Source organism: Alnus glutinosa, chromosome 8 (genome assembly GCF_958979055.1).
Source record: "Alnus glutinosa chromosome 8, dhAlnGlut1.1, whole genome shotgun sequence".
NCBI lineage: Eukaryota > Viridiplantae > Streptophyta > Magnoliopsida > Fagales > Betulaceae > Alnus > Alnus glutinosa.
In genome coordinates, this window is record NC_084893.1 from 16,829,454 (window position 1) to 16,901,542 (window position 72,089).

General features: G+C 38.6%; 3 protein-coding genes across 8 annotated transcripts in view; 2 read left to right on the top strand and 1 right to left on the bottom strand.

The window, feature by feature from the left end:
- Positions 1-14,411: 14,411 nt before the first annotated feature.
- LOC133876165 (probably inactive leucine-rich repeat receptor-like protein kinase At5g06940) lies at positions 14,412-15,317 on the top strand. The gene is made up of 2 exons (XM_062314450.1): positions 14,412-14,705; positions 14,799-15,317. Exons 1-2 carry the CDS (start codon positions 14,412-14,414, stop codon positions 15,315-15,317), a joined length of 813 nt encoding a protein of 270 aa, XP_062170434.1.
- A 5,272-nt stretch (positions 15,318-20,589) lies between these two features.
- On the bottom strand, positions 20,590-45,234 carry LOC133875400 (tricin synthase 1-like). Of its 5 annotated transcripts, none has more exons than XM_062313527.1 (10): positions 45,101-45,234; positions 44,196-44,514; positions 43,988-44,053; positions 43,714-43,797; positions 22,829-22,954; positions 22,434-22,501; positions 22,079-22,154; positions 21,407-21,472; positions 21,253-21,330; positions 20,590-21,165 (listed from the first exon to the last, which is right to left on the bottom strand). In XM_062313527.1, the coding sequence occupies exons 2-10, from the start codon at positions 44,478-44,480 to the stop codon at positions 21,124-21,126; spliced, it is 891 nt and encodes a 296-aa protein (XP_062169511.1). In that variant the 5' UTR covers positions 44,481-44,514; positions 45,101-45,234; the 3' UTR covers positions 20,590-21,123. The 5 variants fall into 5 exon arrangements, 3 of the variants coding, with proteins under 3 accessions (XP_062169511.1, XP_062169510.1, XP_062169509.1); XM_062313526.1 differs by having other exon boundaries at positions 22,085-22,154; positions 43,988-44,041; positions 44,136-44,514; XM_062313525.1 differs by having other exon boundaries at positions 43,988-44,041; positions 44,136-44,514.
- A 24,130-nt stretch (positions 45,235-69,364) lies between these two features.
- The window catches only part of LOC133875001 (glycolate oxidase), an 11,660-nt gene continuing 8,935 nt past the window's right edge, over positions 69,365-72,089 (top strand). The window contains exons 1-6 of one of the 2 annotated variants that reach the window (XM_062312967.1): positions 69,365-69,518; positions 69,953-70,129; positions 70,250-70,374; positions 70,863-70,909; positions 71,805-71,882; positions 71,996-72,089. The exon at positions 71,996-72,089 is cut by the window's right edge and continues 31 nt beyond it. In XM_062312967.1, the coding sequence (XP_062168951.1) occupies positions 69,993-70,129; positions 70,250-70,374; positions 70,863-70,909; positions 71,805-71,882; positions 71,996-72,089 (481 nt within the window). In that variant the 5' untranslated portion in view covers positions 69,365-69,518; positions 69,953-69,992. The remainder of the gene's footprint in view (positions 69,519-69,952; positions 70,130-70,249; positions 70,375-70,862; positions 70,910-71,804; positions 71,883-71,995) is intronic. The other variant, XM_062312968.1, reaches the window with a different exon arrangement.

Below are 72,089 nucleotides of genomic sequence, written 5' to 3' on the forward strand. Positions count from 1 at the left end.
AAAAAATAAAAAATAAAAAAATAAAAAAATAAAAAATGGGGAGAATTTGCAGGATATTTTGTTTTCCTTGGTTGTTTAGATATAGTATGTGTTTTCACCTGATATCCCAATTCTGTAAGCATTAATCTACTTTGCTTGGATATAATTGTGAGTTTATGACTATATTGGCCAAGTGTTTTTCCTATTTATGCAAAAGTAGGATAGCTTCTTTCCTCATGCGATGAAAAAGTGCAATATCCGAGACTCCCTAAGGTACATTTTTTCCTTCTCTGACTATTTGCTTCTAAGAATTTCTGATTAAGAGAAGAGGTTTGTGATAAGATGGTAAAATTGACCACAGGCTAGTTGAACCTAGGATCTATAAACTCTGGCATATCCTCTAGTTTGCAGCATCATAAGTTATGAGCAGTTATTCATATGAATTCTTGTTCTTTAAAATTGTCTATTCACTGCTTCTGTGCTGAATATGCCTTGCCCTCTATGAGCAAGTAAAATTTATCTTGTCCTTCATGGTACAAGTAAAACAATTTGGTGCTGCAACTCAGGGGGAGTGTATCGGATGAGGATGGCTAGGCCCTAGTAAGAGTAAGGTTTGACTTTTGACTAATCTATCACGGATCCTCTCTCTTATTTAGGAAATCCGGTTGCTCTTGTCATGATTTGTCAAACCTTATGGGATAAGTCTTCACACACACACGCATTGCATGAGTTGAGTTGTCTATTTGAATTTTCTATGTCCAGGAAAATGTTTGTGCTGATTGAACTCTCAACTTTCTGTTATATCTCTGCATAGTTTTGAGATGCTCCCTGATTGTGTTATCAGTGGATTATACATGCGTGTTCTGAAACTGACTTTTTGAAAAATTATTCTGCAAATTTTTTCTCAAGTTTCAGATTTTTAGTGTGAAGTGTTTGGACGGACTTATTCTTACGTCCAAACGAGAGCAGTCTTGCCATTTGTTGACCAAGTAATTGCACATCCGGTCAGGATCTCTATAAGTTTAAGACTGGCTTCTCTTTCTCTGCCATACACACATTTTTGCATTTTTATTGATTTATCATGGCATGTTGTTTGTTTTTCTCGTGGAATTCTTCCGAGATTTTGGCATTCTTTCCACATCTCTTCTCATCCCATGATCTTCATTGTGTCTTCCGTTATTCTTTTAAGTTTTTGTGCTTTTAGAATATTTGAATATTTGTTGGGATATTTTCTTGAGATAGTGTGCATGGAAATCCTTCTCTGTCTGTGTGTTGGGCTGATCATGTTATGTTTATGCCTTATGAGTAGCTGCATTGCTTATATTTCTCTTTGGCATCCATTTGACAGCCGTGTTAAATACCACATTATGTTTGGAACTAACATGATCTAATGGTATTTTTGGAGATATTTCGGATTGGTTTTTCAGGAATACGACATCCAGTGGCTCTCAGCACAGTGATTGACAGATACATCCTTTGGAAAACTGACTATTGTTGTAGTCGGATGTTCGATTTCCAAAGGTCTTGGGATTTGATACTTGGAGGACTTCTGTTCCTCTCTTTTGGGCCACTTGCAGACTTTTCTCTATTTTCCTATTGCTTTGGATTTTAGAAAGTTTTTGTCTGTGGATATTATTACTCTGTTTACCCTTGTACTTCTGAGACATTGAGGGGGAGTGATTGTTGTGTAGTTTTTCTTATTACTCTGTTTTACCTTTTGTCCCTTTGTGACAAAAAGGGGGAGTAATTGTTGATTTGGACCGGGATTGTATTTTTAACCGGTCAAGTGATTTTTGTCCCAAAATGGCCAAAGGGGGAGTTTGTTAGTTTTTGTGTTGGTTGCATTCTGTTGACAAAATCACTTCTATGTAATATTGCTGTTTTCATCAGGGAAGCTGCCTTATCCAGAGTCTACTCTTCAGCCATGTCCTTCAAGAAGATTCTGTGAAGTTTGGAAGCAAGTTTATTTCGGTTCCCTGCTAGCCATCCGAACGACGTGGTATTCCGTTCGGACACTCATCAATCAGCAACATCCATCTGGACGACAAGATCTTTTCCGTCCGGACATCCATCAGTGTCTAGAAGCTCATCAGAGTTCGAGAAGATCCCAGTGTTCCAGTGCATCTGTCCGGATGACATGGTTATACCATTCGGACGCCATTCAGGGTTTGACAAGCATTAGGGTTTCTGCCTCAAGACACAGTTATGGGAAGACGGCTGCTACCGTCTGGACGATGTGTGATCCTGTCCGGACGATAATTTCTATAAGGCAAGATGTGCACCAGTTCAACCGTCCGGACATCAGTTTTTAGGGTCCAGACGCTCCAAGCCTTATTATGGTAATTACGTGCAGCCGAGATGCTATAAACAGGGATTCCACTATTCAGAGTGAAGTCAGAAGAAATTCAAGTTCCCTATCAGCCGTCCGGAAGATCTTACCATCCCGTCCGGACGCCTACTGTTCCTGCTTCTTCCGTCCGGACGATGTGCCATCCCGTCCGGACACAGTCAGTCCAGCATCATCTATCCGGACGATGTGCTTCTTCCGTCCGGACACCTACACTGTATCGAGAAGCTTCTGTGCCAGCTTGCTTTCGTCCGGACGTTTCAGTAGCAAGTCCGGACGCCTATCAGTTCTCGAACGGTTCACTGATTCTTTCTAAGTTCAAGAAAGGGAATATCAATCAATCGTCCGGACGATGTGGTATCCCGTCTGGACACGTATCTCCATAAGGCAAGAATCGCAGTTCAAAATGAACCGTCCGGACGTCTCCCCCTTATGCTCCGGACGCACGCGTATCAGATATGGAAATTGCATGTTGAAGTTTAGCTGTCCGGACGCTCCTGCCCCTTGGTCCGGACGCGCGAAGCCTGTTATGGAAATTACTTGCAGCAGACGTGCGTCCGTCCGGACGATCGAGCCATCCCGTCCGGACGATGTTCTTATACAGGAAAGATTTCTCCGTGGAATTTTTGGAAAAATCCTGTCTCACAGTTGTCTGTCCGGACGTTCATGGTCCACCGTCCGGACGGCTCACAGGCTTATTTTGCCTGACGCCCATTCTGACCCCCAGCCTATAAATAGGGGTCTCTGGGCACTTAGAGCTGTAAGAATTTGAAGTGAATTCCTCTAGAGCTCAGAGAAGTTAGAAATTCCTCTGAAGCCATTCAACAGAATTCGGTGGTGAATTCTCTACTGCTCAGAGACTTGATATTTCCTCTGAAGCCTTTGCTAAGTGTGCTGTTGCTGTGCTAAAACCGAAGTCTATCTTAGGGGTTGGCCCTAAGGTAAAGGATTCCATTGAAGACCCCTTCAGGTAGGTGAACCTGGTTGGGAAGCGTTCGTGTTGGGTTACACGTTATAGAGCAAGGTATGACTACTGCATCAGTATATGTGAGTGTTACTGCTTTGTATCTAGCTTTGTCTTCTGAATAGTGGATATCCTGGGTTTGGCTGCCCCGGAGTGGTTTTTCTCTTAATTGAGTTTCCACTTCGTCAACAAAAATCTCTGTGTCATTTACTTTCCGCTGTGCTTTAATTTTTGTTGACACTTGTTGCACACACTTTACTTTTAGAAGTCATTTCAATTTTTCAGGTTCAATAGTGAATCTTCTCATTTATCTTGCAGACTAGTTGACTAGAGGATTTCAATTTGCAGATAATCAGTTTCAGGCTTTGTAAACTCAAACGACTGAAGGTTTTCAATCTATGGTACCCGGCTTTAAGAGCTAGAAGTCGAAGTATCACGAATCCAGCTTATTGTTCGGATCGCTCTCCATCACTTGCTTTCAATGGATCAACAGGATTTGGTACATGGAGGATTTGTTCCTTTCTCTATCAATTGTTTTACAAACTTATGATCTTTTTGGACTACTTGCAGACACTTCTCTATTATTCCTATTATTTTTGGATTTTAGAACTTTCTATTTGTGGTTTAGATACTCTGTTTACCCTTTGTCCTTTTGAGACAAAAATTGGGAGTATTTTTATTTTTGGATCGAGATTGTACTTTTAAAACCGGTCAAGTGATTTTTGTCTCAGAATGGCCGAAGGGGAAGTTTGTTAGTTTTATTAGCTTTATTAGCTACATTCTGTTGACAAAATCATTACCATGTAAGGTTGTTGCTTTAACAGGGATGCCGTATTATTTTAGAGCCTTCAAATATTTAGAATTTATTTCTCTAATATGGAGAGGGCCTTAATATGACAAGTTTCAATGTCACAAGTATCAAGAAGGCAATTTCAGAGTTCTAAGAAGATTATGCACAGTTTCCAACTCAGTTGGATCCCTTGTTTCCGTCCGGACGGACTAGAGATTTTCCACTTCGTTAACAAAATATTTGTCTTCTTTTAAATTCTGCATTTAGATATTTTGTTACAAATTGATCACACACACACGAGGTAAATTATGAGTCTATTATTTTTCAACTCGATACATGGGTCAATTAGAAAGCTTAAGGAAGCTAAGCATTGCACAACTTGATAAAAAGAGGAAAAAAAATATATATCATCATGCTTCAATTATTTCATCTAATGGGGATCCTAGTGAATTTTAAGATATTGTATCATGCACATTGGAATTAATTTGGAGCCTCATAATTGTGTGTTAGTTCACTTTACACCAATTTGAACTTGTGATGCCTCAACCAGCCATCGGTAAATGTTTAGACTTTGAAAATCTTAAAAGTTTTGAAGATAGAGTTTATCTTATTAAGCTTGGTAATGAATAAGAATCATTGTTTTTGTGATACTTCAGTCTTACGGATAATATGATTGCATAATGTTTGTGGGTAGCATTTTTGGCAAACCCTCACGATACTTCACTTGTCTACTTAGGAGGCCTAATGGTTTAAAAGGCTTATTGCATACGCTAAATGGAATCGTGTTCCCCACGAAAGAGGAAGTAGTGTAGTTTTGCATTTTGTCTTATTTTAAGTTTTGTATTGCTAAAAGACTAGCAATATGTAAGTTTATGGGTGTGATAAGCGTTAAATATTGCACATTTAAGCCTCTTAACTCACATATGTTAGTCCCTTAATTTCTCTGGAATATAATATTTTTGTGTTTTAAACATCCTCATATGACTAAGGAAAAATACAAGTAAATCTATCACTTCTAAGGCTTTTCAAAAGCAAATCCTACATGGTGCAGGAAAAATGGGCTCGAGCTGACCAACTACTTGGGCTCGAGCACCCCTGAGCTAGAGCGCACCAACTACCTGGGCTCGAGCGTATTCGTGCGATAGAACTAACATAAAGGCAAAAACCAGAAAAGGAAAGAGTTTTATTTCTCCTACTTGGACCAGAAGTTCTAGAAGGCCACAAAATCAACTAGGGTTGCTCTTATACTCTATAAATACACCTTAAATTTGTGCATAAGAGGCATGCCACATTACAAAGTAGAAATCAATAGGATTAGAGCACTAGCAGCAGACACCCAACCATTTTTTCTATATTTAGGGAACAAAACTACCTTTTGCTTCTCTATACAAATATACTTCACAACAGCTTCCCTTAATATTTTCCTATATCATTAAATTATTTTAATTTTACTTTTTCTTTATTTTTTTATTCATTTTTTTTTTCTTTTCATTGTATCTCACTCTCTCTCATTCCCTATTCCATGTCTACAACACGGCTTCACCACCAGTTCCTCTTTGCCATTCCATCCCCTCCACCAACTCCACCATCCCCAACCTCGGTCACCCAAATCAAAACCACCCAAAAACTTCCAACATCAATCTGGGTGAAATCCAGTACACCTCAACCTCACTATAGAAGAACAAAAACCCAACAATTAAACCAAACAAAACCAACATTAAGGACCATTTGGGTTTTGCTGGTAGCATTGGTTGTGTATGATTTGGTGGCGGTCTTGGCCCTTGGAGGTCCACTAAAACTGTTGGTGGAATTGGCATCGACTCAGGAAAAGGAATTGCCAACGTTGATCTACGAGGCTCGGCCGACCGTGTCGAGGAATACGAAAAATATGGGGTCTCTTCCTGTAACGACCCACCCACAACGACACAATATTGTTCGAACTAGACTTCCTAGGATGTCACCCATCTCGATACTACTCTTGCAGAAGCACGTTTAATTGCGGAGTTCTGATAGATATATGGTCATCACAGCTTTAAAGCGCGTGTGTTAAGGAGGGTGCGTTTATACATATAAGCACATCCCCATTCCCACGCGATGTGGGTCGTCACAATCACCCCCTCTTAGGACCCAGCATCCCTGCTAACGATCCTTATGGGATCCTCTTATTCTTAGCATCCCAACGAGTGCCTGCTAGTGACCCTCATGGGCTTGTGCACGCTCTCCCAATCTTAGGCTGGGCAATGGCTCTGATACCATTTATACGACCCACCCCCAATGACACAATATTGTCCACTTTTTGCTATCTTGAACTAGGCTTCCTGGTCACCCATCCTGGTACTACTTTCGCAAAAACATGCTTAACTGCGGAGTTTTAATAGGTTCGTGATCATTACGGCTTTAAAACGCATCATGTCAAGGAGGGTGCGTTTATACATATAAGCACATCCCATTCCCAGGCGATGTAGGACGTCACACTTCTGCCGACAACTCCTCTGCTAGTCACCTCTTTGCCTCCCACCTCTACAAAATCTCTCTCTCTCTCTCTCTCTCTCTCTCTCTCTACAAGAACCAAAGGGAAGGGGAAAGAATCTAACGAAGAAGAAGAGTAAAGGGATAGAGGCATGCGAGGTGAGAAAGGGGAGAGAATATTTTTTATGAATATAATAATGCATTGGGTAGCTACAGTGCCACCCAATACATTGGGTAGCACTGTAGCTACCCAATGGTTTAAGGAAGTTTTAGGGTGTCTGCTACAGGTGGGTTTTTGTAGTTTTATTGATATTTTCCTTATATTTAGGGAAGGGAACAAGCTTTAGACTAGGGGTGGGTATCGGGTAAGTCAGTGTCGAGAATGACATTTCCGATTTTCGACCCGTCTTTGTCAGTAAAGTCGGGTAATTACCCGACTTTATTTCGACAACTAAGATTTTTGAAAAACTCGAATAATTCAAAAAAACAGGAAAATTCGATAATTTTCGGTCGGTAAATCGGTAATTGAATAGAACAATGAAAAGAAAAGAAGAAGCAATGAAATCTAGAATCTAAGAGAGTAAAAAACGACCACAAATCACAATATATGTATATAAATGAATAAATCAAGGATGATGCAGTGGCCGACGATGGGCTAGGCTGAAAGACGGGCAGTTGGCGGGCTGGGATTTGGCCGTGGCCAGCTAACTCGGGCTGAGCAAGGGCAGCAGGTGGGCGTGGCTCGTGAGCGACAGCTAGGCGTGGGTGTGGGCGGACAGGCGGTTGGGAGTGATTCTAGGGGTTTTTTTTTTAGGGAGGCGGCAGAAAGAGAAGGGTTGAGAATTAGGAATGATAGAAATTAGAGAATATGAGATAATTCTAGGGTTTTCCAAAAAATATGAATATATACTCAGTGTTTATTTGAAAAATGACGTCGTGTTGGGTAATGGGTACTGGGGTTTGTGTAGCGGGTAAACCTGTGGCTAGGGTGAGTTTTCAAGGCAGGCTGCATGATTGACATGTGGCTAAGTAGATGGGGAGAATCCAATTCAAGGATGAGTAAAAGAAGATCTAATGGTGGAGAATGGTAAAAAAAAAATACATGGGAACGTGCGCCTTGGAAGAGGCAAAAGCTGCTGAAATTACAAAATAAAAATGTAGAAAACAATTTTTTTTATTGGCCTGGAATCCCTGGATGTGTAAGAGAAGATGTGGAGAAATGGTTAGAAAGTACATGGGAAAGTGGGAAACGTGCGCCTAGCATTGAAACATATAGAATAGCGGCAAATTTTTTTTTTTACTTATATATGGTCAGTCGGTCGGTTACCGACAGTTAAAAAAAAAAAAATTTCCGATTACCGACCGACACTTTAGTCGAAAATAATTTTTATTTCGATTTTCGATTTTTTTTTTCGGTAGGCGGTTGAAGACGGTTCGGTAACGGTCGGCGAATTTTCGGTAGTCGGTAATCGGATAATTTGCCCGCCCCTACTTTAGACTATCTACTGCTAGTGCTCTTATTAGTGGCTAGGTTTTGAGAAAAAAGTGCAAAAATTCCAGTAGCTTCTTGTCATGGATTTCTCCTAAAAAATGGCAATTTTTAGCATCTTCATGAGTGGCTAAATCATCCATAAGGTATTAATGTAGCCATTTTCTAAGTAATAATGGTGTAATTGTGTTTTTCTTTGGGAATTATATGAACATGAATGATGCTTGTTTAATCTTGAGATTATGCTTTAAAGTTTACATTCAATTTTAATAAACCTCTTATCTTATCTTAGAAAGTTGTTTATTTCTATTGAACTCAACTTTCATATTTTCCGTGATTATATGAAGAATGGTTTTACAACAGTTTTAATGGACACAAAATCAAAAGAGTTTAATAGGCCATGTCTAGGAAGGATGATTTGCTCTACACCATAGTTAATTTAATTTAGGTAGAACAATTCATGCTTGCCGAAAGATAAGTTATACTTATCAACAGTTTTATTGATATTTTCCTTATATTTAGGGAATGGAACAAGCTTTAGACTATCTACTGCTAGTGCTTTTAGTGGCTAGGTTTTGAGAAAAAAGTGCAAAAATTCCAATAGCTTCTTGGCATGGATTTCTCCTAAAAAATGGCAATTTTTAGCATCTTCATGAGTGGCTAAATCATCCATAAGGTATTAATGTAGCCATTTTCTAAGTAATAATGGTGTAATTGTGTTTTTCTTTGAGAATTATATGAACATGAATGATGCTTGTTTAATCTTGAGATTATGCTTTAAAGTTTACATTCAATTTTAATAAACCTCTTATCTTATCTTAGAAAGTTGTTTATTTCTATTGAACTCAACCTTCATATTTTCTGTGATTATATGAAGGATGGTTTTACAACATTTTTAATGGACACAAAATCAAAAGAGTTTAATAGGCCATGCCTAGGAAGGATGATTTGCTTTACACCATAGTTAATTTAATTTAGGTAGAACAATTCATGCTTGCCGAAAGATGAGTTATGCTTATCTCTTGATTACGTGTATGCTAATTAAGAGATTTGATAACTCATACTTAGGGAAGACGGATAGTATTGCATCTTAGTAGTTAGGTGGTTGATCCGTGCTAACTGAAGATGGGTTATTCTTATTTCTTAATAAAATAATTTTCTTAATGATCGTTGGGTGCTTGATAAACACACACAAGTCATATTATTCTTGTATATAAAATTCTAATGTCAAATGCAATTTATCATTATTATGAGGTTAGCGGTGAAATCAATCTCATATATCTTCTCCAACTTATCTTACTTTTACTTTTACGTTTTTATTTAGTTTCAATTGCAAATAAAAAATCAAATATATTTTCTGAATTAGATTAGAGTTAATCTTAGTAACTTAACAACCAAACCTACAATCCTTAAGGTTCGACACCCTCACATAGACCTATCCTACAAAGATTCATTCTATTGCAAGTGATTATTTTATTATTGATACACTCAAGACCACATCACATAGAGAGACAATTGAAGAACGAGGATTTTTGCCCCTAACGTACAGTTGCCGTTAACCACCGTATGGCACAATGTTTCCTTGTATTTTTCTAAATTGTTTGCTAGGATTCAATTTGCTCTAATATCAAATTGAAATATTATACCAAGAAAGGAGAGAAAAATAAGACAGAAGTTAGAAAAGCCTGAAAAGAGAATGCCAGAAAATTAAGGTTCTCATCCTGCTCATGTATTATTTATAATATCTAAGGGTGTAAACGAGCCGATCTTGAGCGAGTATTCCTTGTTTGAGCTCAGCTCGTTTTATTTTTTGTTTGGCTCAAGCTCGAGCTTGACACGAGCCTCCAATTTGTGTTCGAGCTCGGCTTGCCAGGGCGGAATCCTTGTTCGAGCTCGAGCTCGAACTTGAGCATTTTGGCTGAGCTCAAACTCAAGTACTCGGCTTGAGCTCGGTTCAAGTAGGTAATCCAAGTTAAAAATTAAAAAATAAACAAATTTAACAAATTTTCTTAATGACAATTTGACCAAATTTTATACAAATATTTAAAAATTTATTTAATTATTAAAAAAAAAATACAAGTTAGTTTAATTTTATTAATGATAACTTCTTCGAAAATAATTACAAAGATATTTGCACAATATAATCGACTAAACTTACAAATTGACATCTTGGAGTGGTTGTGACTTGTGTGTAAATGAAGGCGCCCAGCTTTGTCTCCAGTACCCACTTCCCATTGTCACGGCATCTCCTTCGCTAGCCATAGTCTCTCCTTGGGCGACCACCACTGAAGCTTCGCCTGAATCCACCACGATCACCTCCACTGCACTCAGCCATGGTTAGGATTGTTGAAATGTGGGAGAGAGAGGCATAGGATTGGAGAGAGTGCGTGGAATCTAATAAGGAAGCTTGGAGAAGAAATAAAGAAACAAATCAGAGCAGAGGGTGAGAGAGACGTTAATGAGTAAAGAGTAATGCTTGGAGAAGAAACAAACTAGAGCAGAGAGTGAGAGGGACGTTAATGAGTAAAGAGTAAAAATGTATGCGAATGGAAGTGAAGAGACAGAATGAGTAAAACAAGAAATGATAAAAATTTGTCCTCCATGTGCGTCTATGGTAAAATCGAATCCAAGCTAGCAAATTAGTGATCTTGGTTGTTGATTAAAATTTGATATTCTATCATTTAATTACGATCGTTGGATTAGTGAGCTCATGTACTCGTGCAAAACACCATATAATCCTTACTTCTATTCATGCCTTACCGTTGGAACCCATAATTGAAATCCAACGGCTGATATTACGTATTGGAAAAGCTTCAACAATTAATGCGCTGTTAGACTGTTCGCATGCGTGCCTTAAAAAGGAGGTTTTAAAATTTATCCTCCACGCCGTCTCTCGGTGAAATCGGAGCCACGCCAATCAAGGAGGTGATTTGGACTGTCTATTATATTTTCTTTTTTAATGATTCAATCTGAGTCGTTGGATTAGTGCACTGATGGAGTCATGCAATACATAATATAACTCTCACGTGGACTATTCTTTAGTTAATACGATTCTTCATAGAAATTAAAAATAATTTTGAAAATTTGAGAGAGATTTGAGTGAAATTTAATACAAAGTTCGAATTTTGAAAATTAAGCTTAAATTGTTTTATTAAAGGAACCCTTTTGGTTTTGTCTTGAGATTTAAAAAATTCAAGAGTAAGAGAGATCATGCAACTAAGAGAAATATATATATATATATATATTAAATCTCTTTATGATTACTAAGGAAAGTTTGATTGTAAAATCTTTAATTAAAATTTTCAAGTTTGATTTGAAATATGGAAATCTTAGTTTATAGGTTGATTTGGTCAATCTTGTTCTTATATTTCATTTGCCAATATACTTTATAATTATCATATTTAATATCAAATAATATTTTAAAGAGAAATGCTTAGTTGTACACTCACATCCCACTCATATCCCACCCTTGTCTACGTGGACCAATAATGTTGTTAAAAAAATTTGGGTCCCACTACACTCTCTCGTCTATCTCTCACATTATCGATTCACGTAAACAAATGTGGTATAAGAGTGGGATGGGAGTATACAACCAAGCATTTCTCTATTTTAAATCAATAATACACTAAATTTGAATTTATTTTGGTAAATGCAACTTTAAGGAAATGTGATTAATGCAATTAAATAATAGATTTTTAGGTTTAGGTATTTAATTAATGTGATTTTTAAAAGAAATTGAGAATAATTTTGAAAATTTTAATGCCATAGGCGTGTGACTTTTGGAGGGAAGACTTTTGCAAAACTAACTACTAGCTTATTATGGGAAATTTTGAGAGAGATTTGAGTGAAGTTTAATACAAAATTTGAATTTTGAAAATTAAACTTAAATTGTTTCATTAAGTGAAATTTTCTTTCTCTTTTAGTTTTATCTTGAGATTTAAAAAATTCAAGTGTAAGAGAGATCATGCAACTAGGAGATTTTTTTTTTTTTTTTTTTTTTTTTTTTTTTTTTTATATAAAAAAAAAATCTCTTTATGATAATTAAGGAAAGTTTGATTGTAAAATCTTTAATTAAAAATTTTAAGTTTTATTTGAAAGATGAAAATCTTAGTTTATTAGGTTGATTTGGTCAGTCTCGTTCCTATATTTACATTTGCCAAGATACTTTATAATTCTAAGATTCATTTGTAATATCAAATAATATTTGAAATCAATAATACACTAAATTTTTATTTATTTTGGTAAATGCAACTTTAAGGGAAAGTGATTAATTCCATTAAATAATAGAGTTTTAGGTTTAGGTATTTAATTAATGCAATTTTTAAAAGAAAATTAGAATAATTTTTGGAAATTTTATGCCATAGGCGTGTGACTTTTGGAGGGAAGATTTTTGCAAAACTAAATACTAGCCTATTATGGGAAATTTTGAGAGAGATTTGAGTGAAGTTTAATGCAAAGTTTGAATATTGAAAATTAAACTTAAATTGTTTTATTATATGAAATTTCTTTTCTCTTTTGATCTTATCTTGAGATTTAAAAAATATGAGAGAGATCATATAACTAGGATAAATGGAAGTTTCAAAAAAAAAAAAAAAAAAAAAAAAAAAAAACTCTTTTGGATAATTAAGGAAAGGATTATAAAATCTTTAATTAAAAATTTGAAATTTTATTTGAAAGAAGTAAATCTTTAGTTTATTAGATAGATTTGGTCAATCTCATTCTCATATCTGCATTTTCCAAGATCAGTTATAATTATAATATTCTAATTTAATATCAAATAATATTTTGAATCAATAATACATTCAATTTGTATTTGATCTTTTTTTTTTTTTTTTTTGACATGTTCACACAAGAGGGGAAAGGGGGGATTCGAACTAGTGACCTCCGCTTCATGAGGCGTGGTCTCCAGCCGATTGAGCTACCCCTTGGGGACCAATTTGTATTTGATCTTTTTATGAACTTTGACTATTAGTTTTAAAATACATTTATGTTTATATTTTTTTTCCTTCCCAGGTGATCCATGCAATTGGTTGAATTGTATTTGATTATGTTGATTTGGATACATACTTACTTGTTTAATATTCATAGCTTAATTTGTAATTATGTGAGCTCATACTTATTTAAAGTGATTATTTATAACTTATTCTCTAATTATATATTTATGAATTATGATTAAAAAATTCATATTCTAGATATTTAGATGCTTAATCTATATATGTACTTATATACTTGATATAGATTTAATAACTGTATCATATGATCTCGAACAAAAATATATTATCATTTGATTTTATTTTTTATTTTTTAATCTTAAAACATTTGATCTAACGATTTCTAAGTATCTAATGATAAAATAATTATAACAATAGTTAATATAAATATTAACTAACATATATTAAGTTAATAACATTAACAATGATAATTATTATATAATCATATAGTCATATGTGTCTAATGATAATATTTTTTTTTTTTAGTCTAATGATAATACTTAGATTGTATGATATAATGATTATATGACATAATGTTATATCGTATGATCATATGATCTAAATTTTAATGATAACACTTAATTTGTGATTATAATTAATACATTGGTGATTCAATCCTAATAATTTAATTTGAGATTATATGAATCACATTGTCTTTATATATGAATATGATTAATTTTTAAAATTTTCATTATCTCATATGATTAATGTGAATTTATACTTACGTATGTAGTCTATATATCTAATTATTGTATCTAAATATGATTAAGAATTGTTAGACCATTATATTTAAGTATCTAGGTACTTAATCATTGTATTAGTAAGAATTTATACACTAATATGGCATTATGTGACTATAATTTATACTTGTACTTAATTTGTGTGTGTGTACACACGTACACATACTATTTTATTAAAGGAAAGTGTATCATAACTCCCTAAGTCGAAGCGCGATTTGAAACTGGTCCCTCACTTTTTTAAAATCAATGTTGACTCCTTAATTTTTTTGCGAATTTGAAATGAGTCTTTCCGTCACTTTACCGTCCATTTTCGTAACTTCCGTTAGTGCCACGTTAATATTTTCGCCGCATCATCTTAAAATATTATTTTTTTATTATATGTTTTTAAATTTAGAAAAAAAAATGAAAAATGGGGGTTTTGCCGATTTGGGTGGCTGCCCCCTTGGGGAGGGGTGGCTTGCGAACTATCCAAGAGGTGGCCGGCGCCACCTCTAAGGTGGCTCGCGGCCACCCCACGGGTCGGGCTGTCGGAAAATGTCAAGATGGAGGAGGTAAAGGTGTTTGCTGATATCTACCACGTCATTTCTTGGTAAGTTTAGCGGCAAGTTCATGAGAAGGTTCAAGCTGCCGAAAAATGTGAAGATGGAGGAGGTAAAGGCGTCCATGGAGAATGGGTGGTCAACGTCCATCAAGAACCAATCGTTTGATCCAAATTTCGCTTCACGCAATCGTCCATCGAAGAAACTGTCCATTGAGCAACTGCTTGGAAACTCCCCCATGTTTGGACTTGAAACTCTGAATCTCAGTAACAATCTTATTTGGGGTACCATCCTAGACCAAATTTCTCAGTTGGGTTCGTTGAAAGTGCTTGATTTAAGCGGAAACCATGTTCAGGGAAAGATCCCAGAGAGCGTAGGCTCACTGAAGAACCTTCAAGTTCTCAACTAGGGAAGAAACTTGCCTTCTATCTTTGGGAACTTCACTGAGTTTGTTCTTGATTTGTCTCAAAATGCATTCTTGCCGACTAAGCTTCCCAGTGACATCGGAAAGCTTGAGAAGCTAGAGAAGCTTCTTTTGCAAAGCTCGGGTTTTTATGGTGAAATCCCTGACTCTTTTTCGGGTTTGAAAAATTTGACAATTTTGGACCTTTCCCAAAACAATCTAAGTGGTGAGGTTCCTCAAACACTAGGGTCTTCTCTCAAGAACCTGGTGTCTTTTGATGTTTCACAGAATATTCTTTTGGGGTCATTCCCAGATGGCATCTGTAATGGAGAAGGCCTTATAAACCTGAGTCTCCATACAAATTTCTTCAGTGGTTCAATACCCAACTCCATTAATCAATGCATAAATCTTGAGAGGTTTCAGGTTCAAAACAATGGGTTGTCGGGTGATTTCCCAAATGCTTTATGGTCATTACCCAAAATTAAGCTCAACAGAGCTGAAAACAATCAATTTTCTGGAGAAATACCTCACTGGTCCCATCCCGCAAAAGCTTCAAAACTTGAAGCTTGCTCTTTTCAATGTGTCTTTCAATCAACTATCTGGTAGGGTCCCAAACTCTTTAATTTCAGGTCTCTCAGCTTCATTTCTAGAAGGAAACCTTGGACTTCGCCGGCCCATGGGGGTGGCCGTGAGCTACTCCCCTCCCAAACCCCCCTTTTTCATTTTTTTTTTTAATTTAAAAAATATAATAATAAAATAATATTTTAAGATGATGTAGCGAAAATGCTAACGTGGCACTAACGAAAGTTGCGAAAATGAAAGGAAAAGTAACAGAATGACTCGTTTTAAATTCGCGAAAAAGTTATGGAGTTAACATTGATTTTTTAAACAGTGAGGGACTAGTTTCAAATCGTGGTCCGACTCAGGGAGTTATAATACATTTACACTTATATTACTTATGAATCATATCATGTCATATTATATGACTTTTGAGATTATTTATGATAAGTATGATCATTATGAGTCATAATTATCCTAATTCCTAACTATCTACTTATCATACTTATATCATATGTCACACAATCTAATAATTCGTATAATCTTAAATCCTAGATCACGTGATCTAGTGATTCCTAATTAATTATCTAATGATAATACTTAGAACATATGATTATATTAATATGATATCGTGATTATATGTCATATAACACAATGTTATATCATGAGTATATAGTCATATTATATTACATGAATAACATGATTAAGTACTTGAATCGTTAGTAGATCATATGATATATATATATATATATATATATATATATATATATATATTAAGTGTTAATATTATTCACTTTTACCATATATATATATATATATAACCAATTAAGTATTGCTACTTAATAAATACTAACTATTGTTATCTGTTACTTAATTTATGCTTATATACATATACGAATCGATCCTTATACAATATACGAGCGAGTTCACAAGCTTTAACCGAGTTGATCCAAGTTTGTATCGTTTAATAATCGAATCTATTTTTGTGTTCATGAACGGCTAATTTAATAATCGATTCGAGCACGAGTCGAGTTTTAAATCGAGCTGATCCAGAGTAAGCTCGCGAGTAACTCAGCTTGATTACACTCCTAATAATGACCATATGTAGTACAATTTACATAAATGCTCTCCAATATTATAATAATCAAATAACATAAATGTTGTTTGCATAAACAGTTTAGACAGAAAAGGTAGAGGCTATTGTTCTGTTACAGCAGCCTCCCACACATCTTATTATATATGTTTAGGTAAACATTACAATGACCAAATACCCTAAAACCCTAGCAAATGAAAAACACTTAGAAAAACATACTCTAACACCCCCTTCAAGCTGGAACAGCTTGGAGAAACCATACAAAGACTGATTAAAAATAAAAATATCAAGTAAATTTGCTAAAAGCTTACACAGCGTTCTAAAACTATCGAAAAACTGCAATGGGTGGTCGGATTTTGCCCAAACAACACCAAGGCCAGTAGGATCTTGTCACAAAACACCAAGAGTAGATTGGATCGCTCCGCAAAACACCAAGTTCAGTCAGATCTCATTGCAAAACACCAAGGCCCATAGAATGTCACCAAAAAACAACTAATCGGTCAGAAACCACAGCAAAACACCTAGGGCGGTCGGATTTCACTGCAAAACACTAAGGCCGGTTTGATCTTGATAACAAACAATCAAGAGTAGATGAGATCTCACTGCAAAACACCAAGGCTGATAGAATCTCACTGGAAAACAACTCACCGGTCGAACTACTGCAAAACACCTAGTCGATTGGATCTCACCGCAAAACACCAAGGCTAGTCAGATCTCGATAACAAACAACCAAGAGTAGATTGGTTCTCATTGCAAAACACCAAGGCCGATAGAATCTAACCGGAAAACAACTAACCGGTCACAAACAGCGCAAAACACCTAGGTCAGTTGTATCTCACCGCAAAACACCAAGGCCGGTAGAATCTCACAGTAAAACAACTAACCAATCGAAAACCACCGCAAAACACCTAGGTTGCTTGGATCTCGATAACAAACAACCAACAACAACAACAACGAAAACTTGAACGTGAACTACTCCCACTGAGCAACAAACCCAATGGGTGCTCCATGTAGCCCAATCGAGTGATAAACCACTTGAACTAATGAAGAAATTACTTGAACGAGCCGAAAAACAATTGAATAGGCCGAAAAACCCATTGAACAGTCAAGAAATAGAACAAGCCAAAGAATGTGCTGAACCGGAAAGAAAACCATTAAATCATGTGAAAAGGAAATTGAACCGGACCTGGAAGGCACTGAACCTGTGATGTCCCACATCGCCTGGGAATGAGGATGTGCTTATATGTATAAATGCACAATTTATGACACAACGCGTTTTAAAGCCGTGATGGTCATGAACCTATCAGAACTCCGCAGTTAAGCGTGCTTCTGCGAGAGCAATCCCAGGATGGGTGACCTCCTGGAAAGTCTGGTTTGGGGAGCTAAAAGAGGACAATATTGTGTCATTGGGGGTGGGTCGTTACAAATGGTATCAGAGCCATTGCCCAGCCTGAGATGGTGGGAGCGTGCACAAGCCCAATGAGGGACACCAGCGGGGACGCTGGGTCCAAAGAGGGGGTGATTGTGATGTCCCACATCGCCTGGGAATGAGGATGTGCTTATATGTATAAATGCATCATTTATGACACAACGCGTTTTAAAGCCGTGATGGTCATGAACCTATCAGAACTCCGCAGTTAAGCGTGCTTCTGCGAGAGCAATCCCAGGATGGGTGACCTCCTGGGAAGTCTGGTTTGGGGAGCCAAAAGCAGACAATATTGTGTCATTGGAGGTGGGTCGTTACAGAACCAGTCTGAAAACCATTGAACAGGACCTGCAAGGCACTGAACCAATCTTAAAACATACTAAACCGGTCTGAAAAACAATGAACTAGTCTTAAAACATACTGAATCGGTAAGAAAACAATTTGAATCGGTCACAAAACTACAGGTGACTGAACCGATCACAAAACGAGACTGAACTGGAAGAAAACATTCCAAAAATACCAAGAACCGGGTGTAGAATATGGTGAACCGCCTAAACCAGATCCAAAAGTAAACCGGGATGAAGCTATTCCCAATCTCAAAGAGGATAGCCTTATCTCTGTTATAGACCAGGAGCAACCTGTAACCAAACTGGGTCGTCTTCTCCAACCAACTCGCCGGAAACCAGCCAATGACAACAAGAACTCGCTCGAAACCTACTGGCAACAATCATAACTTACTAGAAACACCCACAACTCACAGGAAACACTTCATAACACAACAGAAGTCCCCGGAGAACTCAAAAACACCAATAAATGCCACAAATACGCCAGGAAGCACAATGACAATTGCTGTCAACCATGAAAACTACTATTAATGGCTAGAGGTCGCCGGTGAACACCACAAAACTACTGAAAACTCCCTAGAGACGACTAGACAACAGCGGAAAACACCACAATTGGCCTAAGAGTTGTTAGAGACAACCAGACAGCCTCGGAAAACACCACAAAGTTGCTAGAAAGCCGTGAAACTATCGACAATCACCCAGATTTCGCTGCAAATTCACTAGATACAGGCAAAGTCGCCGCAAACGATCAAAAAAGTGCAGGAGACAATTAGGAAAGCAGCCACTTAGGCCATCGAGAAACAACATTGCCACACACGACCAAAGAACAATGCACATAGTCAAGCATCGAGAAAAACATGCGGCAAACCCTTTTTTTTTTTTTTCTTACAACAAACAGCTCTATCAGGCACCACATGGGCGGTGCTGCCAATAAAGGTGACTCACCAAGACGTAAGAGGATTAGAGAAGAAAACCAAGAATATAGAGAAAAACAAAGACTACAAACGAAGGGACCAAGAATCTAAACCCTAAGGCTTTGGTACCATATATGTTGTTGTTGTTTGTATAAACGGTTTAGACAGAAAAGGTGGGATGCTCATTGTTCTGTTATAGTAGCCTACCGCACATCTTATTATATACGTTTAGGGGAAAATTACAAAGACCAAAATACCCTCAAATCCTAATGACTCGAACCCTAATAACTCTTCTAGCAATAAAAATAACAAATCAACATTATATGACACTTAACTGACTCATATCCATAAGAAAGCGATAGGTCTCGTTGTTAAGATGCACTTAAACATCACACAATCAAGTGAAATAAAAGTTTGCAGGTATGGTTATCTTCTAAATCATAAAAGGAAGAAGAGTCACATTTTGCATGTCCGCTAAATATATTCATCGAGTGATTCCCAATTAATTATCTCTATCATTACGATTGTCAAAATTCTAAATATTAAGTGTTCACATGAAAACATGTAGTTATATAACCTTGTGTCTAAAAGGTTTGTCTCTACCAAATCGTGCTTCCGTGTCAATTGTCATGTATTACACACGAGTGATTTCACTTTAATTATCTCTATCATGATCATGATTGTCAAAATTCTAAATATTAAGTGTGTTCACATGAAAACATGTAGTTAACCTTGTGTCTTAAAGGCTTGTCTCCATCAAATAGTGCTTCCTTGTCAATTGTCATGTATTACACACGAGTGATTTCACTTTAAAAAAAAAAAAAAAAAAAAAAAAAAATCCCTTCTTGACATGGAGGAATTCTTCTCCCACCCGCTGCCTTTACTTGTGCATGGTATTACACAAGGGCCTTTGACGCGCCGCACCAGCTCTTCCTTCCCCACCCTCTGAAGTCACCCATGAATCTCGCCACATGAGGGGGGACATGGGGATGTAACACAGGAAAGAGAGGGATGGAGTTTCTCGCTTTCGGCATAGTGCTTGCCGGCAGAAGGCCCACAAGAGTTTCGAGCTTGAGAGAAGGGTCTGAGATTGTAAAATGATAAATCAAGTAGCACCTAGCATCATCACTTGATACATCCTCTTCACATAGAACTATTCCATTCAAACATTTGTAAACCATAAAATACTTATAGATTAGTATTCAACACAGGTATTCCGAGTACTTTCTAGTTTTGAAGTATGGATACTTTCTAGTTTTGAAGTATGGAGTAAGTAACATCACAATGGACAGAAATTTCTAACAAACTGGTTTGTAAGAAATATCCTACAACCCACATGTAAAAGTGACATATGTCTCTTGGCATGTGAGAATCACGTGTTGTTTTAATAGCATGTACTTCTCACATTGTTTTATAATAACATTAATAAAAAAACATGTGATTTTCACGTGTTTAAAGGACACATGTCACTCTTACATGTGGGTTGTAAGATATTTCCTGCAAACTGGTTTGTAAAAAATTTATGTCCCATCACAATAGTGCAAGTAAAACTGTCGATGCTATAAAATATAAAAGTATAACAACTGCCAGGAGGATGCAAGGATCTTCCCGCAGAGCCAAAATGATTGACAAAAAGAAAAAAAGAAAAAAATCCACAAGCATACAAACATCAAAAAAAATTTACATCGGGAAAACCAGCTCATAATCAACAACTCATCAACTGATTCTTCAATGCATATAGTTTTGTTTATGTTCAATAGATCATGAAGCTATCTATTTAAATTATATCTGCATCAGAATGATCTCATTTGCTGCTTAGAAGGAACATGACTTATATTTAGAGCATATGTCATAGGCCATTGTCAGCATCAGATTCAAACTTCAAGTTTTCCAGTCATCCTCAAAGTATATCTTCAGTCTTGCAGAAAGCTACACCAACTTAGGTCTCAAGATATAAGAGAGTATACTTGGAACGCATAACTGAATGACCAAAATGTGATTTATTCACTTGTGTACCAAATAAGTTTATTAAAACTTATTCATTGAATCAAGAATATCATCAGCTTTTGCTATGAGGTCATCTTTTTTGGCATATCGTCATGCCATCTCCAATAGGTACCTAGCACTCAAAAAAGATTAAGGTTATGGATCAATTGAAAGAGTCTTGCAGAACTTCTCAAAATATAGGCAGAAAATTCAGACCTACCATACTGATGTTTACACGCTTGTCCTCCAGTAGATGTTTATTGAAATTCCTAATGCTATCTGTCTTAACGTCATTTACCTGCTTAAAAGAAACTTTAAAAAAATCAAAATCATTTTGAATGGACAAGATTTATAAACAAAAGTCATTGATTCACCATTGTGTCAGCAACTTTTCCATGCCAAAGGACATTATCAATCACAATGAGACCCCCAACCCTCACCTACAAAAGGAAACTAACAACTAAGCAGGACAATGAATGAGCAAAATTGTCAAAAGAATCAAACAGGAAGGGTAAATGGATATGGAACATATTAAGCCCCCATTTGTTTTGGCATAAAATGGTTTTTGTTGGAAAATATTTTCAGCTGAAATCATTTTCTTGGAAATATTTTCAGCTGAAATCATTTTTCAAGAAAATGATTTCAGCTGAAAGTATTTTTGGCGTTTGGCTCGTATAGAGAATTCGCAAATATTTCTTATATTTTCATATAATCTGAGGAGTTGTGTATAGGCATGGAATTAAGAATTTTAGTGCCAAGGGGGGAGTGGGGGGAGGAAATTAATTTTTAAGGGTCTACCTCATAAAAAATAAATATTTTGGAGAGATTTTTAAATTTTTTTTTTTTTTTTTTTTGGGGGGGGGGGGCATCAGGCAAAAGTATAAACCATTTTACACTTCATGAATGCTATTTTCTTTGGTCAACTGAAAACATTTTTAGGTTGACCAATAATTTATGTTGCGCCAAACGCTCAAAAATATGGAAAACTTTTTCCATAAAATATTTAACGCCGAAACAAATGGAGCCTAAATGAATCTAATATTTACTCTAACCAGTTGAAGAAGCAGTTCAAAATATTCCCGATTCATCCTCTTCTCGGCATCAACAAATGCAAAATCAAAGCTGAGTAGAAAAGTAAATAGGTGCAAAATGTTAATTTGTTAATTTTTTCCTTCATAAATATGGAAGAAGAAAGCTCATTTTACAGTGAAAAATACAAAATCTTCACATAATATTTGGATTCAATTCTTAGTACAAAATTCCTATATTGTGGTTATTGCAATAAATAAATGCAGAAGAAGTGGGACCTACTATTGGTTTCCACTAGAGACCCTATAACCAAAAGAGAACATCTGTTTGAGAAAAATGCAGCGCCATTTTAAGACTGCTTACTACATTTACCTGCAAGCGTCACCTTTTAGAATCAGTGATTTTAGGGCATCAGCTGCAAGTCCATATTTAACATCCACCTAATGCAAATCAAGTGTTCCAGAGTATACAGAAATCATCAAAAGAAGTATGAGTATGTAAATGTGGGATAGATATACAGTCTACAAATCTCAAGCAAAACAAAGAGCGACTAGTTGATCTATAACTGGAGAAATATGATCAGATTGCACTAATTAAGAAATATTACAGGCTCCTACAGTTTAAATGATGCAAATTTAGTAGATATTCCTTACTACAAGCTGTATAAGCTACAGAGACAAACTCAATAAGCTACAGTCTCTATAACTGCAAGTATCAAGCATTTCATGATGCTAATAATATTCAAGATAAAAAGAGATAAATATAACCTTGTGCAAAACACCAGCTCGCTCATAATACTTCTTTGCAACCTCAAGAGACTTGGCATCTCTTTCGCAGGCAACTAAACGACCTGTTTCTGGAAGGACTAATGCAATAGCCAATGAGGAATATCCCTGAACAAATTAAAGCAAAATATATAATATTAAGATTTAAGACGGTAACTTGCTACTACATTAAATTTATATAAATAAAAAAAAGCTATCTACTGCATGAAAAAAATGAACCCCATAGTCAACCATTGAAAACAAAAAAGAAGCTTCACTCTGGGTACTCAGAAAACATGAAATCCAAAGCTAGAAGTTGTCAAGAATACTGTACAAGAAGGAGAAAGTAACAACAGTCAGAATATATTCATTACCTCACATTAACATACACATGCATGATATTCATGTGTTTCACTTATTAACAACTAAGATGAAGATAGGAAAACAAAAAAGAATGAACTCGACCAACCAGACAGTAGTATGATTTGGGAGGTCATTTAACCTAGATGACAAGGATTCTGATGCAATCAAATGGTAAAAAAACAAAGGAAAAGGAATATGAGCTACTTCGTGGGAGTCGTGACCTCCAAGACACCAAAAAGGTTTTAGGTTTGATAATAATTCAGCATGATCTTTATTCATTAGGGTTATACTTAAATAGAAGATGGCTAGGTCATAAGACATAACCATTAGGTCTAGCTGTCGTTACATCATGTAGGAAATCTAATTAGGAAAGAACAAAACTAGTGGAATACTATTCCTTATTAGCTATAACATATAGGGAAAGAAAATGTGGAGATACTACTCCTTATTCATTGCCGGCTTGGGGACTACAGTACTACCATGTAGCCCTAGGATTTTGACCGTATCCTCCCCCCTAACAACTTCCTTGTCCCCAAGGAAGAACTCCGGAAACTGAGCCATGACCATATCTTGATCTTCCCACGTAGCTTCTGCCGGTGAAAGGCCTTGCCAATGGATCAACAATTCTGTTTTCTTGTGCTTGATCTGAGTCTCCAATACTGCCTGTGGTGTGGGGGTTATTCTGCTGTCGTCTAGCACTTTCGGAAGATGCGGACAAGTGACGTGCTTGCTGCCAAGGTACCTCTTCAGCAGGCTGATGTGGAAGATTGGATGGATGCGGGAAACTTGCGGCAAGCCTTGTATGCAACGGGGCTGATTTTCTTGATAACTTGACATGGACCATAGAAGCGGGCTGCCAGCTTGGTGTTCTTGCGCATTATAGACTGAAACCTGTTGGTAGGGTTGCAACTTCAGGTATGCCCAGTCGCCTTCCTCGAGCTCCTCTTCTTGGTGTTTACCATCAAACAGCCGCTTCATACGTTCTTGGGCAGCATGGATGTTGTTCTTCAGCTCCTTCAACATTTGATCTCGCGCCATTAACTCCCTTCCTGCAGCTTCCACTCTAGCCGCACTTGGGAGATAAGTTAATAGCATAGGAGGATCCCTACCATAATATTATGCAATCAAATAGTAAAAGAACAAAGAAAAAGGATATGGGCTACTTCGAGAGAGCTGTGATCTCCAAGATACCAACAAAGGTTCTAGGTTTTCATAATATTCAGCATGATATTTTATTGACTAGGGTTACACTTATATAGAAGACGGCTAGGTCATAAGACATAACCATTAGGTCTAACCGTCATTACATCATGCAGGAAAATAACTAGGAAGGAAATAAACTAATGGAAAATACATTCCTTATTAGCTAAAACACTTAGGAAAATAATATATGGAGAATTATACTCCTTATTCCAACCGGCTGGGGGCTGCTTGGTGGCTACGCCATTGCCACCTAGCCCTAGGAAAATCTGAAAGCATCATTCCTCCCCCCTAACAACTTCCTTGTCCACAAGGAAGAGTTCCAATTTTGCAAAATTCACTCCCTGCCCTTCCAACCTTGGCTCCATCTCTTCTTCCTTCTTCCTATTCGGTTTCAGTTCCGGTTTTGTAAAAGTCACTCCTTGCTCTTCCAACCCGTGCTTCCTCTCTTCTTCTTTATCCTTCACATTCTGCTCCTGCATCTCCTTGTTGTTTTCGGCTGCTTCTGGATAGAGGGACATGAATTCTTTTGACCTGCACGACTTACCCTTAATGCTATGTAATATTATTGGTACCTTATCCCGCACAAACTGCATCTCTAAGGTCTCAAACCTCAAAATTCGCAACCATTGAGTGCCTAACACAACTTCATAATCTTCAAATGGCAGAATATAAAAGTCTATGGTAAAAGTCATGCCTTGCAATTCTACTGGAACTTGAACACACGTACCGAGGCTGTGAATCTTTTCCCCTGAGGCGATGGTCACGTCCATCCCTCCCTCCTCTGCAGGTTGTAATTTTAACATGCGGGCAAGGGATAAACTCATGAAATTATGAGTACTGCCCGAATCAATGAGTACTAAAAACTTTGACAATCTAATCCTCCCATAAGTCTTCATGGTTTTTGTGGGGTCCTTACCGGTAATGGCATGCAAGGAAATCTCCGGAGTGTCCTCCTTTGCATCTTGTGCTATCCCATTGCCATCTTCATCTTCTCTCAAGTATGCCTCAATCATGAACAACTTCTTGCAGCGATGCCCGGATCCATACTTGTCGTTGCACTTGAAACAAAGACCCTTCTCTGGCCTCTCCTTAAGTTCTTCCGGTGTTAACCTCTTGATGGAAAGCGGTGGCTGGCCCATGGTGCTCCGGGGAGTTAATGGTGGTCTCTGCATGTCCGAAGGAACGTTTTTTCCAAGAGCCATGTTATGGGCCTCATAGACCCTTGCTAGGCCGATGGCTGAAGTGAGAGTAAGGGGTCTTCCAGCAGTGATGTCCGCCTTGATTTCATCATTTAGGCCGCTTACAAAACAACTAACCAGCTGGCTTTGTGATAAATTTCCTATTTTTGAAAGTAGGGACTCGAATTTGGCTTGGTAGTCCCTTATACTTCATTCTTGCTGCAGTTTGGTTAGCTCTCCAAAGGGATCATAGAATTGGGTAGGCCGAAAACGAGCAAACACCCTTTCTTTGAATTCTGGCCAGCCTATCTCCCTCCCTTCCCATAGCAGAATTTGGAACCAAAGTTGGGCCTCTCCTTCTAGATGGAAATAAGCCAAAGCCACCTTGTCCTCCTCGTTGGTTCCTTGGAACCTGAAAAATTGCTCAGCCCTGCAAACCCAGCTGGTTGGGTCTTCTTCCCCATTGAACCGAGGAAAATCAAGCTTGACATGGCAGTACCTGAAAGCATGAGGCCTTTCTCCTGCTTGGAAATCTTCTCCATCTCCTACACGTGGTCTCCTCTGCTCGTTCTCCCCTGCTTCGCGTAGGTCCCGAGTGGCTATCATCTCAAAAGCTTCAGTAATCCGGGCCATAAGCTTCTGGTTTTCAGCTGTCAAGGTGTTCGCCGATTGCTCTAGCTTGCCCAGGCGTCCTTCCATAGCTTGTTGCTGGTTTTTCTGTGTGAATGAACGGATAGCCGGCCTTGCTTCAACCGAAAAATCTTGGTAGGCCTTGCTCTTGTTGCGGGAACAGCCTATGGTGAATAACTGGAATTCTTCTCGATTTTTTTTTTCCTGGTTTCTTTGAGGGAAACCGGGCCTCAAGGTTTAACAATTTCTTGTTAAAGAGAGGAACCTTGGCTCTGATACTACAAATTAAAAAAAAAAAAAAAAAAAAGGAACAAAGAAAAATGATATGGGCTACTTCGAGAGAGCCGTGATCTCCAATAGCTACTTTGAGGGAGCCATGACCTCCTAAGACACCAAAAAAGTTCTAGGTTTGTTAATATTCAGCATGATATTTTATTGATTAGGGTTACACTTATATAGAAGACGGCTAGGTCATAAGACATAACCATTAGGTTTAGCCGTCATTACATCATGCAGGAAAATAACTAGGAAGGAAATAAACTAGTGAAAAATACATTCCTTATTAGCTAAAACACTAAGGGAAATAATATATGGAGAATTATACTCCTTATTCCAGCCGGCTGGGGGCTACTTGGTGGCTACAACATTGCCACCTAGCCCTAGGAAAATCTGAATGTATCATAATACCACTGCAAAGGGCGTGTTTTTGATGGTGGAATGCCAGCTGGTGTTGTAGCTATACTCCGCCCAAGCTAACCATTTGCCCCATTGCTTCGGCTGATTGCTTGTAAAGCACCTCAAATACATCTCTAACGTATGATTCACCACCTCCATTTGCCCATCGGTTTAGGGGTGATAGATTGAACTGAAATTGAAAGAAGTCCCTTGTAACCTAAACAATTCTGTCTAAAATTGGCTACTGAATGCAGGGTTCCGGTCACACACTATGGACTTCGGCATCCCATGGAGCTTGAAGATATTCTAAAAAAAAAAACCTTGTGCTATGCCGGCTGTCGTGTAGGGATGGCTGATTGCTATGAAATGGGCAAACTTGCACAGCCAATCTCCCACCACAAAAATGGTTGTCTTCCCCCTCGAACTCAGCAAGCCATCGATGAAGTCCATAGATATATCTTCCCATATTTTTTCTGGAATAGGGAGCGGCTGCAGTAGTCCCCTTGGCGTGAGATTTTCATTCTTATGGTGTTGGCATACGTCACAATTCTTGATGAATTCTTTAACTCGACCCCTCATGCCTTTCCGATAGAAGTTGGCTTGGACTCTTTGGTAGGTTTTGTGATACCCCTCATGGAAGCTGCCATGTATTTTTTCCAGAATCGTAGTAAGAAGTGCTGAAGTTTCGGGTAGGTATATTTGGTCCTTATAGTACAAGAGACCATCCTAGAAATCCCAAGGGCCGAATGCTTCCCCTTCCCTAACCTTCTTTATGAATTCTTGAAGGGCTGCATCTTTCCCCACTTTGTCCTTGACAATTTCCAGCCAATTTGGAATCGAGCCCGACACAGCCACTAGCTTGGCTTGTTGTAAATTCTTCCCCTATTCCAGCCCTGAATTTTCATCCCTGTATTCCACAGAAAAATCAAATCCACGGCCAATAGCTCGGCTTGAGAGTGCATTGGCCACAATGTTTTCCTTACCTTGTATTCCACAGAAAAATCAAATCCCACTAACTAATACATCCATCTTTGCTGCGCGGTGGTAGAGATCTTTTGGGACCATAAATATTTAAGGCTGTGTTGATCGGATCTTACCACAAAGTGTCGCCCAAGGAGGTAGGGACGCCATTTCTAGACTGCCATCACCAAGGCTAACATCTCCTTCTCGTATGTAGACAGCAAGAGTTGTGTTCCCTGCAGTGCTTGGCTCAAAAAAGCTATGGGCGGCTCCTGATGTAAAACAGCCCCTATGCTCACTCCGCATGCGTTGCATTCCACCACAAACTCCTTAGAGAAATCGGGTAAGGCGAGGACCGGGGCTTTAGTCATTCCTTGCTTGAGGTTTTCAAAAGCAATCTCGGCTGTGGCCGTCCAAACAAAGTTGTTTTTCTTCAACATCCGGTTCAGCGGGGCTGCTATCTTCCCGTAATCCTGTATGAAGCGCCGGTAATACCCTGAGTCGCAAAAATCCACGCATGGCCTAAGGAGTTGCTAGTTTGGGCCATTCCTTCATTGCTTCTACCTTCTCGGGGTCAACCCCCACGTCTTCGGGGCAGATTACATGCCCCAAATAGTGTACTTCTTGCTATCCAAAACTGCACTTGGTCCTCTTGACATAGAGTTGCTGTTTTTCCAGCAAGTCCATCACAGTTTTCACGTGCTCCATGTGTTGTGCCCACTCACTACTATAGATTAAAATGTCGTCAAAGAAAACTAGTGAAGGTAAGCATGAAATACCTCATTCATGAGAGATTGGAAGGTGGAGGGAGCATTCGTCAAGCCGAACGGCATGACAAGGAACTCGTATTGCCCATGATGAGTGCGGAAGGCAGTCTTCTCAATGTCTTCCTCCGCTACCCGAACTTGGTGGTATCCCGAACTCAAGTCTAGCTTGGTGAAGTACTTGGCCCCATTAAGTTCATCCAAGAGTTCATCTATGACCGGTATCGGAAATTTATCCTTCACTGTAAGCTTGTTTAATTCCCAGTAGTTTACACACATTCGCCATGTTCCATCCCCTTTCTTGACTAGGAGTACCTGTGATGAATAGGGACTGTTGGAGGGCCGGATTATGCCCGTCCAGCATCTCTTTTGCTTGCTTTTTGATCTCCGTTTTTTGAAAAAATGGGTACCTGTATGGCTTAACACTGACCGGACCAGCTTCCTTTGGTAGTATAATGCGATGGTTGTGGCTGCATGGCGGGGGCAGCTCCCTGGGTTTTGCAAAAACTATGCCATACCCTTCCAACATTTGCTCCATCTCTTTTTCCTTCTCCTTCCCATTCTGCTTCAGTATCCCCTTGCAGTTTTCGGCTTCTGCTGGATGGAGAGACAGGAATTCTCTTGGCCGGCCAGACCTGTTCTTAATTCCATGTAATATTATGGGCTCCATATTCCACACAATCTGCATCTCTAAGGTCTCAAAATCCCAGCGTATGGGCCCCAAAATCTGTAACCATTGGGTGCCTAACACAACCCCATAACCCTCCAATTGCAGAATATAAAAATCTACCATAAAAATTCTGCCTTGCAACACTACAGGAATCTGAACACATTTTCCTGGGCTGCGTATCTTCTATCCTGAAGTGATCATCACGTCCACCCCTCCTCCCTCCTCAGCTGGTTGCAACTTCAACAAGTGGGCATGGGCTAGACTCATAAAGTTAGGATGCTGCCCGAATCAATGAGCGCTAGAAAAATGGATTGCCCAATCCTCCCATAGACCTTTATAGTCTCGGGTGCATCCTTTCCAGTAATGGCATGCAAGGAAATCTCGAGGGTGTCCTCCTCCTCCTCATCTTGTGTCATCGCGTCCCCATCTTCATCTTCTCTCAAGTAAGCTTCAATCATGAAAAGCTTTTTGCAATGATGCCCAGGATCGTACTTCTCATTTCCCTTGAAACATAGACCCTTCTCTTGCCTCTCCTTAAGTTCTTCCGATGTTAACCTCTTGATGGGAAGAGGTGGCTGACCCATAGTGCTTCGGGGGGTCAAGGGTGGTCTCCTTGTCTCTAAAGGGACATGCTTTTTTAGAGCCATGTTGCAGGCCTCATAGACCCTTGCTAGGCCGATGGCTGAAGTGAGAGTAAGGGGCCGTCCAACAGTGACATCCGCCTTGATTACCTTCTTTAAACTCTGGCCAGCCTATCTCCCTCCCTTCCCGTAGCAGTATTTGGAACCAAAGTTGGGCTTCTCCTTCTAGATGGAAAGAAGCCAATGCAACCTTGTCTTCTTCGGTGGTTCCTTGGAACCTGAAAAATTGTTCTGCCCTGCAAACCCAGCTGGTCGGATCTTCTTCCCCATTAAACTGGGGAAAGTCAAGCTTGACATGGCGATGGTCGAAGGTGTGACTTGTGAGACCTTTCTCCCTCCTAGGAATCTTCTCCATCTCCAGCACGTTGTCTCCCCTGTGAATTCTCCCTGTCTTCACGTCAGTTCCTGCCTTGGGTGGACAGCATCTCGAAGACTTCGGTAATTCTGGCCATGAGCTGTTGGTATCCCTCGGTTAAGGAATGCACCAACTGCTCCAAGCTGCCCATACATCCTTCCATGAATTGTTGCTGGTTCTCTGCGTGACTGAACGTGTACCCGGCCTTGCCTCGAGCGAAAAATCCTGGTAGGCCCTGCTCTTGTTACGAGAACGGCCTATGGTGACTATCTCAAATTCTCTCAATTTTTTTTCTGGTTTCGTTTGAGGGAAACCAGGCCTATAGGTTTAACAATTTCTTGTTAAAGAGAGGAACCCTAACTCTAATACCACTTGATTCAATCAAATAGTAAAAGAACAAAGAAAAAGGGATATGAGCTATTTCAAGGGAGCCGTGACCTCAAAGATACCAAAAAGGTTTTAGGTTTGATAATAATTCAGCATGATCTTATTCATTAGGGTTATACTTAAATAGAAGACGGTTAGGTCATAAGACATAACCATTAGGTCTAGCCGTCATTACATCATGCAGGAAATCTAACTATGAAAGAACAAAACTAGTGGAATACTATTCCTTATTAGCTATAACATTTAGGGAAAGAAAATATGGAGATACTACTCCTTATTCACTGCTGGCTTGGGGGCTACAGTACTGCCATGTAGCCCTAGGATTCTGACCGTACCAGATTCTTTGAATAATATTCCAAAAACAGTTTTTATTTTGCCAAAAAAAAAAGAAACAGACAGAAAGGGGTGGAAAGAAGAAAAAAATTAAGATAAGAGGGCTGAGTGGTGCAAGCCTGTTTCATAATGATGATGATGATAAAAATAACAATGACAACAATAATAATGAGAGGATGATAGACCTAGAAGACTAAGGAAGCCTAATCCAAAATATATGATGTTGGAAAAGGAGTAGTGTGAGTCTGTTGGGACTGTCAAGGGTGAGAAGTGCCAGGATGGAGGTGCAGTAAAAGTTGGTTGCTGCAGAATTGACGTGATGCAAAAAAAGTTGGTTGTTGCTGGAGTTTAATTCTATATAGGAGTCTGTTCGGATAAGTGTAGTAAGAGTCTTGGTATTAGTAGAGTTGGTTTAGAGCAAGTTCGGTCCAATAAGGAACCATACACGTATGGTTTAAATTTGTAGAAGATGGCTATAATGAAAGCAGAGAAATTTGCTAGCAAAACACTAAAGGTTTTACTCCTGCCGTAAGTGGAGTGCGCTGTTGTTTTATATTATTTGCAGTAATGATCTTGCGTTTTATCACAGGAGAAGGAATTACACAAGACAGAGCGAGTTGGAGCAAGCAGAAAAGCTCTTTAGATGATTTTAGTTCACCAGAATACACCACCTCCTTAACACATCCATGATTAAGCCTTTCAGTAGTCTTAATTTCTAACCTGAACATACAAGAAAAGATCTAACCTGATTCAAATACCTCCCAAAAGGAAAAGAAATCTCCTAAACTAAACACTGTTAACTCCCAAGAAAATTTTCCATAAGAGAAATATTCCAAATCCAAATTGGAAACCTTTCAAACTAAAACTTAAGCTAAGATGCAAGTTCCAAGATTGCAATTTAGTTACATGACCGCTTTTCTATTTAAGATAATTTATGACTATTTGTACTTAAATGGGCACCTCAGTCACTCTTGTTAATAAGCTTCAATCGTAAATTGTATTGGGCCTTGGCAAATTAGATGAAGTAAAACCAGTGAGTGAATAGGTGCAAAATACCCATGAAATGGGTTTGGGAGCTGTTTGCAAGGGCCAGTTTGATCCTTCTCCCTTGTGATCCTAGGATCCTATTCAGTTTAAGGCAAATCCAAACTTTGGGTCTCACCCATTGATGCAGAACAATTTTTTTAAAAGAAAAAAACTAAAAGGACGAGGTAGCAATCTGTCACATAGATTAGCGTCTCACTAATCTAAGTCAAGGGCTAGCAATGGCATCTCACCACTACAGTAATATTAAGAGGAGTCTCACCTCAAAGAATAACTAAGCAATTGTGAATCTTAATCTATCAGAAATAAAACGGATTACATCACTTTTATAGAGCTGGGCACTAGATTTATACTAAACTAGAAAAGATAAAAGTTGATAAAACAAATCAGAATAAACCCTAAGATGAGCATTATTCTAGAGAGGATTATATCTTTATCAATGAATTTTTAGTTTGATATATTTTGTACGAGTCAGGATTCAGCTATTACACTTTTTCAATTCTAAGCCACGTACAATCCGACATGCGACGATTCTTCCACTTGATAAAAACTTCTTGAACCCCCCACGCCTTGTAAACACAATGTCATAATTCAATGTATCTTCAATTTCTTCTCTTGGTTCCAACCCAGCAGCAATCTTCACAACTGGTTTTTCGGCTTCAGGCTCCTTCTGATGCCCATGATACGTTGACAAGTCTTCTATATAGAAGATAGGATTAATCTGAATTTCGGGTGGAAAGACAAGGAAGTAAGCTTTAGGACCCAAATGTTTTAGCACCTTAAATGGAGCAGTGTTCCTGGAATGTAACTTGTGGTAAGCACCTTTAGGAAATCTTTCTGGCTTCAATCAGACCATAACTAGATCACCTTCCTTGAACTCTGCAAATCTGTGGTGACAGTCAGCCCGCTGCTTGTAATTTGCGTTATGATTTTTCTTCGTATTTCTTCATCGTTTTCTTGCATGTGCCGAACAAAGTTTTCAGCACTTTCACTTGATTGAGCTGAACTAGGCAATGGGATCAAGTATATTAGTTTTCATGCCTTGAATCTGTAAACTTAATACAAAACTAGGAAAAGAGCCTTAAGCACTTGATGCTTAGGGTTTTGTATTGATCTATATTTATAAGGATTTACAAGTACATGTATGCCGTGTACACTGTCATTTACATAAGGTAAGAATCATTCTATTCTAGGAAGGTAGATATGGTAATATAGCCGTTGAGGTACAATAGGAAAGTTGCAAGAGAATAATGCTAGCTGTAGGTTTTATATGGAGAGAGTATCCGAGTGTGTGATTGTTGGAGAGGATTGCCTTGATTCACGGCTGATTGATCTAGGATTTGTGTGGCGGCTGCTAGGGTTTGTGTGTTGACCATTATATCCTTAACACCCCCCCGCAAACTGAGGGGAGGGACGACCGGAAGTTTGTCACGCAAGAAGCAGAAGCGATCGGCCGGGAGGCCTTTAGTGAAGATGTCGGCAAGCTGGTCAATGGTGGAGAGGTAGCGGAGCTGAATGTCTTTGTTGAGAACCTTGTCCCGGATAAAGTGGACATCAACTTCGATGTGCTTGGTGCGGGTATGAGAGACCGGATTGGAGGCAATAGCAAGAGCGCCGGAGTTATCACACCAAATTGTGGGAGGAGATGGCAAGGGAAGCTGTAATTCTTTGAAGAGCATGCGGAGCCAATAAAGGTCAGCAGTAGTGATAGCCATGGCACGGTACTCGGCTTCTGTGCTGGATCTGGAGACGACAGTTTGTTTCTTAGCGGACCAGGAGATGAGGTTGGAACCAAAGAAGATGCCATAGCCAGTGGTGGAGCGGCGATCGTCAGGGTTGCCAGCCCAATCGGAGTCACAGAAGCCGTGGAGGGTGAAGGAGCCTTTGGTATAATGGAGGCCAAAATCGAGGGTGCCTTTGAGGTAACGAAGAACTCTTTTAGCTGCTGTCCAGTGCACGGAGGTGGGAGCTTGCATGTGCTGGCAGAGTTGATTCACTGAATAGGCAATGTCCGGGCGCGTGAGAGTGGCATATTGGAGGGCCCCAACGAGTTGTCGATAATCAGAAGGGTTGGGAAGGGGTTCACCATCATTCTTGGACATCTTGGAACCAGAGAGGCAGGGGCTGCGGTATGGCTTGGAGTCAATCATGCCAGCACGGTGGAGAAGGTCCTGAATGTATTTGGATTGCCGGAGGTGTATGCCAGTAGAGTCCCGGGTGGTTTGAATGCCAAGGAAGTAGGAAAGAGAGCCAAGGTCCTTCATGGCAAAGTCAAGTTGGAGTTTGCCTATAACCGATTGCATGGAGGCGTTATTGTTACCTGTGATAATAATATCATCGACATACACTAAGAGAAAGATGTGAGATCTGTTAGTGTGAAAAGTAAAAAGAGAAGGATCAACATGAGAAGTAGAAAATCCAATTTCTAAGAGAGAAGTAGAGAGCCGGGTGAACCAAGCCCGGGGAGCTTGTTTGAGCCCATAGAGAGCTTTATGCAGCTTGCACACATAAGTAGGGAACTGAGGGTTTAGGAACCCTTGAGGCTGTTCCATAAAGACATCTTCATCAAGGTAGCCGTGAAGGAAAGCATTGGAGACATCCAGTTGTGTGATGTTCCAATCAAACTGAACGGCTAAGGCAATGAGTAACCGAATGGTGGGAGGTTTTATGACTGGGCTAAAGGTGTCATGGTAGTCAATTCCAGAAAGTTGATCAAAGCCTTTGGCGACGAGACGGGCTTTGTAACGGTCAATGCTGCCATCTTGTTTCTGTTTGAGCTTGTAGACCCATTTGTTGCGGACAACATGTTGGTGGGAATGGCGGGGACAAAGAGACCAAGTGTTGTTGGAGAGGAGTGCTTGGAATTCAGCAGTCATAGCAGCAACCCATTCAGGTTGGGATGCAGCTTGACGGTATGTTGAAGGTTCGGGTGGAAGGACGACAGAGGTATAGGTGAGTAGAGGATGTTTGATAGCATGAAATGTGGTGAAGTTAGGATAAGTTCGAGGTTTGGAGGATCCGGTTTGGGATCGGGTGATAGGACGGTTGCTAGGGGCTACTAGGTGGGTAGGGAGAGGAGGAGGGAAGATAATGGAGGGGAGAGGTGCAGGAGTGGGGGTGGGGGATGATGGTAGAGGTAGAGATGTAGGGGATGGAGATGCGGAGGGAGACAGGGGAGTGGAAGTGTAGTTTGTAGGGTCAGGAGGTGAGGATGTAGGTGAAGGGAGAGCAGTAGAAAGAGAAGACGGAATAGGGGAAGAGGGTAGGGGGAAAAGAGCAGCAGGTTGGAAGAAGACGGGAGTATTGGGGGCTGTAGTGATTTTACAGGACCCGTGAGAGAGAGATGGTGTTTTGGCTGGAAATTTGGTCTCATCGAAGACAACATTGCGGGAAAGGTATATTTTGTGAGAGTGAGGATCAAGACACCGGTAGCCACGTTGGTTGGCACCATAGCCGATAAATATGCAGGGCTTGCTTCTGAAGGATAGTTTATGAGCAGCATAGGGACGAAGCAGGGGATAACAGAGGCAACCAAAGGCACGGAGCAGTGTGTAGTCAGGTTCTTTATTGAAAAGTTTGAAGAAAGGGGAAGTGTTGTTTGTGACTGGTGAGGGCAGACGATTGATAAGAAAAATGGAGGTAAGGAAGGAGTCTACCCAGTATTTAGAGGGTAAACCGGATTGAGCAAGGAGGGTCAAGCCGGTTTCAACTATGTGTCTATGTTTTCTCTCAGCAATACCATTTTGCTGAGAGGTGTGTGGACATGTGAGTCGGTGAAAAATGCCATTTTGGTCCAAGAATTGTTTGAAGGTGGTGGAGGTATATTCTCCACCATTATCAGTTTGAAAATATTTAATAGTAGTGGAGAATAGATTTTCAACAAGTAATTTAAATTTAATAAAGCACTGAAAAACTTCACTTTTATTCATAATAGGATACAACCAAGTAAACCGGCTGTATTCATCAATAAACAAAACATAAAATTTGCATCCACTCAGTGATGGAACCGGAGAGGTCCATACATCGGAGTGGATTACTTCTAAAGGACTCGAAGAACTTCTAATGGACTCTGAAAACGGAAGTTGTTTAGACTTGCCAAGTTGACAACATTCACACACAATGGACTGATTGACTGAACCGAGAAGAGGAAGGTGCTGATGACGAAACAGATGCTGTAAAATAGAGAGAGAGGGGTGTCCCAATCGTTGATGCCAAACCATGTCAGTGGTTTTGACACCAAGGAGGGCAGTGAACCCGGATGCTTTATTCAAGGAGTGAGGGTGCAACCGGATGGGGTACAACCCATTTTCACTGGGTCCGTGGAGCAGAATTTTCCCTGTCAAATTGTCCTTCACAGTAAAATCAATATCAGTTAGAGCAAACCAGCATTTGTTGTCTTTACAGAATTTGTTAATAGAAAGTAAATTGGCAGAAGCAGCCGGGCAATGTAAAATTTGTGAGAGAAGAAGTTTAGAGGATGCAGAATTAGGGGATTGAACAATAGAAGAACCGGTGTTGTGAATAAGCAAACCTGTGCCATTACCGACGCCAACAGTTTCGGAGCCATCCAACGGTTGAGATTCTGTGAGGAGAGATGAGTCGGCTGTGATATGTGTGTTGGCACCGGAGTCGGCAAGCCATTCTTGATTAGTGAACTCTTCATTAGTCTGAGCAGTCATGGCAGCAAGTTGCATTAGTGGGTGACGGCCTTGGTAGGCGTAGTCCATGCGATGATAACAGTCTAGGGCACGGTGGCTGGTTTTGCCACAGATTTGGCAAGGAGAGCACTGACGCGGGGGCTAAGTAGCACCATTGGTGGGGTGATTGCCAAAAGAAGTATTGGGTGAGGGTGGAGTTGGATGTCTTGGGGAGTAGTGATTAGGAGGGGTTGACTGGCAGAATTGACCAGGGGGACGGGGGAAGGGTTTTGGTTTCCTGAAGTTGTTGGGGCTGGGACGAAAGTTGGGAGGAGGACTATGAAAATTGTTGGGTTGCTGAGGTGGTCGAAAGCGGTTGACATGAAGGGCAAAGGATCCTGCTTCAGGGTTAAGGGTTTGCTGCTGATTTTGAAGGAGAATTTCATGGCTCAACAATTCAGATTGGAAGTCATGAAAGGTGGTTTCACGATCACGTAAAGTAAAGGCAGTAACAAAAGAGTTGTAGATAGGATTAATACCATTGATAACATAGGAGATGAGATCATCATCTTCAACGGGTTTTCCCACTGCTGAAAGTTCGTCAGACCAAGTTTTGGCTTGGCTGAGGTATTCAGTGCAAGTTTTGTTCCCCTGCTGCAAGCGTTGTAACTGGCGCTTGAGATGGGAAATTCTGGACTTTGATTGTGCTGCAAACCGTGTTGCCAAACTGCTCCAGGCAAGCTGCGATGTTTTTAAACCGTACATCGAAGGTACCAATGGAGGAGCAAGAGAGCAGATAATAAGATTCAGCAGTTGCTGATCTCTTCGCAGCCATGAAACATAGGCTGGATTCGGAATTTCACCATTACCATCTGTATTGGTAATGAGTTTCGGGGGGCATGGATCTGATCCATCCAGTAGACCTTGGAGTTCATAACCACACAAGATAGGTTGAAATTGAGCAACCCATCCGAGATAATTAGGACCTTCTAATTTGATGCTTCCAAGTTGGGTGACATTGGGCATGAGATCTGAAGTAGTAGGAGCGGCGGCGGTAGGAGTGGCCATGGATGAGCGTTGGCTGTTGGTAGGCTCTGATACCATGTAAACTTAATACAAAACTAGGAAAAGAGCCTTAAGCACTTGATGCTTAGGGTTTTGTATTGATCTATATTTATAAGGATTTACAAGTACATGTATGCCATGTACACTGTCATTTACATAAGGTAAGAATCATTCTATTCTAGGAAGGTAGATATGGTAATATAGCCGTTGAGGTACAATAGGAAAGTTGCAAGAGAATAATGCTAGCTGTAGGTTTTATATGGAGAGAGTATCCGAGTGTGTGATTGTTGGAGAGGATTGCCTTGATTCACGGCTGATTGATCTAGGATTTGTGTGGCGGCTGCTAGGGTTTGTGTGTTGACCATTATATCCTTAACAGAATCCGGTCACCACCTCGAAGGGTGAATGTCCTGTTGAACAGTTAACAGAACTATTGTATGCAAATTTCAGCTTGTGGAAGGATAAGATCCCGATTAAAAATATGGTCTGCTACTAAATATCAGCGTAAATTTCCCAAACTCCATTTACAACTTTGGTTTGTCCGTGAGGATGAAAAGTGCTAGAGTACTTCAATTTTGTTTCCATTTTATCCCATAGCATCTTCCAAAAGTAGCTGACATTTGTCAAATACAATTGTCTTTGGCATTCCATGCAACTGTGACACCTTTTTAACAAACAAAGTTGCTATTCTTGATGTATCAAAAGCCTTGGAACATGGTATGAAAGAGCCATTTTGGAGAATTGATCAACCACCACAAAAATTGAATCATGACCTCGTAGTGTTTTGGGAAATTTTAAGATAAAATCCATACCTTCTCTTCTCAGGGTACATTAGGAAATAGGAACTGGAAGTGGGAAATACAACTCTGTATTCTGCTTCTGATCTTTCCCAAGATGACAATTACGACACAGCTTGAGGACTTTAGCAACATCTCTTCTCAAACTAGGCCAATAAAATCGGTCTTCCACAAGGGCAACAGTATTGGCAAGCCCCAAGTGCCCACCCAAGCCTCCAGTGTGCAGCTCCCATATTAGATGCTCATGTAATGAAGTTTCCGGTAAACAAAGGTGAGTTATATATAAAGAGATACCCCTCGTTGATAGTATGCTTTGGCTGCTTTGTGAACAGCCCAGATGATATATAAGCAAAAGTCTTGTCAAAATCTTCATTACCAGCATACTTTTGTTTGATTTCTTCAAAACCCATTAAGGAAACCGAACTCTAGTAAGCCAGACTTTTGGCTCAAGGCATCCACAACTCTTTTCTCAACTCCAGATTGATGTTTGAGTACAAAAGTGAATTGTCAAAGGGTGTCAACCCACCTTGCATGCCTTGCACTAATTTTCTTCTAAGAGTTTATGTATTTAAAGGATTCATGATCGGTTTAGAGGACAAACTCACAGTGAACTAGATAATGCTGCAAATACTTCAAGATTTGAACAACAGGGTAAAACTCAACATTATAAGTTGAATACCATTTCTTGGCATCATTAAGTTTTTCACAAAAAAAAAAAAAAAAAAATATGCAATAGGATGTCCTTGACTCAAGACACCACCTGTTCCAATATGAGAAGCATCACTTGGAACTTCAAATACTTTGTCAGAATCTGGAAGTCGTGAAACTGGGCCTTGGGTCATCTTCAACTCTTCAAACGCCTAAGTTGCCGCATTTGTCCAAATAAATGGACCAGATTTAGTACATTCAGTTATATGAGCCATAATGGAACTGAAATTCTGTATAAATTGACAATAGAATGTAGCCAACCTGTGGAAACTTCGAGCTTCATGGATATTTGCAGGAATTGGCCAGTCCAAGATAGCTTGAACCTTTCTGGGGTCAGCTTCAACTCCCCTTGTGGAAACAATAAATCCCAGAAAAATAACACATTGACTCAAGAAGGTACACTTCTTTAGGTTGGTGTAGAGCTTCTCGGCGCACAATACTCGCATCACTTGCCTGAGATGCTCCTTATGATCTTCACAATTTCGACTGTAAATGAGCCTTCAAAATATACGACAACAAATCTTCAAATGAAAGGACGGAGGACTTGAGTCATCATTCGCATAAATGTGCTAAGAGTGTTAGCTAACCTGAACAGCATGACTAACCACTCATATAATCCATCTTTAGTTTTGAATGTAATTTTCCAATAATCACAGGGACGAATCGGATCTAGTGATATCCACTTCATAGATTGATCATTGAAAAATAGTGGCTCCTACCATCATGTCAAGCATATCATCTAATCGTAGTATTGGAACCAATATTTGATGGTTATTTTTTTGATTGTCCGGCTATCAACGCACATCCTTTAGTTACTATTTTTTTCGACGTCAATAACGCAGGTACTGAGCATGGGCTAAGGCTTTCTCATATGAAGCCATTGTTGAGCAATCCCTTCACTTGTCCTTGCAGCTCTGCATGCTCATTGGGATTCATTATGTAAAAGTAGTTCCTGGTACAAGGTCAATGGCATGTTGAATATCACGCATGGGAAGCAACTCCTTAGGTAGTTCTTTTGGAATTCGGTCTAAGAAATCTGACAATATTTCTTAAACTTCAGGGGGAGGCTCCTTTCTTTGATCTTCTGAATCTTTTACAGCTCGAGCTATCAAGGTGTAAATGAGACCTTGGTCATGACTTTCTTCTTCAAAGTGTCATGATCAAAACCTTTGAATCTTTCTTTGGTTCAGTTTGTCCAAATTGTTGATCTCCGCTGGCTTCAACACTCTCTTTCACTCATTGTACATGAAAGAATAGGTATTCGAATAGCCATTATGGTGCTCCCTCCTAGAATAAAGCCAGTCTTCCCAGTAGAATATACACACCTTCATTGGAATAATATCACACCATACGGTGTCTTTGTAGTTCTTGCCTAATGAGAAAGAAACTAAACAACGGAGTCTCACCATTATCATGGTGTCATTTACCCAACAAACCTTGTAAGGGTTTGGGTGTTTCTCCACCTTTAGTCTTAGCTTGTCCGCAAGTTCCCAAGACATGACATTCATACCACTATCATTGTCAATGATTAGATTCATGGCTCAATCTCCATATTCCACACAGGTGTGAAAAATGTTAGTTCGTAGCCAATCTTCCTTTCCTTCTTCTTGTCTTTGTCCAGCCAGAATTCTTTGAAATACACAAATAGGCAAGGCCGATTCATCTAACTGATCTTCAGGAATATCATCTGGTTGTGGACATCCCAACTCTTGTTTCTTGCTCTTCCATGAACTCCCCTAGAACTATGATATCTTCATCACAAGTAAATGCATATTTTTGCAGCACTCATCATGACTTCTATCCATCTTGAGATGTGAATTGAGTACGCCTTTGCCTTAATGGTCTTCATAATCCATTGCTCCAGTGGGAACATAGCCTCAGTTGGGGAGAGTTGAACTTCTTTACTCGGATTGCCCCATTGCGAGTGACACGGCCAGAATTGTTTCCCACCTGGTGGTTAGTTCTTCAAATGGACAACCACTTGAACTGATTCTCGACTTTCAATGCCAATTGATAAGCTTCATCTACAATAACCAAGCGGGTGGTTAGCAGTTCTTTCCTGATTTCTGCTCAAAGGGCGGCTTTATAACATGCAACTGTTTCCGTTTCCATGACTTGGCTTTGGATGGTCAACTCAGGAAACTTGCTAGTGTGTCATCTATGGTTGAACTTACTTGACTGTGTAGCAGTAGTTCTTCAACTATATCTTTCTCAGAATCAACAGGCAAGCAATTCTCTTTTTAGTTTGAGTTTCATCTCTTCCCAGTCAATTATAGAAGGTTGCCCAAGGCGATGGAGTTGTTCTTTCATGCTGTGCCACCAAACACCAGCTTAGTTTTTTAGTTTCATCACAAATCATACCTTCCAGTCGTTTGACATACTAAACCATTTTTTTGATAAGTATTTTGACATACTAAACCATTCAAAGGAGTCGTCAAGGATAAGCCAATCTTGAAAGGCATGAGTATTCAACTTTCCGTAAAAATCTGGAAAATCAACATGCACTCTTTTTGTGGCATCATCAATTCATTCTTCACACCCGTTAATTTGGTCCAAGATATGCTGAAAGTCCAGCATTCCAAGTTGATATTTGCTTTGGTTGAATGGTGGAGCCTGTGATGTGTTGTTTCTCATTCTTGGAGGTGGTGCAGCTTGGTAGCGGACTTGTCTGGGTTGCGCTCTTGTACTTCCTTCAGCAACTTCTTCACCATCGGGTATCTCCTTGGCTAGCCCGCTTATCTGTTAAACATCTTCTACATTATCTGTTACTACTTCCGCATGTAATTCAGCATAGATGTGGTTCCACATAGTGTCTTATCTAATTAACGACCTCTAGCAAAAGACCATCTCTTTGTGCTTGCGAGAGTCTTCCTAATGTGTAAGATTTGCCACTCCGTGTGCTCATGATGCAAGGACGTAAATCAAAGATCAACCAAAGCTGATGAACATGCTTTGATACCAAAAATTGATCGAACAAATACAAAAACTAGCAAGAAGAGGTAGCCATCTCTCGCATAGATTAGCATCTCACTAGTCTATGTCATGGGCTAGTAGTGGCGTCTCACTGCTATTGTAATATTAACAGGAGTCTCACCTCAAAGAATAACTAAGCAATTGTGAATCTTAGTCCATCTAAAAAATAAAAGGATGACATCAGTTTTATAGAGCTCGGTACTAGATCCCTACTAAACTACTAAAAACAAAGGTTGATAGAACAAATCAGAATATGCCCTAAGATAAGCATTATTCTAGAAAGGATTCTATCTTTATCAACGAGTCCTAATCAAATTTAAATAACTATTGAAGCTGGAAGTGTAAAGAGAAGCTTTATCCGCATGCATCACCCATATATGTTCTCTACTTTTTTCTAATATCTTCCTTATTATCACTCTATAAACATAGAACAGGTTCACATACCAAATTGACTTGATATGATAGCGTTAGTCTGAGTGCATTAGGTAGTTACTGGAGATCTAGGTCAAAAGATTAGAGAAATGCTCTCCAAGGGTCCTATGGTGATCAGCTTCACATAGGATTCAAATAGCTTCAACTCAAAACTGTTCTTTGTTTGTCCAGTGGGTGAAACAGTAAATTTGTCTGGTGGTAACTGGTTTAGGATAGTGGTAGCTTGTTCACTGTATATGGAGGAAAATAAACTTGTTTTAAAGAATTCTATGCCACCAACCTTGATGGAATAACCAAAATTTTCATCAGCTTCTACTTCATTGTGAGATCGCAAGTGCTCTTTGGAATACTATCTTCAGCAGTATAGGGATGGTTTGGGTTAACCCTAGAAGGGTGTTAGATCTCTTTTCCTATTGGAGAGTGCAAGGGGTTAGATCTCAGCTTGATGCAGTCTGGAAGATGATTACAGCTTGCCTAATGTGGTGTCTATGGAGGGAAAGAAACTGTCGAAGTTTTAAGGACCATGAGAGGACCTTAGTGGAATTAAAGGATTTATTCTTTAAGATTCTCCTTCTTTGGGCTGCTGCCTCATATTGTAATTCTTCGAATTGTCATGCTTTTTTAGATCTCTTCTCCGCTACTTGCTAGGCTTCTCTCTTGTATACTTCCAGTGTACTTAGGTTGCGCTTTTACGCTTTTAAATGAATTTGCAATTACTTATTAAAAAAAAAATTGTGAGTAGTCCACGGTTCAAAAATGTTTGTTGTTTTTGGTAATGATTTTTTTTTTGGGTATATATAAGTGACCCACCAAACTAGAACGGCAAAAATACTTGCACTTATGCCATCATATGCAGTTCTAATTCAAATTCTTGAGCACCTGAAATGCAGACATTTCATCACATTTTGTTACATCACATTGAAGTGAACCTTTTCTTACATATGTATTAAGTAACAAACTAGGCAAGAGAATTTATAAATCAAAGGACTGGCAACAAATACTTGCATATCAGAATAAAAGCAGTGAGTAGTCTGTTGACCAGAAGAAGTTAAATTTCAGTGAGATGCACATACAGTATAAACACCAACTTCAATACACCGCTCTGCCCTAAGAATCTGCACAAGCATAGCAAGTAGCTGTGCCTGATCAGGAGACACCTATTAAGAGAACAATATGTTGTCAGCTTTAGTTAATACGTTGAGGAATTAAAACCATGACTTCAGACATTCCATACAAGATTAGATTGATAGAAAATAGTTCTTCTATGAATTCAATGCCTGGAAGATTGTAGAAGAAATGCGAGCAATGTCAACATAATATGCAAAGGAAGGAAGCAGTAACAAATACCTGCATCTGACTACCATGCATGGAAGCAGTCTCCTCTCGAAGTTGCCGTAGAATCTGACATGGAACCTCATAAAGAATCACAAAAGGAAAATATAGAAGTTATTATGAGTAAATATTAATGGAAAGAAATGGGAAAGAAGTTCACTACCTCCGGCTCTCGAACATTGGCAAGGATGTAGTCGTAAAGACGTGGAGTAACACTAATCACCTGCTTATTGCCGTATTTTTCATCGTCGACAACAACAATTGCATTGGCGGAGCACCTTCTTGTGGGCTGGTTTGACTTGCTGCTACATGCCCTTGTGCCAAAGCGACTACTGCACCTGTCAGAGGAGGCTTTGACTTCTAAAGAAGTAGCAAAAGTAGCAGTTGCTGTTGCACACACTGAATGGAAGTTCAGCATTAGTCTCGGAGATCTCCGTGGGAAAGCTACACCTCGATAGGCTAACATAGACCAACAACGATGAAGCACCAAGCCACTGCTGGTCGCCATTCATGAACTAAATTGGGTACAGCAACAGCTTGTACTACAGAACCGATATTTACAACAATAGAAATGGAAAAAATCAATAATTTGCATTGGCTAGTGCGCAGATTTTTGGTGCTGCATTAATATTGAAAAAACATATCGGATTCTGGGGTAGGCTTGGGACTTATCATCTCTATCTTCGAATCGATCAAAATTTGGATTTAATTCTGAATCGTTGAAAAAATTACAGAAAACAGCACTTAAGCCAAATCCCAAAAGAAAATGCGTATCAAATATTTTTCTTTCTCTTCGGAAATTATTCGAACACCTGGGTGGCACCATTCAAACGTAGCTGTTCCTTTCGATTGAAAGGTATATTCGAAAATTGAGATTATATTATTATTTGGCTATCAAATATAAACGAAAAGCACAAATTGGAAGATTGCTCTAGTTTTGAAGCTGTTCACAACAGACTACTCTTCGAAGAAGAGCTCAAAAGTAGCATATCAAAGAGGCAGGAAGTGTTGGTAAAACAAAGTGGCAGAAATAAATGTCTCTTCCAGTTCGGTAAATTGCAGTCTTCCACTCCACATTATTAGTGACATTCGTCTTAAGCTTATAAAACGTGGTTGAGAAGTCAATACCTCGGATGGAGCAACTTCTTTCTCGTTTTCTTTTCTGTTTTTCCCAATGAAAGCCGTGGAGTTGGAGAATGCCAGGTGTGCCCCCGAATCTTTCCTAGGCGCCTAGGCGGTGCCATTGACAAAAACTTTCTGCATGTGTTTCTTTTTTCTTTATTAACTAATTACAAAAAGAAAGTACTAGACATCTAAATATTTTTTTTCATAATTTCGTTCCAACATAATGTGTTACAATTTCATAAAATCTATCATTTTAGAAAGTGTACCACAATCGCATAGGATTGTGACACATCAGGTTGAAACCAAATTCTGAAAAAAAATGTTAGAATGTCTAGCATTTTTTTTAGAAAAATTATATTCAACTCATCCCAACCGATATCCTTTTTTAAAGATATTTTTAAATTATCATTTATACTTACTACAACAATTTTCAGTGTGATGCAAACTGCACGTTCTTCGATATTCTTCACGTCCCTTGAATTCACGAATGAACGAGGTTCCAGCTACCCTCCCCAACCTGGAGTATGTTCATGGGCTCCGATCCATCTACATGGTGTCGGACAAGGCGTTCCTCAGGCACAACTTCGACATTCCCTCGTCGATACATCTTCACTTTCCCGGCAAACTCTGGTGCTATCCTGTAACCTGGCTTCGTCGACGTTAGCTTTCACAAGCAAATGCTTCTCTCCGGTCTTCGCTTCCCTCTGCAGGACATCACCCAGAAGTTGCTCTGTTATCTTTGGCTGGCCATGTTCCAGATAATGCCAACGGGTGGAGGTACTTTCTTGCCACGTATCTGTTGTGGCCTGTGGGCGAAGATGAACCCCGGGCATCAAATGTCCATCCCGGAGTTTTTCTTCATTTACCGACCCGTCTTCAATAGGGGCAGAGTCCTGGCCACTGGACTTCTTCACCATTACCACGTTCGCTAGCCAATCTGTGTAATATACTTCTTTGATAAATCTGGCCTGGAGTAGTTTCTCTACCTCATCTGTGGCTACTTGATTCCTCTCGAGCGCATAACTTCTTTTCTAGTTTACCGGCCGGTGGTTTGGATCCACATTCAGTTTATGGACTATCACTAAGGGGTTTATTCCCGGTATGTCTTCAAGGCTCCATGCAAACATGTCACCGTTGTCCCTAAGAAAGGCTACTAGTTCCTCTTTCAATTCCCTTGGTAACTATGACCCGACCCTTATCTTCCTATCGGGGTCACGGATTGGAAATTCCTCCAATTCTTTGACCAGCTCTCTGCTCTGTAATTGCTACTTTTCTTCCTTACACCCATCTCGGGGTCTGCTTTCGCAAGAAGGTCCTTTAGGGTCACATTGTAGCACTGATGAGTCGTCCACTAGTTACCCCTAACCTCCTCCACTCTATTCTCAGTAGGGAACTTCATCTTCAGATATAGGGTCGAGGTTATGGCTTTGAGTTCTGAAAAAAATTATTGACTTCTAATTTAAACCAAGTGTGTGTGTTTGTGTGCAAACAAATATCTTAAATACGAAATTTAAATAAGACAAGATATTTGTTATGAAGTGGAAACTCTGTGAAGAGAAAAACCACTCCGGGGCAGCCAAACCCAGGAAATCCACTATCCAAAAACAAAGCTAGTTACAAGACACTCGTACTCACATACCCTTATGCAGTAATCGTACCTTTAACTTTGACACGAAGCTTATCGTGAACGCTTCCCAACCAAATCTTCCACCTGAAGGGGTTTTTGATGGATTCCTTTACCTTATGGCCGACCCCTAAGATAGACTTCACACAAACAGTTGAGCACACATCGGTAACGGCTTGAGAGCTAGCGGATCTTCGATTCTCCATAAACACCCTCTCAAAGCACTATGAAATTCACTATCGAATTCTGTACAAAACACAAGCCTAGAGCCTTCTATTTATAGGCTTACAAGAAACCTAAAACTGCTGAGATCCGAGCTCTGGCTGGCGAGCGTCCGGACGGAAATTAGCCACGTCCGGATCCGGACGGTTTTCTGCAATATCCTTTTAGAAACAGCGTAATTCTATCTTTATCAGGTTCACGTTCAGATGGCTTGACAGAGCGTCCAGAAGGTCTTCACAAAAATCATTTCCGCGTTCGAACAAAACTCTGGAATATTCTGAAATACTGGACATCGTCCGGACGTGCTGCCACGTCGTCCGGACGGTTTGCAGAGACTTCCAAACAATGTCGACTTTTGAAATCCAACTCCCTGTTGAATACTGATTGAACTAGCATCCGGACGGTATTGCTCTGATGTCCAGATGTCCTCATCATTATCTGTTGGACACTGAGGAGCATCTGGACGCCTTCAAAGGCCCGTCCGGACGGTTGCACAAGAATAGGCTGTTTTTGTCTTAGATTTTGCAATGACTCTTCACAGACATCTTCAAGAAGCTTCTGATCAGATACTTTCTTTGATTTGAACATTGTCTGAATACATGAAGATTCTGAATTGAAAACCGACCATCCTGTTAAATTGCAACCATTACATAAAGTGTTTTTGTTTATCCAGAATGTAGCCAATATAAAAAAACTAACAAACTCCCCCTTTAGACATTCTGGGACAAAAACACTTAACCGGTTTGAAAATACATTCCTGGTCTAAAAACCAAAAAATACTCCCCCTTTTTGTTACACAAAGACAAAGGGTAAACAAAGTATTAATTAAAACCATAAGTGTTTTGATAATTACATCAAAATGTCAGCACAAATGTAAAATTGTTTACATACAATCAAACAACAAAAAGAACAATAAAAAATCAGTCCTCATCATCAGGCTTGGGGTGATGATACTGCAGGCACTCCCTGATGTCAATCTGACATTGTTCAACATGCTCTCCAATAAGATTAACTTCACGCTAGAGAGCTCCCATGGATGACATCAGCTGAGTAAATGCAGCCTCTATATCAAAAGAAATGGGCACAGCCTGGGATGATGATGCAGCTGCTGGTGGGGGAACTGGTGGAGGCTGAGGAACACCGCCTTGAGCCTCGTGTCGCAACTGAGCATTAGACTTCATGGGAGTCTGTATGCCAAGGGGATCTGGAATCCGTGAGCGAGGCTCAGAGTATGAAATATCTGTCACGACTTGAAGACAAATTTGAGTGATCAAACACCCAAAAGACAGACTTGTGTTCTTCTCATCGCGAACCTCGAGCATAGTATGCAAAATGTGCTTGCACAGGCAAAAAAGAGTCTGCATCACTATGGCAAAAAGAATGGTGGCCTTATTAAGAGTAAGCTCACTCCGATGAGGTAGAGGCCAAAGGTTTGTCACAACCACCTTTACTAAAAATCGGTGCATAGGAGCAAAAACACCGATGTTGATTTGGGAGTGGGACTTGTCTTCTCTCTGTGGTCTCGTCCCAAAAAAATCATGAAGAAAGTCAATGATGGGTGTCTCATCACCAGCAGGGAAAGGAACGCCTGAGACTGGGAGAACAGGGACCCCGATCACTGAACCGATAAGCTGGGGGTCAATCAGAATTGTCTGGCCTCTGACCATAGTCTGCATGATCAGTCCTCGGTCCTGAATGACGATCATGTGGCCATAAAATTCCCATACCAGTCTGGGAAAATTCGGGCAGGCACAGTTGTACAGATACTCCCAGTTGTTCTCCAGAAGCATCTGAGCGATGCGAAGCAGCACTGGATCTCTCAGATCGGCGCGGAGAAGATTCCGCTCTGATAGAACTTGTCGTGAGTGCATGCGGTGCAACATGTCCGCAACTGACTCTTCAGTTCTTTGCCTGACACGGGGATGAGAGTCGTCTGAAGACATAATTCCTGGGCTAAAAAAAAATCACAGACACAAATTCATGAAAGCATTAATTCCTGTTAGTCCAAAAAACATTTGGGCATTATAACAGCTGTAAAATGGACTATCCAGAAATTTCAACATCAAGAAACACAATCCAAACAATATTGAGAACCAAATATGCAGAACCTCAACCCAAAATACTAAACTATTTTGAGCAATAATACATTTTAAACTCAAAATAATAGAAACCCAAAAACAACCTATTTTAAGCATAAAAAAAACTTAAAAGCACAACACAACAAAAAGAACCAAAAGAGGCGAATGAGAAGGCTGCGGCGCGGGGAGAATACAATTTAACCCTACAGGGTTCACTGTCCGGACGGAACTTAAGTGATGTCCGGACGGAGTGCCAAGTAGGAGATCGCAAAAACACGCCCGTCCGGACTAGAAGAATTGACGTCCGGACGAATCAACCGTATCGTTCGGACAACCAGAATCACCATCCGGATATACAGGAGCACTGTCCGGACGTCCCGAAACACACCGTCCGGAAGCTTCACACAAAAAAATCCGAAAAAGAGAGGAAAAAGAGTAGAAAAATATTTTCTAAGTAATTTCCAGAGCACGCATGTATATAACACTGATATCTCAGTTCAATTAGCATTTCAAAAATATCCCAAGATATAATTGAGAGTTAAGTTTTAATAAGCACAAGAATTTCCCTGCAGAAAGACATTTTTCAATAGAAAACTTAATTCAAGCAATACGTGTGTATGTGAAGGCTTTCTCAATAAGGTATGAAGTTCACTGATATGACTTAAATCACCCGGATTTTTCAAAGAAGAGAGAAAATCAATGTTAGATCAGTCAAAAGTCAAACCTTATTATGCTAGGGCCTTGTTACTTTCATCTGATACACTCCCCCTAAGTTGCAACACTTTTCTTTTATTATGTCCTTTAGTGACCGTCTATTTTCGCAATGATGTGGTCACTGACTGTTTCTTTAGGGGCAAGATCAAGAACAGATTTATACATAAGCAGTGGATCTTTTTATTTATCCATTTTTATTCAGTTTTGAATGCCTTTTATCACTTGGTGCTACAACATATAAAGAATGTCAGAATTTATGGACTCTAGGTTCAACTAGCGAGTTGGTCAATTTGACCATCTTAGCAAAAAAACATCTCTCTAAAAAAAATCCAGAAGTTAAAAGTCAGAGGAAAGACAAAAATATCTTAGGGGAGCCTTGGATAGTGCACATTTTTCATCGCAAGAGAAAAACAACTATCTAGTATGGATGCTATTGGGAAACTTTGCAGATATCAAGGAAAAACTCTCAGTTATATAAAGACAAATGAATAAATGCATCAGAAACTGAGACATCAATTAAACATACATAAGATATCTAGAAATTTATATAATGGAACAACAAAGCTCTGCATCCTTTATCCCATCCCCACCACCCACCCTTTTTTTTTTTTTTTTTTTTTAAAGATAAACAACAAACATGCTTCACAATGAAAAGGATAGTATTGACCAAGCATGTAAGGTAGAAACAAACCTGACCTTAGGGAGAGAGGTTTGAGGGTAACAAGATAGAAAAACAGCCGCTCGACGTGCTTTTACTATCATCCCTATTTAATACCTATCATTGATGTGCAAATTTTAATACTCGCAAGCGCACGAATCGTTTGCAATATAGTGTTGTGCAAGTGCGAGGTCGAATCCATAGAGAATTGCGTTGCAAAAATAAATTTCTATTTAAACTAATTTTATTTTAACCTAGTTCCAAATTTTGAGGTTTTGTGAATAAAAGAAAAGAAAATAAAATAAAATGAAAGAAAATGTACTAAGGTTTTAGAATCGACACCCACCAAATTACAGCAACATATTCTCATGTTCGTTAATACATGTCCGAAGTTTTCACCGTAAAAATTTTATGTATATTCTACTATGCTTCAAAAATTAATTAAATCATTCAATGAATCCGTTCTTTGCACAAATCACAAAAGATATCCGGTTTAAACCAAATCATAAAATGTATCTGTAGAACGAAAGACAATGAATATCAAATGTTTTGATGAATAAAAAATTCAAGCAATCAATTAAATGAGACTATTCTCAAATCATCACATGTATCCAGAAATCACAATAGATATCCAAGAATTTATCTCAACAATTGAAAAGAAGTAAAATATTTGAAATATTAAACCAAATAAAATCGGATAGTATACTCTCTCATAAAAATATAGTTGCTCTTCAAAGGTGAGGTTTCATCCTCAACCTTAGTTAAAAAGAATTAACTACTCATCACTAAAAAGAAAATACTAAATTTTATTAAGAACATGAAAATAAAAACTTTCAAACAATAGAAGCCAAAGAACCCAGCTGCTGCTATGTACAATGTTGGGATTCATGTTCTAAATGGTGCATAGCATGGGGTATTTATAGTAGAAAATTAGGTTAAACCCAATTTTTACAAAACGGCACCTCTACCCTTTTAAACCCTAATAGGAGAAAAGAACGCTAGGGTTTAGAGCCATATTTTCAAAATGACACCTCTACCCCTCAAAAACCCTAATAAGAGAAAAGAATGCTAGGGTTTGGAGTGTCTGCAGTCATCAGGAACAAGGAAATTTGCGTTCTTATACATTCGAATTCGGAAAATTATATTTCATAATGATTTGTATCATTTTGAATTAGCTTTCCAACGCCGCTAATTTCACTTTAATCTGATATTTAAGCTGAAAGTTATGATCAAAATACTATGACTTGTGCAGAACCTGAAATTTAATCCAATCTGATTTTTACTTCCAAACTTTGCATTTTTCACTTTAAAACTACCGTTTTCTCTCCATGATCTGCAAAATACCAAAAATACAAAAACTAACCAAAAACATTAAAAAATAACAAAGCTAAAGGTTTAACAAATGTGAATTAAGGGGTTCAAATATACAATATTTGACACTCATCAATCATGCTCTAGGATTTAGGAACCAAAATCCTAGGCATGTGTGGCCTTACCTACTAGGTAGGTCTGCTCCCCCTCGAGGAGTGGGTGTCCTCGTCCTCGTCCTCTCCTTCCTTCTTAAGTTGTAGTGTCAGAAATCTGACTAGATCTTGCATGAAGGAACTGACGGAAGATGTTCCTTCATAGGAGATTTCCTTTCCTGTAGTCTTCTGTTCTTCCATATACAGATTCTTGGGGACCCAAGTCTTATTTGCTTGAGTAGGCTTCTGCAGCTGTTGATGCGTTGAAACATGATTTCTAGGCGGAGATCTATGCTGCCTGAGAGACTTAGGTGGAGGACACTTAGGTCTTATATGATTGCTAACTCCACATTGGTGACACACGGGAGTTTTAGGAGCCTGCCACTTTTTCTTCCTTTGAACTTGCCAATGTGGGCAGTTAGGTCTGATGTGTCCTAGCTTGCCATAGTGATGGCATGTGAGAGGCTTTCTTCTGATAGGAAGCTAGGCCGGAGGCTGAGGGATGATAGGAACTTCCCCTTCCATAACAGCTTTTCCCTTATCCACTCTTGGGGGTGGATATTCGGAAATAACTGGCTTCACGAAAATGGTCTTGGAGGTAGAAGGAGTATTAGAAATGGAAGGAGGAACATACCCGAGTATGGTCTTGTCAGTTGGACACTTCTAAATGGAGAACATGTGAGTGAGCTTCTCGTATGAAATTCTTTCTAGTTACAACTGTGTCTCCAGTAGCCTCTCTTCTAAACCATTGAACTTTATGAGCATAAAGGTCTTCTCTGTCCTGAGGCTGTTAAGCTCTAGTACCTGTTGTTTGTATTTCTCCCTCATCTTTAGGAATTCAACATATTGAAGTTGATAGGCTGACTACATATCTTCTTTTCACTATTCTCAGAGTAATAGGATTGAGAAACCTCCTTATCTTCATATGGGGCCTCGAAGGCTAGGAATTTTTCTTCCTTAGGAGTTTCTTCCTCTTTCTCAGACTCATCGCTAAGAGTTGCATTAAAGGCCTTCCCTCTTTGTTTCTTCAGATTTGCACATTCAGTCCTGATGTGCTTAAATCCTGAACATTCGAAGCACTGGGGACCCATCGGATCTTTCTTCTCTGCTTCTTCTGTATCAGTTGTGTGGGGAGCCTTTCTTAGTCTGTTAGAGAACTTCTTCTTGAATTTATTACTTTTCATGAATCGCTCGAAGTTCTTGGCTAACATTGCCACTACATCCTCATCAATATCGGAGTCTTCGTCAGATGAGACTCTGGATTTCTTCTGGGATGCCTTAGATGCCTTGAGGGCAATTGTCTTTGCCTTTCTAATTGGGGGTAAGGAGTATTCATATGTCTGAAGAGATCCTACCAGCTCTTCAATCTTCATCTCCTCCAGATCTTTGCTTTCTTCTATAGTTGTCACCTTAATCCTAAAACGCTCAGGCAAAGATCTTAGTATCTTTCAGATGAGTTTTACATCCAAGATTTGCTTTCTAAGACTCACCATCGAGTTTCTTAGGTCGCTAATCTTAGTGTAGAACTCTCCGAATGTCTCTTCTTTTAGCATCTTAATTTCTTCAAATTTTGAAATCAACATTTGAAGCTTAGCAGATTTCACCAGTTTTGTGCTGTCATATGTTGTTTCTAGAATTTGCCATGCATCTTTAGCAATTTCACAATTTGACATTCTTACGAATTTAGATGGTGAAAGTACTTGACATAGTGCATGGAGGGCTTTATCATTGGAAAGTCTTGCGCTTGTTTGAATAACAGTAATTTCGTTTGTTTCTTCTGGTTTAATCCAACCAGTTTCAACAATTTTCTAGACGTCAATAGATTTTAAAAAGAAGCGGATTCGGACTTTCCAATAGCCATAGTTTGTCCCATCAAAGGGCGGAACAGAATTAAGATTTTGAGACATAATGATTAGAAACAGAAGTCAAAAGGATACACTCAAGAAATAAATCTAAAACAGAGTGTATCAAGCTCTGATACCAATTGAAAATAATTATTGACTTCTAATTTAAACCAAGTGTGTGTGTTTGTGTGCAAACAAATATCTTAAATGTGGAATTTAAATAAGACAAGATATTTGTTACGAAGTGGAAACTCTGTGAAGAGAAAAACCACTCCGGGGCAGCCAAACCCAGGAAATCCACTATCCAAAAACAAAGCTAGTTACAAGACACTCGTACTCACATACCATTATGCAGTAGTCATACCTTTAACTCTGACACGAAGCCCATCGTGAACGCTTCCCAACCAGATCTTCCACCTTAAGGCCAACCCCTAAGATAGACTTCACACGAATAGTTGAACACACACCTGCAACGGCTTGAGAGCTAGTGGATCTTTGATTCTCTCTAAACACCCTCTCAAAGCACTATGGAATTCACTGTCGAGTTCTGTACAAAACACAAGCCTAGGGCCCTCTATTTATAGGCTTACAGAAAACCTAAAACTACTGAGATTTGGGCTCTGGCTAGCAAGCGTTCGGATGGAAGTTAGCCGCGTCCAGATGGTTTTTTGCGATATCCTTTCAGAAACAGTGTAATTCTATTTTTATCAGGTTCTCGTCCGGACGGCTTGACCGAGCTTCTGGACGGTCTTCGCTAAAATCCTTTCCGCGTTCGAATAGAACTCTGGAATATTCTGAAATACTGGACATCATGGACGTGTTGCCACGACATCTGGACGGCTTGCAGAGACTTTCAAACAGTGTCGACTTCTGAAATCCAACTCCTTGTTGAATATTGATTGACCTAGCGTTCGGACGGTGTTGCTCTGACGTTCAGACGTCTTCATCATTATCTGCTGGACACTGAGGGGCGTCCGAATTCCTTCAAAGGCCCGTTCGAACGGTTGCACAGGAACCGACTGTTTTTGTCTTGGATTTTGCAAGGACTCTTCATGGACATCTTATAGAAGCTTGTGATCAGATACTTTCTTTGATTTGAACATTGTCTGAATACATGAAGATTCTGAATTGAAAACCGACCATCCTGTTAAATTGCAACCATTACATAAAGTGTTTTTGTTTAACCAGAATGTAGCCAATATATAATACTAACAAGTTCATTGAAAATTGTTCTTCTGACGATGGCATTGTATGCCGAGGGACGGTCCACTAGCAGAAATTTCACCATGATAGTTACTTGCCTTGGGACAGTTCCTGTTGTTACCGAGAGTTCGATTGAACCGAGTAGCAGAACATGTTTGTCTATAAACCCCATCAGCGAAAAATGAATCGAGACTATCTTCTCCTAGCCTAGCTTCAACTTCTCAAAAACCAACCAATGTAGGATGTTCGCCGAACTTCCGTTATCCACCAGGATTTGGTGGAGACTGTGGTTTGCTATCTTTAGGGCGACAACTAGAGCATCACTATGGGGGAAAGAGGTCCCTGCATAATCATTGTTGTGCAAATTATAATACTCGCAAGTGCACGAATCGTTTTGCAATATAGCGTTATGCAAGTGCGAGGTCGATCCCACAGGGAATTGAGTTGCGAAAATTAATTTCTATTTAAACTAATCATATTTTAACCTAGTTCCAAATTTAGGGATTTTTAACAAAAGAAAACATAAACAAAAATAATGAAAATAAAGGGGTCTAGGGTTCTGGAATCCACACTCACCAAATCACAACAACCTAATCTCATGCTCATCACACATATTTTGAGGTTTTCAAATGCAAATCTTAGGTATGTTCTACTTTTGCTTCAAAAATTGTTTAAATCATTCAATGAATCCATTCTTCCACAAATCACAAAAGATATCTAGTTTCAACTAAATCATCAAATGTATCCATAGAATGAAACACAATGAATATCCAACATACATGAAAACCCAAGCCATCAATTTAATGAAACTATATCAAATCATCACTTGTATCCGGAAATCACAAGAGATATCCAATAATAATCTTAAAAATCGGAGTAGAACCATGAGAAATTAAAGCCCATAAACTCAAATAGCATAAACAAGCAATGAAACTCAGTTTCTATTCAATGGTGAGGTTTCATCCTTAACCCAAGACGAAAGTTTAGTTATACATCACTAAAGAAAACGTAAATGAACAAGAAGAATCAATAAAAACATAAATAAACTTACAAAGGAAGGTGGTTCTAGGTGAAAATCACCCAAGAACCCTAAGCTAGGTCAAAATCGGCCCTTTGGGGAGCCCAGACGGTCTCTGCCGCGGCTCCTCATATTGAGAAAATGAGAAAAAGACGTATTTATAGAGTTAGCTAGGGTTTCTGTCCCGCAAAAATTCGATCGATCGATTTTAAAATCGATCAATCTACTTTTCGATCGATCTACTTAATATTCGATCGATCTACTTAAAATTCGATCGATCTATTTTTCGATCGATCTACTTAAAATTCGATCGATCTACTTTTTCAGCACTTCCGAAAATCCAGCTTTCTATGTATTTTGACTTGAAAATTGCCATTTTTTCTCTTATTACCCTGCAAAAACGCAAAAACACTAAAACTAACCAAAACATCAGAAAGTAACAAAGTTAAAGGTTTAACTAATGTAAATTAAGGGGTCCAAATATACACTTTTTGGCACTCATCAAATACCCCCAAACTTACATTTTGCTAGTCCCTTAGCAAAACAAAATGAAAAACAAAATCAAATCATGAAACTTAAGTCCTCTTTCGTGGGAGAAACGATTGCATTTAGCATATGCAACAAGCCTTTTAAACCCCTAGGACTCCCTAGTGGACGAGTAAAGTCTCGTGAGGGTTTGCTAGAAATGATACCCACAAACATTGAAACACTATGTTGTCAACAAGAAAGAATTTTCACACAAACCATGGTTCATACGTCATTGGCATGCTTAAAAAGACAAACCCCATCATAAACATCAACAGGGGATCCAACATCAAATCACTTATAAATGGACAGTTAAGACATCACATTTTCTCAAAAGTGTAGAGTGAAATCAACATGCAATTATGAGGTTTCATTTTAATCTCAAGATAAGTACTTCAAAAATTATTGGAATCCCTATCAAATGAAACAACCAAGGCAAGATATGCAAATTATTTTATTTTATATATATATATATATATATATATATATTTGTGTAGGCTGTGCAATGTTCGGCTCCCTTAAGCTTTCTAATTGACCCATGTAACGAGTGTTGGGCCAGTGACTCCCAAACCAGATGGTCTTAGGGCACTAGATGTAGAAACATCCCTAAGGCCTTAATTACTCAAGTCAAAAAGGCTACGAAGCCCAACTAGCCATACAATTAACCAAATTGAAGTTCTCACCTTTTGACGCGAACACTCAATGCTTAGTGAGGCAAGAAGCCTGGTTACTCAGTGAAAAACTCAAAATGATCCTTTTATATATATATATATATATATATATATATATATAAATATCTTGCAAGCCAAGGTTATTTATCAATAAGTCATCCAACAATTCTCAAAATACACAATTAAGCACAAATTCATACCCCACAGATTACATGCTAATGTGCTCGTGATAATTCAACTCAAACAAGTGAAGTCTCACTAACCCAAAAATAAGTCAAAAGATTCAGATTCCTAAAGACATGATGTGTTCAAAACTTTAAGCAAACCAATGAAATGCAAACCACAGTTACAGTTTAACTCAAACTTGACAACAACAATTTTTTTTTTTTTTTTAATAATAAAAAGACAACTAAAAATAACCAAACAAACAAACAAATGGACAGAATGTTTTTCCATACCCTCAAACTTGAATTACTCATTGTCCGCAATGTGTAGTGTAGAAATACATTACCAGAAATACGGAAACATCGAGGTGTGAAAGGTCAAGGCGTCCCCCAAACTTAAACACCAAAACACCTGTCAACAAAAACTAACAGCAATATTTCTCATAGAAACAAACATCGAAAGGTTAATTGCTGTTAGAAATAAAAGTAAGAATGAAAAAAAATAAAAATAAAATGAAAGAAATCAACTGTACAAAAAGGTAAAAGAAAATTTACAGCGCCTTCCCCGATCATGTGGATGTCCAACCAATCACCTCCACCCTTTCTTCTTTAAAATTTGATATCCTTCGGGTGGAATGATGAAGGAATGAGCTTCAGTACTTATTTCCTTGTCATTGGAAGAATTGGATTTAACGGGGGCGCTGTGTGCTCAAGGTGCTCCTCCTTTTCTTCCTTCTCATTGCTATCCACAATTTCCTCATTCTCAAACATGGTGATGGTAGGGACATGCTCATGACAAGAATAGCTAGCATTATCCTCATCAATCATGTAGTGCCCTTCAGCCATCAACTGACTTCGAAACTCTTATTCCTCTATTCTGGTGACTTTAGCAACCAGATATTTGAGCTGTCCTTCTATCCTTGCAATCGCCTGAGTGTTTTCCATAACAGCATTCTTCACGTCACTAATAGCCTGGCCTGTGAGCTCCATGAAGACCTTGAGAGTGTCTTCCAAAGTGGACTGTGAAGAAGAGGTTGGATAATTGTAGGATGAAGGATGGGAAGATTGGTTATTGAACTACGGATAATCGGGATGGTGCAGTTCTTGAAATTGGGGAGCACAATTTCCCATGGCTTGAGCTTGCCACGAAAAATCAGGATGATTGCTCTAGTCCGGGTTGTAAAAATTGGGATTTGCATCAAATCCCGGACTAGAGAAATTGGGGTTCATTTGCTCATAAGAAAGATTTATGAACTGTCCCTAGGAGGGACAACTACTAGCACTATGATAAGGATCAGAGCAATATGAACATGGTTCATGTGGGTTGAAACTGTAAGGGTAGTTGGTTGGAGCAAGTGTCCTACCACTAGGTGAAGCATGTTGTGCAAAAGAATCACAATAATTATCACAGTAAAAACTCATGTTTCACTTATACCATATAGCAAGAAAATATCCCACAAAAGATATGAACCAATATATTATTATTATTATTATTATTTTTTTTTATAAATTAATCAAAGAAAAACAAACAATAAAATAATATAAAACAGAAACAGAATATTAACAAAATAAACTAAAAACAACTGTTTTTTTTTTTTGGTTTTCTGCTGCTTAGAAAATTCGCACGATCGAAGTAAAGTTCGATCGATTGAGTTTCGATCGATCGAATTACTTCTAGATCGATCGACTTTATATAGGGCGAATGCTTTCTCGATCGATCGAAAATCGATCGATCGAATTGATACTCGATCGATCGACTTCGCAGGGCACTCAGAAAGTGCAGAAACAGCAAAAACAGAACCGGGAACACAAAAACTTTTCTTTTTTTCTTTTTTCTTTTTTTTTTTGAACGAGAACAGAAACAAAACAACAAATATATGAAAGAAAAATCTATCTAAACTAGTAGAAAAATAAAATCAATTCAAACAAAAATCAATTTCTACAAACAAAACAATTCCCCGGCAACAGCGCCAAAAACTTGTTGTGCAAATTATAATACTCGCAAGTGCACGAATCGTTTTGCAATATAGCGTTATACAAGTGCGAGGTCGATCCCACAGGGAATTGAGTTGCGAAAATTAATTTCTATTTAAACTAATCATATTTTAACCTAGTTCCAAATTTAGGGATTTTTAACAAAAGAAAACATAAACAAAAATAATGAAAATAAAGGGGTCTAGGGTTTTGGAATCCACACTCACCAAATCACAACAACCTAATCTCATGCTCATCACACATATTTTGAGGTTTTCAAATGCAAATTTTAGGTATGTTCTACTTTTGCTTCAAAAATTGTTTAAATCATTCAATGAATCCATTCTTCCACAAATCACAAAAGATATCTAGTTTCAACTAAATCATCAAATGTATCCATAGAATGAAACACAATGAATATCCAACATACATGAAAACCCAAGCCATCAATTTAATGAAACCATATCAAATCATCACTTGTATCCGGAAATCACAAGAGATATCCAATAATAATCTCAAAAATCGGAGTAGAACCATGAGAAATCAAAGCCTATAAACTCAAATAGCATAAACAAGCAATGAAACTCAGTTTCTATTCAATGGTGAGGTTTCATCCTCAACCCAAGACGAAAGTTTAGTTATACATCACTAAAGAAAACGTAAATGAACAAGAAGAATCAATAAAAACATAAATAAACTTACAAAGGAAGGTGGTTCTAGGTGAAAATCACCCAAGAACCCTAAGCTAGGTCAAAATCGGCCATTTGGGACGCCCAGACGGTCTCTGCCACGGTTCCTCATATTGTGAAAATGAGAAAAAGACGTATTTATAGAGTTAGCTAGGGTTTCTGTCCCACAAAAATTCGATCGATCTACTTTTCGATCAATCTACTTAATATTTGATCGATCTACTTTTCGATCGATCTACTTAATATTCGATCGATCTACTTAAAATTTGATCGATCTACTTTTTCAGCACTTCCGAAAATCCAGCTTTCTATGTATTTTGACTTGAAAATTGTCATTTTTTCTCTTATTACCCTGCAAAAACGCAAAAACACTAAAACTAACCAAAACATCAGAAAGTAACAAAGCTAAAAGGTTTAACTAATGTAAATTAAGGGGTCCAAATATACACTTTTTGGCACTCATCAATCATCGTCCAAGAATCCTATCCCTGGCCTCTCTACTGTATACACCTTTTGATTCTTGGCCTGTCGAAAGTATGCTTTTCTAGCAGAATTGGACTCACCTCCTCCTGCAAACCCTGGCTATTGTCTGAATTTCTCCTATAACCTTCTGATTCCCAAGTTCTCGGGGTCGCTGACTCCTACTTCTTTCCCGTCTACGGTCATCCCTTCTTTATTTGTTCTCCCAAGGGACATTGTCACGCCCCATTTCATCCCACCGAGGAGGGTCCCGTGGAAAATAGTCTCGAGGTTGAAGGTCTCGGGTTTGATACTCCTTGGGTTTGTAGTCCCTAGGCTGGTGGTCTCAAGGTTGATAGTCCAGATGATTCGGAGGCTGATCATTCCTTGGTTGATTTCTCTGCTCCCCTAGAAACCAGACCAACTTTCTGTTATTAATGAATTTTTCGATCAGTAACCTTAAGGCTATATACCCTTTGGTATGGTGACCTGCTGCTTCATGGAAGTCGCAATACTTGTCTTTTTTATGGGAAGGAAGATTACCTGGTATCTTAGGAGGTCGACGAAAATCCGGGTCTTTATTTATTTCCATGAGTACTTCTACTGCCCTTTTCTTCTTCTCCAGGGGTGCCTCAAGCTAACCATTGCCTTCAAAGTTCTTCCTGATTGATAAACTCTTCTACCTTATCCATTAAGCCTTGCAAGGTGTTTGGTTGCATTCGGGCCAACTTCTTCATCACCGATCCCTCTGGTGATAGGCCTTGGTAAAGAGCTGCAAAAATCATGTCGTCGGTGGGATCTTCCACAGCCATCTTTTCAAGGTTGAATTGAGCCATGAAGTCCTTGAGAGTCGCGTTGCTACGCTGCTACAGCGACAGTAAATATCCCGAGGGCTTCTTCCGCATTCGCGCTGCCATAAACTGCAGCAAGAATTCTCTGCCCAACCCTTCGAATTTATCGATGAAACCCGGAGGTAACTTTCTGAACCAATCCTAGGCATTCCCTGATAGAGTAAGAGGGTTGGCCCGACAAGCTACTTCATCAGGGGTCTCGTGAAGATCAATATGAACCCGAAAGTTCTCCAAGTGTTTGACGCGATCTCTCACCTCGGTGTAACCCTGGATTTGGGGGACCTTGAACTTTTCAAGTAGACGGTAGTAAGCCACCCGTCAGGTGAAAGGTGAACTGGTGCCCAAAAAGAGTCTGTCCACCACGATAGTCTTGCCTTTATCCTTCTTTTCCATCTCTCGGGCCATATTGGCGCACTTCCTCTTGAGATCAACAATTTTTCTACCCAAATCTCTGGCATCTTCCCCGCGATCCCTCCATAAATTAATGTTGCCTGTCTCTTCTCGGGTGGTCACCTTCCCAATGGTCCTCCTTATGAAAGTTATCTTCTTGGTGGTCACGACCATCTGCATGGTTATTGTGCTCCTCCTCCCTATGCTCCTCTCGATTTATCTCAGAGTGAGACAGTTCTAGGATTCGGAGTAGTTGCTCCGCATTCTGTCGTGTCAAGGTTGCAATCTGAGCTTCCAACACTACCACCCGGTCCTACTCTCCACCGTCTAGGGGAGGCAATGATAGAGGAGGCTGTGGATTATTTTGGCCTTCTGGGGGCGGATTAGGTTGGGCAACTTGCTCTAGTTGTTGTCTTTTCAGCCGTCAAAACACGTGTTCACTGTCATAACAAATATATTTTTATGAGAATGAAATAACGTTCCCAAAGACAGCGCCAAACTGTTAGAATAGTTTCTAGTATGGTGTGAACTGCACGTTCTTTGATATTCTTCACATCCATTGAATTCACGATCATTGCAAAAACCAACACCATCAAGAGAAAGCACTGGGGTTGCCGGTGGATCTCACTTTGATGCCTAAGTTAGATTCTCTGAAAAATAGTGAGTGTAATGCACAATAATTCGATCTTAGGTTTATAGACTGTGTAAGGGCCAATTTATAGGCTGAAAGGTGGAGGCAAACCTGCATTAGGGTTCTCTGCTTTCATCGTGACCTAGGAGCTCCATTAGAGTTTGGATTGGACTAGGAATCCTTCCTCTACTCGAATTGGGACTCTTTCCTTATTTATCTCAAGGTAAGATTCTAGGCTGATTATTCGGGGTTGAATATGGTCTCGGATTACCTAAAATTGGATTTGATCTTGGATTTCCCGAGATCGCAATCTTAGCCGCTTCCTGATGGTCATGTCAGTTCTCAGGACAATCTCTTCCCGGGACTTTTAGGGAACCAAACTCTAAGCTCAAGAACTCGTGCCACACGAGCTCAGGGCCTGTGACCCTCATCAGGCCAGCGTGGGTTTGGAGGCCTATAATCTTATGAATGGGCTGGGCCAAGTAGGATTATTCCCAACAATACTGATATCTTCTTTGTAAACATATTTTCAAATTATATAATTCTATTGTAGTAATGCTACAAAAAGGGCGAGAGAGCACTCCTCATTGTGTACTCTCATATGTTATTTGGCTTTTAAAATTGCCATTGAATTTGGGATAATTATTATTGAATTTTAATCAAATAATAATTTTAAAGTCAGAGGATCCTCCTTATATCTTTATTGTAAATATATTTTTAAATCAACATTTATAATATTTAGTCCTTTCATATTACTGTTTTGTTGCAAATTTACACCCTGTATTAGATTTTAGCGTTAAAAAACATAAAAAGTTACGCACTTAACCCGCATGTGCAAATTGTTTTTTGAAAGAGAGTTGCTACACATGCACCCACTCAACACTCCCAACCCTTTACTTCTTGACATGGCATATTTCATTTCTCGATTTTTTTTATCGCCATTAATACAGTAGATTTTGAACGGACGTGATAAAGCACTTGTCTTTTCTTGTTGAAAAAAATACGTGTTGAGTTCCTTTTGGTCAAAATCTTCTCTTTGTTACTTAAAAAAAATAAAAATTAAAAAAGGATATTTCTCTCTCTATGTGCAAGCTATCTTCTTCTCTTATTCAATGAATGTGTTTTCTGAAAGTTTAGAAATGTGGTTGATATCCAAATAGAGGAAATTTATTGTATTTATAAAATAAAATAAAAAATGAGTAGAGAGTCTTCGTGAAGATAACCACACATATTCAAGAATCAACAATATGAAACAACTGAAAAGAATCAACAATAACTTACTGAGTTGTTGGAGATAAATATTGAGCTATAACTTATATAAAATAAATAAATAAAGAAGTTATTTGCTTCTGTTTGCTTTTGAAGGTCTCCCACGATTTCCACAGTTGTTATTTTCTTTTTGAACTTTGGATGATTCTTCCACATTTCGTGGTGGTGTAGCTTCTGTGTTGTCCAAAATCTATATCACCTTAACATTTTCTTCCTTCTAAAGAAAGCCCAGGTGATAAATTTCAGAGGTCTTGAAGGACCATCTAGGTAATCCCATAAAAATCTACCCCAATCCAATTATGTGTATATGCCTATCTTGAAGGTTTCTTATTTCGTCTTCAAACGCAAAATGAATGGCAGCTCTCTGCATAAAAATAGGTGGAAGGTGGGCTTTCTTTAGGGGAGTTCATGATTAGAAGAAAAAACAAAAAAGAAGTGAAAAAAAACAAAAAAAAAAAAAAAGGAAGAAGAGGTGTTCCGTATAAATGAAAGAAAGCTTGTCTTTTCACTTTCTTTTTTTTCAATGCCATGTCTTTTCTGTGCAGTTAATGTCACTTCACTGTCTAAGTTGGTTGAAAAACAAAATCTTTAGTAGAAATCTAGCGTGGCTGATGCCACATCAGGGAGTGGAGAGTTGGGTCTTCGGCTAACATTTCTCTTCATTGAAATACTTAATTCACTTTACCTCGCATTTACCTCTTCTTTTTTTCTTTTTTCTTTTTATATATAGAATGACATTTTTGGTATTTTAAGTCAAAATTTTACACGTGCACAAATTTTCATTCAATTTTAATGCCAAAATCTAACAAAATATGTAAATTACAATGACATGATAGTTTAAAGGAGTATAATATCAAAATTGAAGTTATGGAGATGTCTTTGGGAATAAGTCTAGATGTCCTTCTACAAACTTCCATCCCTTTGTCATTTGCCATACAAAATTTAACTCAATGTAACCCGGATGCTATTTCAAAACCAATTTTTTCACTGGTTCATGTAGACCTCAAATCATTCTTTTCTCGAAGAAAATGGAAAGTGGAACTCAATTTTTAGGAGTACTTTCATTTTTTAGGGGTTTTATTACAAAAAAAAAAAATCATAAAGGGATCTTTGTTGTATAATAGTAAATATAGGTATTATGATAGAGTAATGTTATACTTCATACCACAATTACACTCTGCTGACGTGGCATAGGCGAGTAGTCTTTGAATTTTTTATTTTTTATAATAAAAGGCTGATCCAATGGCTACTAGCCTATGCTGACGTGTGATTGTGGTATGAAGAATAGTATTTGTCGTTATGATAAATCATTATAAAAAAAAAAAATTATTTTTGGCAACGAGATTTTTAATAGTAACACAATTTTCATGTAGCACCCTATATTTTAATCCCCAAATATAGAAATCTTAATTTTAGAGATTAAGACTAGATTATAATATTTTATATAGACAATGATAATTCCAAAGGAATTTAAAAGATTATATGGACATTTATAGTTCATAAGCCGTGGCTTTATTAATAAGAAACTTATTTGAGGTCTTAGTTTTATTTAAGGAATATTTAAAAATAATAAGAAGTTGTTAATTGGACAAAGAAAGGCTTTCGAGAGATTGTAATTGAGTGTAAATAATAAGGTGTTTAAAATGGTAATTAATTGGTTAGTGGTGAAGTTAAATAATAACGATTGTGTTAAAATAATAGGAAAACAATGTCAAAATGCTTAGAGTAAATTATTATTATGTTTTCCTATGAGTTATAAGCATGTCCTACAAATATGAGAGCAATCGGAATATGTTTGAGGGTCATAAAAGAATTAAAGTGAATATGTGACCGGGAACTTCGATCATATGAAATAATGCAAAAAAGATCTCTGTTAGTTTGTGATTGGCTGGATTTTGTTTGACAAAATTACTTTTTATGTAATGTTGCTATATTATCAGGGATGCCGTTTATTTTAGAGTATTCATTTAAGAAAAGTGTTTAAAAATGATCAAAGAAGATTCTGTGCAGATTCCAAGTCAGAGACGTTGAATCCCAAGCTTCCGTCCAGACGCCCATCAATGTCTAGAAGTTTCGAACAGTTCAAGGTTGCATCCGTCTAGATGTCACGGCAACACGTCTGGATGCTCATCAATGTTCGACAAGAAATTAGATTTCCTTCTCAAACACAGATATAGGAAAACAGCTGCATCCGTCCGGACGATAGGGCAACACCGTCCAGACGCTATCCTTGATAAGGCAAGACGTGGTGAAGAATTGCAACCGTCCAAACGTCAGAACAACACAGTCTGGACGCAATCCTTATTACGGTATTTACGTGCAGCAGAAGTGCAATCGTCCGGATGATAGGGCAACACCGTCCGGGTGCGGCCTTGATATGGTATTGTGTGAAGCGCGTTATGAAAAGCCGGTTGCACAGTTGTCCATTCGGACGGTCTCAACTTGCGTCCAGACGCCTCCTAGAGAAATCAGAGATAGACTCGATTTAGGTCTTCTTAGTCTACAAACTCTAGGCATGTACAATTTATAGAATTCGGTATTGAATTCTTCATAGCTTAGAGAGTATATTTTAGGGAGAAATTGTGAAGACCCGCTAGCTCAAGCCGTTGGCGTTGTGTGCTGTTGCTGTGCTCGTATTTGAAATCTATCTTAGGGAGGAGCCCTAAGGTAAAAGAATCCATAGAAGACCTCTTCAAGTAGGAGACTTGGTTGGGAAACGTTCACGTTGGGTTATGTGTCAGAGTGCTAGATACGATCGCTGCATCGGATATGTGAGTGGAACTGTTTATGTACTATCTTTGTCTCATGATAGTGGATTTCCTGGGTTTGGCTGCTTCGGAGTGGTTTTTCTTTTAATTGAGTTTCTACTTCGTTAACAAAATAATTGTGTTCTTTAAATTTCGCATTTACATTATTTTGTTACACGTTGCACACACACTGAGTTAAATTAGAAGTCATTTAAATTTTCAATCTCCAAACGCTTTTAGTAATATATCAAAATTCTTCTACAAGTCATCTAGATACCCTTAAAATTTCAAGTCAATTCACTCGATTGGAGTTCATTTAGTGATAGAAAATGGACCGAGAAAATAGCATGGGCTGGCAGCCAATAAAAGGTTGCCACTTGGAAGCAAGTGAGAGAAAGGGAGGCTGACGTCATAGTGTGACGCCAGCACTGTAATGTCATGGTGTTGATGTCATAATGACATCAGCTGCTGGAGGAAGCAAAATTGGGCACCAAGCTTGGGGCCTAGTAGTGCAATTCGGACCACTCTTCCTTTTGACACATGGCAATCACTAAATGGTCCAAGAAATCTATAAATAGAACACTTCCCTTCATTCATTTCTCACTTCACTTTAAAGAGTTCTCCAAGGTTCTAAGTGTCTTACGTGCTGTGAGAGTGTCAGGAAGCAAGTTTTTGGAGCCAAGAAGTGTTTTCAGGAAAATTGCTCGATATAATTTCTTAAGCTCTAGCTTTATTTATTTAACAGTTTTAGAGTTTAATTATGTCATTATGATGTCTAAATAACCTTAGAAAGTTTAGTTGAATATTTTGATAACGTAGTTATTATATTCAATTATATTTAGAATAGTGTTTAACTACTACAATAGAGTCATTGTAATGCTTAAACATGCTTAGGTAATTTTATGATAGCGCCGTTGTGATGTCCAACTAATTTTAATGGGAATAGACAAATATAATACTAATGTATTAGTAATGCTTGTATGAAAATATGTGGAAAAGCTACATAGTCGTTGTAATGCTCGAATAGTATTATAATATTTTAGATATGCTGTTGTAATGCCAAAATTATCAAGAGTCTAAATTAATATACCTAGTGTGGTAACTCAATGTCTAGGTATTATTTCCATGCAAACTATATAGGAATGAACATGCATGTGATGTGATTACACACGTAAACATGTCGTTGTAGTGTTGAGTTTACTTAGGAGTTTAAGGTTAGAATAAAGCTAAAATGTAGTTGTGTGCGATAAATGCAGTGATTGACTAAGTTGTGAGTTCACCCTAGCAGAGTGATTAGAGATTGTAAGTATAATACTTACTAAGACCTTGTTATATATATAATAATAATAATAATAATAATAATAATAATAATAATAATAAAATGTCAAAAGATAATATAAGAGGATTATATATAGATTATTATAAATTTCTCTATAATGGTTATCTTATCAGTTATGATTTTCATGGTAAATCTGTAACGCCCCCAAAATTAGGTAATTGTATTTACTTAACTTGGAGAGTTACTGGCGATTCCTCCAGATCATTTAACTGGTAGTTGACTGATGGAATTGTCCATAAACTTATCAGAGCAAAACGCAAGTGGAAAGCGAAAATCATGATATGAGATTACTAAGTTTAATCATCCATAAGTGTATCATCAGTTATAGACTTAGAGTTTCCAATATCATTTTAAAACAAACTTAAATCAACCAAACCTGCTAGTGTGAGCCATTTGCTTAGCGTCTTCATCGTAGTAAATTTCTCACTCTAAACATTGGCAACTTGCTAAACTGTAAACACCAAGGTGTTAGAAACAAGTGTTCATTAATTTCAATGTTCGATTGGCATAGAGGGCACAAGAGATCTTCCTCCTAGAAATGTAATAGGAAGATCGACTTAGTAAATAAATCATTACCAACTCTGGATCTATAAACGTGGGTTTTCAAAAAATGATATGTATTGCCTCCGTTATTACGCCTAATAAAAGTCAGTTTATTTTAAAGAATTAATGGGGCATAATTCCAGTGACAAACACTAATATTTTAATGCGGAAGAAATACGATATATATATATATATATATATATAGTTGTTTTTTGTATGGTTTACTCAAGATATTAACTGATTTCCTTATATATCTTAAGAGGAAATTTCCCTACTCTTTTTTCATTTCTCTCCATTTCTTTCATACCAAGCTGACCATTTTTTTTTTGTTTTTTTGGACATGTCCACACAAGAAGGGGGAAGGGGGGAAGTCGAACTAGTGACCTCCACTTCATGAGGCGTAGTCTCCAACCGATTGAGCTACTCCTTGAGAATACCAAGCCGACCATTTTAGAATCACACACACATGCGCGCTAAGTTATTTTTTTGGGACTTCAAACCCGCCATGCCTACAATTAGCTTAATATTATTCCATTTAACCGGACTCACTTGCCAATGTTCCTCTTGACCTCACACCTTATTCTCTTTGGACTTCCAACTGACAGAGAGAGAGAGAGAGCGAGAATCATCCTTGTCTTTTCCTCTCTGGTTTATTTCGTTGCTTTTATATTTATGCATATTGTTACATATTAAGTGTTTCACATTTCTTTAATACAATTTTGATTATGTATAAATAAATTTTTAAACACACCCTCCTTTTGGGAGCCACTTTTAAATTGAGTTTTACTCAATATTTGTATAATTTATTATCAAAGACAAACATTACTTTACGGTTTCAAGTCAAGTCATGAAGGGAGTAACTTATAAGATAGGGTGGGCCATTTTGGACATTCGTTATAAACGTAGTGATATTTTTATGATCTTAAATGTCTTTCATACGATTTAAGTACAATTTTAATAGTTTGTACATAAATTGTTCATCACCCTCGATCCCTTGTGAGTTTGTGGGAAATGAGATTATTGATAGTGAAAGAGGTTGGCTGTGAAACACACAAAGGGTTTGTGGATGAGAGGCACCCAATTTAGCTGATCAGATTTGGTTTCGAATGCTCACCTCCAAATGCTCATCCACTTCAAAATTGTAACTCCATCTCTCTCTCTCTCTCTCTCTCTCTCTCTCTCTTGCATTAATTATATGAAGCCCACCCCATTTGTCTCCATGCTATTCCATATTTAGAGGCTCTTGTTATTTTGCACTTCATTCGCTTATTTCTTCTACAGCTTCTCTCCACCGGTTCCTCTGCATGCACTCCATTGCATTATTGCATAGTCTTTGAACCCAAAGGTTTCTCCTTTTCTCGTCTCTGTTTTTCAATTATATCTTTTGCATGCTACAGCTTTGACACCTATCTTTCGTGTGGGTCTCCGCTACAACTGCTTGACATTATTATATTCCTCTTGTATTTGTTTTTATATTTCAACAAAAGTTAATTTGAGCATATCAAACCTGTGTTTCCTTGCCATTTATTATGACCCAATTGCTCAGAAATCTCAGGAAATTATGAAACGATAAATTTTTTAATTCTACTATTGTTCTCTCTATGTTTTTCAACCTTCCTCGACCAAGTCATTCCTTTGAATTTGGCTTTGTCTAGTGGTGTTAAAAGCTGACCTTGAGGAATCCAGTGTTAGTTAAGGACCCACCCTCTGCTTGTGTTATTGTTCGCGTGAGTAGGTTATGATCTGATCCCATGTTTTATTTTTTCCTTTTAATGTTAGTTATAGATTGTCTGAAGGGGAGCATTAAAGGACACCGAAAATGGAGATTACCAATGTCAGCGAGTATCAGGCCATCGCAAGGCAAAAATTGCCCAAGATGGTGTATGACTACTATGCGTCAGGAGCAGAGGACCAGTGGTCTCTGGCAGAAAACAGAAATGCGTTCTCGAGAATTCTGTGAGATTTTCGTCGCTTTTTAATTTATTTTATTTTTCTAAATGCTTTTCTGTATCTTATTCGTTAAGAATGTATCTATCTTGAAATTGTTTGAGATAAGCATGTTATTATTAAATATAGGTTTCGACCCCGTATTCTTATTGATGTAAGCAAGATAGACATGACTACTACTGTTTTGGGCTTCAAAATATCAATGCCAATAATGATTGCCCCAACAGCCATGCAGAAAATGGCTCACCCTGAAGGTATGTCAGTCATTCTCCTTAAGTGGCTCTGCTTCTTTGGTTTAGCTTGCTCTCTTAACAGCTTTAAGTCTTTAACCATGTAGCGGAGTCATCATCTTCTAACAACGTTCTCCTGGCAGTAATTGATTTTAGTTAGCTGTTGCAACTAGTTTTCCTGTACTGATTAATTGATTTTAGTCAGTTAATTGATTATATTTGTCATCTATTTCTACTTAATCGACTGGTTACCTGATGTTGTGATCTAACCATTCAGTTCTCGTGTTTCATTTCAGCAGTAGTCTATTGCTCCATGGAGCTAAGCAGAAATTTCTACATATATAGTATTGTTTAGAACAGATTATTTGATTGACTGTTAGATATACTTGCATGTTGATCTAGTCAAGTTGATATTGGCACTGGTTTACTTATTAATTAGTAAGTGTTGACTCTATTCTATCTGAAGTATAGAATGGCTACTGTCTAATGATATAATTTTTGTTCTCATGCAGGAGAGTATGCAACAGCAAGAGCTGCATCAGCAGCTGGAACAATTATGGTACCGCTTTTCTTCTTTATTCATGCTCCTTTTCAATAGGCACCCTTACACTATTTTATTTTCTTTAAACTCATTGAAGTGTCACAAAAAATTGTCACTTTTATAGTGCTAATAGCAAATAAGAAGAGACAATATAGCAACCAAAAAAGGAAAAGGAAGTATCTAAAGAGACTATAGTTGAAGTACAATTTTAGAACTCATAGCATTTGCCTACTTGGTCCTGTGTGATCACATGCCCTCTTTATAGATCTTAAACATTTATTTACAGTATGCAGTTCAAATGATCTTTTTTTCTCATCCCTGATTTAAGTTGTTAGTATAATCAGTAATAGGTTAAATGTTCCAAGAAAAAAGAAATTAAAGAAAAAAGGATTAGATGTTCCTTTTAACCACCCAAATGGCCTAGACTCGTACCGTAGATATGCATGAAAGAAGAAAGCATAGTATGATAACCCTGAAGGCAGGTAAATTGCTTAGAAATATCAGCCAGTCTTTGAAATTTCAAGAATCTGTCAGTGGAGTTTTAATATGATATATATGTATGTCTGGCAAAATACTTTCCCAGCCTTTATTGGCTGGTCAGATGCATTTTTATATTCCTAATTACTGAATAGGCACATCTTACAGTAGGGATATATGAGTGACTGCACCTAAGGTATCATGTTTTTATCAGAGTCACGAAACAACTCTGGCTGGGTCTCAACAGGTTTAGAAACTGATTCATATGATGATGAGACCACACTTGAAAGGAATTGATGGACATTAGCTAGAGAGTTAATGCAGAGAATATGGATGCTTTAGAAGATTTTATTACTGGCTTTCGTCAGCTTTGTTGGCTGTAAAATTTAGAGTGTCTGCTTTACTTTATTTATTAATCCTTCTTCGATCATTTCAGACTTTATCCTCATGGGCAACTTCTAGTGTTGAGGAGGTTGCTTCAACTGGACCTGGCATTCGCTTCTTCCAGCTCTACGTAAGCTAAATTTACTTCTTACATTTCCTTTTATTGGTTTGTGATTGACCTGTGTCCTAAATGTGTTTTCATGCTTTAGATGGTCTATGATTTTTGCTGGTCGTAATGCTCAGGTCTATAAGGACAGACATGTTGTTGCTCAACTTGTGAGAAGAGCTGAAAGGGCTGGGTTCAAGGCTATTGCCCTTACAGTTGATACCCCAAGGC

Excerpts from the sequence above, each read along its gene's own strand:
- LOC133875400 (XM_062313525.1), bottom strand. The coding sequence starts at position 44,480 with ATGGCGACCAGCAGTGGCTTGGTGCTTCATCGTTGTTGGTCTATGTTA. Across the intron at positions 22,155-22,433 it reads CTAAAAGGTGACGCTTGCAG|CTTTGATTTTGCATTTGTTG; the intron begins GTAAATGTAGTA and ends TTTTCTACTCAG. Across the intron at positions 21,166-21,252 it reads AGCGTGTAAACATCAGTATG|GTACCTATTGGAGATGGCAT; the intron begins GTAGGTCTGAAT and ends TTTGAGTGCTAG.
- LOC133876165 (XM_062314450.1), top strand. The coding sequence starts at position 14,412 with ATGGAGGAGGTAAAGGCGTCCATGGAGAATGGGTGGTCAACGTCCATC. Across the intron at positions 14,706-14,798 it reads GCTCACTGAAGAACCTTCAA|CTTCCCAGTGACATCGGAAA; the intron begins GTTCTCAACTAG and ends TTGCCGACTAAG.